The sequence below is a fragment of the Hyla sarda genome, chromosome 12, assembly GCF_029499605.1.
Source record: "Hyla sarda isolate aHylSar1 chromosome 12, aHylSar1.hap1, whole genome shotgun sequence".
In the NCBI taxonomy this organism is placed as follows: domain Eukaryota; kingdom Metazoa; phylum Chordata; class Amphibia; order Anura; family Hylidae; genus Hyla; species Hyla sarda.
In genome coordinates, this window is record NC_079200.1 from 52158242 (window position 1) to 52230330 (window position 72089).

At 43.9% G+C, this 72089-nt stretch overlaps 1 long non-coding RNA gene and 2 other non-coding genes across 3 annotated transcripts; 2 read left to right on the top strand and 1 right to left on the bottom strand.

Annotated features, from left to right (window-relative positions):
* Positions 1 to 15463: 15463 nt before the first annotated feature.
* LOC130296348 (uncharacterized) lies at positions 15464 to 26151 on the bottom strand. The gene is made up of 2 exons (XR_008849184.1): positions 25377 to 26151; positions 15464 to 15805 (listed from the first exon to the last, which is right to left on the bottom strand). It is a non-coding gene; the product is annotated as an uncharacterized LOC130296348 (long non-coding RNA).
* Positions 26152 to 33885: 7734 nt separating this feature from the next.
* Positions 33886 to 33992, top strand: LOC130297142 (U6 spliceosomal RNA). The gene has a single exon (XR_008849422.1). It is a non-coding gene; the product is annotated as a U6 spliceosomal RNA (small nuclear RNA).
* A 14903-nt stretch (positions 33993 to 48895) lies between these two features.
* On the top strand, positions 48896 to 49002 carry LOC130297135 (U6 spliceosomal RNA). The gene has a single exon (XR_008849415.1). It is a non-coding gene; the product is annotated as a U6 spliceosomal RNA (small nuclear RNA).
* The last annotated feature ends 23087 nt before the right edge of the window (positions 49003 to 72089 follow it).

Genomic DNA, 72089 nt, shown 5'->3' on the forward strand with positions numbered 1-72089 from the left:
ACAGGTAACTACTACTCCCATCATGGAAGAGTGTGTTCCATGCTGGGAGTAGTAGTACTACCTAAAAAATGTTTTAAAAAAAAAAAGTGAAAAACACGCACACACTACATTTTCATTATTGTCGGCTACATTTTTAGTGCTTTACTCGCTCACATAAATTGATCCCTGTTTAAAAATTAATAAACATTTCATAATAAAAATCATACATTTCATTAGATACAATTTTTTCCATCACCACTGTTACATAGTTAGTACGGTCGAAAAAAGACATATGTCCATCAAGTTCAACCAGGGAATTAAGGGGTAGGGGTGTGGCGCGATATTGGGGAAGGGATGGGATTTTATATTTCTTCATAAGCATTAATGTTATTTTGTTCCATAAATGTATCTAATCCTGTTTTAAAGCTGTTAATTGTTCCTACTGTGACCAGTTCCTGAGGTAGACCGTTCCATAAATTCACAGTCCTCACGGTAAAGAAGGCGTGTCGCCCCTTGAGACTAAACTTTTTCTTCTCCAGACGGAGGGAGTGTCCCCTCGTCCTTTGGGGGGGTTTAACCTGGAACAGTTTTTCTCCATATTTTTTGTATGGGCCATTAATATACTTATATACGTTTATCATATCCCCCCTTAAACGTCTCTTCTCAAGACTAAACAATTGTAACTCCTTTAATCGCTCCTCATAGCTAAGATGTTCCATGCCCCATATTAGTTTAGTCGCGCGTCTCTGCACCCTTTCCAACTCCGCAGTGTCCCTTTTATGGACAGGTGCCCAAAACTGAACAGCATATTCCAGGTGAGGCCGTACCAATGCTTTATAAAGGGGGAGTATTATGTCCCTGTCCCTTGAGTCCATGCCTCTTTTTATACATGACAATATCCTGCCGGCTTTGGAAGCAGCAGCCTGACATTGCATGCTATTCTGTAGTCTGTGATCTACAAGTACACCCAGATCCTTCTCTACCAGTGACTCTGCCAGTTTAATCCCCCCTAAGACATACGATGCATGCAGGTTATTAGTACCCAGATGCATAACTTTACATTTATCCACATTGAACCTCATTTGCCAAGTGGATGCCCAGACACTTAGTCTATCCAAGTCATCCTGTAACTTATGCACATCCTCTATAGACTGTACCGTGCTACAAAGCTTGGTGTCATCTGCAAAGATAGAAACAGAGCTGTTAATACCATCCTCTATATCATTGATAAATAAATTAAACAACAGCGGGCCCAGTACTGAACCTTGGGGTACACCACTAATTACCGGGGACCAATCAGAGTACGAATCATTGACCACCACTCTCTGGGTACGATCCATGAGCCAGTGTTCAATCCAGTTACAAACTAAAGTTTCCAAGCCCAAGGACCTTAACTTACCTGTCAGACGTCTGTGAGGGACAGTATCAAATGCTTTGGCAAAATCCAGAAACACTATATCCACAGCCATTCCTCTGTCAAGGCTTCTACTCACCTCTTCATAAAAGCAAATTAGATTGGTTTGACAACTTCTATCCTTAGTAAACCCATGCTGGCTATCACTTATAATACAATTATCCCCTATGTATTCCTGTATGTAATCCCTTATAAGTCCTTCAAACAATTTACCCACAATGCACGTTAAACTTACCGGTCTATAGTTTCCTGGGGAAGACCTAGAGCCCTTCTTGAAGATTGGCACCACATTCGCCTTGCGCCAGTCCCTTGGCACAATACCAGACACCATAGAATCTCTAAATATCATGAACAGGGGTACAGATATTACTGAACTTACCTCTCTAAGAACTCTTGGGTGTAGTCCATCCGGCCCTGGGGATTTGCTTACATTTATATCACTTAACTTACCTTGTACCATCTCTACATTAAGCCAGTTCAGTACATTACATGATGTGTTACCAGCACTGACCTGGCCAATGTCAGCTCCTTTTTCCCTAGTATATACAGAACTAAAGAACCCATTCAGTAGCTCCGCCTTCTCTTGATCGCCTGTGACAACCTCCCCATTATCATTATTAAGGGGTCCTACATGCTCTGTCCTTTTTTTTTTTTGCATTTATATATCTAAAAAAATATTTAGGATTAGTTTTGCTTTCTTTGGCCACCTGTCTCTCATTTTGAATTTTTGCTGTTTTTATTACATTTTTACAGATTTTATTAAGCTCTTTGTACTGTTTAAATGTTATCGCTGACCCATCAGATTTGTATTTTTTGAAGGCAATTTTTTTGTTGTTTATTGCTCTTTTAACATCATGTGTCAGCCATGTAGGATTTAATTGTAATCGTTTATATTTGTTCCCCTTTGGTATATATTTAGCTGTATAGTTATTTAGAGTTGATTTAAAGATGTCCCATTTACCTTCTGTATCAGTATTTGAGAACACTTCCCCCCAGTCTATGTCCTGTAGTGCAGCCCTCAGCCCAGGGAAGTTTGCCTTTTTAAAGTTATATGTTTTTGCCTTCCCCGCCTGTCTTTGTTTTCTACATTTTAAGTCAAAAGTAACTATATTGTGGTCGCTATTACCAAGGTTTTCCCGCACAGTTACATTACCAATCAGCTCTGCGTTGTTGGAAATGATCAGATCCAACAAGGCATCACTTCTTGTTGGGTCCTCCACAAACTGGCCCATAAAATTATCCTGCAATAAATTTAGGAATTGTCGCCCCTTTGTAGTTTTAGCCAACCCCGGACCCCAATCTATATCTGGATAGTTAAAATCTCCCATTATTACCACTGTACCTGCCCGGGCGGCCCTCTCTATTTGTTTATGAAGCCGAACATCTATCTCTTCAGTGATATTAGGGGGTCTGTAGATTACCCCAAATATTATTTTTTCAGTATTTCCCTCCTTTTGTAATTCTACCCACAGTGATTCCACCTCCTCAAAATCATCACACACTATGGCATCGTTCACACTGACTTTCATACCACTTCTTACATACAGACAGACTCCACCACCTTTTCTGTTCATTCTATCCTTGCGAAACAATGTAAACCCCTGCAGATTGACAGCCCAGTCATGCGAGGAGTCCAGCCATGTCTCAGTGACCCCAACTATATCAATATGTTCCTCCAGTATCAAGGCCTCAAGCTCCCCCATTTTATTTGCTAGGCTTCTGGCATTTGTGAACATACACTTTACATTTCCATCCTTTATGTTATTGGGGTTAATGGGATTCAAGGGTGTAAGTTTTATTTTCCTATGAAGCCTATTCCTATTAACTATTCTAACCCCTCCCTCCGGTCCACCCCCAGGTACATTTATAATTCCCACCTCTCTATCTACACTATCTTCCCCCTCTTTGCTGTAGGTTCCCTCCCCCCAAGTCCCTAGTTTAAACACTCCTCCACCCTTCTAGCCATCTTCTCCCCAAGCAAAGCTGCACCCTCCCCATTGAGGTGCAGCCCGTCCCTACGGTAGAGCCGGTAACCGACAGCGAAGTCAGCCCAGTTCTCCATGAACCCAAACCCTTCCTTCCTACACCAGCTTCTGAGCCACTTGTTTACCTCCCTGATCTCCCGCTGCCTCTCTGGTGTGGCTCGTGGTACTGGTAGTATTTCAGAAAATACTACCTTGGAGGTCCTTGCCTTAAGCTTGCGGCCTAAGTCCCTGAAATCATTTTTAAGGACACTCCACCTACCTCTTACTTTGTCATTGGTGCCAATATGTACCATGACTGCTGGGTCCTCTCCAGCCCCGCCCAGCAACCTGTCAACCCGATCCGCGATGTGCCGAACTCGTGCGCCAGGCAGACAACACACTGTTCGGCGATCCCGGTCTTTGTGACAGATTGCCCTGTCTGTCCCCCTAATAATTGAGTCCCCCACCACTAGTACCTGTCTGGCCTGCCCTGTACTCCTCCCTCCCTCCTTACTGGAGCAGACACCCCCCTGGCGGTCAGAGGCGGTATCCTGCTGCAGTTCTGCTAGCTCTGTAATGGCATCCCCCTCATCTGCCAAGCGGGCAAACTTGTTGGGGTGTGCCAGTTCAGGACTAGCCTCCCTGACACTTTTTCCCCTACCCCTCTTTCTAACTGTAACCCAGCTAACTGCCTGACTGTCCTGCAACTCCGTCCCACTGTCCTCCCCCACCTCTATTCCCGAGAGTGCCTGCTCAGTGAGCACGAGACTCCTCTCCATGTTGTTAATGCTTCTCATTGTTGCCAGTCGCCCCTCTAGATCCAGGATCTGGGCTTCCAAACGGACAACTAGCACACATCTCGCACAACAATATGCACCCTCAAACTGTTGTTCAAGGATTGCATACATTGAACAGGATGTACATTGGACTGCATTTTCCAACATGGAGGCCATCTAGTTATGGGGATTTCACAAATGTATAGGAAAAAACAGACAGTCAAAATGACACTTAAAATTTTTTGTAGACCTTGTGGGTTCAGAAATTAACACTCACAGCGATCTCAACCTCCTGCTTTCAAACTCCTGTTTTTGTAACTCCTCTTTCACGCCCCCTCTTACACAGCAACACTCAGAAGAGCAAGCTCTCAATAAGAGTCCCAAGCTAAGATTTATACACCTGTGCCCAATCTACTCCTCCTCCCCCTAGAGGTGGAACAGAGAAAAAAAAAAAAAAAATGAAAAAGGGTGTTTAAACTCTAACAGTTATCCCACTATGTGCAAAAGAGAAAAACTTACCCAAAATATGAATGTAGACTATAGGCAGTCGCACCCACTCCACAGATTCACTCCGCACAACAGATAATCACAGTTTTTGTAACTCCTCTTTCACGCCCCCTCTTACACAGCAACACTCAGAAGAGCAAGCGTATCTTTTTTATTATGATTTTTTTATGATACCCTACGAAATTTTAATAAAAAAGGTATCTCCATAACTTTTTAGGATCGCTAAAGTCCAAAAAAAGAATAAAAAGATTTACCGAATGTACCCGAATACCGAATGTATCCGAAAAATCAAACTATCTGTATCCTTTTTATTAACTTTGTTATCAGAATTAATTCTTCACGTCGTTTACGGATAACGAATGCATTTGTTATTTACAGGTCGGGAAATAACGAATGTATTCGTTACTTTGCTATTCGTATTATCGTATTATCGTGGCTATTCGGGAATGTTCAAAATATGTTTTCGTGCATTCGGATGGGTCCGAATGCACGAAAACGGTAAAATTCGTTAATTTAGACATTCGTGCCGAACCGAATTGCACATGTCTAGTAGATAGCAATAGCTATTTGGACTTTTCTAGCTCCCATTACAATAAATGGATTTCTAACATCCCGTAAGGTCAGTTCAAGCGAATTAGACGGAACTGCTCTTCTTTGGAAGATTTTAAACTCCAGAGCAACACTCTTAAAACTCGCTTTATAGCGAAGAAATATCCTAAGGCCATTATAGAGTCGGCATACAAGAAGGCCAGCTTACAGACACAAGCCGAATGTCTGTCTAAAACAACACGCAACAATTCCAAAAACTATGACTGGTCCTCCAATTTTATTACCACCTTCACACGGGAACATACGCAGGTTAAGGAAATTCTATCCAAACACTGGTCGATCCTATTAAAAGATCCCTACCTATGTGACATTCTACCCCACAAACCCTCGGTCACTTTTAGACGTGGGCGCACTCTACGCAATATAGTCGCCCCTAGCAGACTAAGAGCTGCTACTTCTGGCCAGACTAATAATTTTTTGACCAGTATAGGTAGCTATCAATGTGGCATCACAAGATGTAAATGTTGTGCCAGTATTAATAATCGCTTTAAAAAATTCACGTCCACCAAAACAGGCGAGCATTTTAATATCAAAACCTTTTTAAACTGTTCCTCTCAATATGTGATATATCTACTGGAATGCCCTTGCAAACTCCAATATGTGGGCCGTACCATCCGTTGCCTACGGGAAAGAATTAACAAACATCGTAGCAACACCGTTCATGGTTTCTTGCTACACAGTGTCTCCAGCCACCTGCTTCAGGTACACAAGCAAGATTTCCGATGCATTACGGTTACACCTATTGAAGGCATCTTAAAAGAGGACCCGCAAAGATTCAGTACATTGAGGAAAAGAGAGAACTTTTGGATCTATAAACTCAAAACTCTTGGACCCGGAGGCCTTAATGAACTTATTTAATGCTCCCTGTAATCCTCACCAATATTATTATTATCTGTCCACAGGGTTATCTGTTTCTCTTGTATCAATTACTCAATATTTGTTATATATACTTTTGGTCCAATATTTACTCACTAATTTATCGAGTGTTTACATTTTAACATATTTTGCATCTTATTTACCGTTTGCTTCTATGTGGTTTTACTAACATCCCAACACTGCGTATTTATAATGGGTTTGTTTACTCCATATCTCTAAATTTTATATTTATGACATTTATATTTATATTGATTTCCCTTATGTTAATATTGATTTTATATCCATGAATTTTATACATATATAGATTTATATCCATATTTATAATATTTACATTTATATCTTTACTTTCATTTTATATCAATTTTTTTACCGTATTTTCCTATATACTGTTATTCTTTTATCTAATTTACCATAGACATTTGGGCTTCTGCTTTATATGTCACACTCTTTACGACGAGGTTGTTGGTGATTTATTGCCCCCTTACGTTCGGTTTTATTATCATTATATTAAAACCCTCTTATCTATTTTATTCTAAACTTCTATGTGTATACTTGTCATAGACAGCTATGGTTCTGTTACCACTCATATATTCTTACATTTTGGTTATGTTACCCCTATGCCCTGATTTATTATGGCTCTCTAGACACGCTTCATCTGATAATCATGGGTCTATGATCCATTCCTATTACCGTATATACACGAGTATAAGCCGAGTTTTTCAGCACGATTTTTCGTGCTGAAAACACCCCCCTCGGCTTATACTCGAGTGAACTCCCCCACCCGCAGTGGTCTTCAACCTGCGGACCTCCAGAGGTTTCAAAACTACCACTCCCAGCAAGCCCGGGCAGCCATCGGCTGTCCGGGCTTGCTGGGAGTTGTAGATTTGAAACCTCCGGAGGTCCGCAGGTTGAAGACCACTGCGGCCTTCGACATCATCCAGCCCCCTCTCACCCCCCTTTAGTTCTGAGTACTCACCTCCGCTCGGCGCTGGTCCGGTCCTGCAGGGCTGTCCGGAGAGGAGGTGGTCCGGTGGGATAGTGGTTCCGGGCTGCTATCTTCACCGGGGAGGCCTCTTCTAAGCGCTTCGGGCCCGGCCTCAGAATAGTCACGTTGCCTTGACAACGACGCAGAGGTGCGTTCATTGCCAACGTACTTCTGCGTCATTGTCAAGGCAACGCCTCTATTCCGGGCCGGAAGCGCGGAGAAGAGGCGCCCCCGGTGAAGATAGCAGCCCGGACCACCTCCTCACCGGACCACCTCCTCTCCGGACAGCCCTGCAGGACCGGACCAGCGCCGAGTGGAGGTGAGTACTCAGAACTAAAGGGGGTGAGAGGGGGCTGGATGATGTCGAAGGCCGCAGTGGTCTTCAACCTGCGGACCTCCGGAGGTTTCAAAACTACAACTCCCAGCAAGCCCGGACAGCCGATGGCTGCCCGGGCTTGCTGGGAGTTGTAGTTTTGAAACCTCTGGAGGTCCGCAGGTTGAAGACCACTGAGGGCGAATGATGAGAAGAGGATGATGAAGGGGGGGGGGGTGGTGGGATGATGGCAAGAGGATGATGAAGGGGGGGGTGGGATGATGAAGGGGGGATGTGTGGGATGATGACAAGGGGATGATGAAGGGGGGATGTGTGGGATGATGACAAGGGGATGATGAAGGGGGGATGTGTGGGATGATGACAAGGGGATGATGAAGGGGGGATGTGCGGGATGATAAGGGGATGATGAAGGGGGGATGTGTGGGATGATGACAAGGGGATGATGAAGGGGGGATTTGTGGGATGATAAGGGGATGATGAAGGGGGGATGTGTGGGATGATGAAAAGGGGATGATGATGAGGATGTTAATGACGGATCTGGATGATGACAGGAGGGGATGATGTATTTCCCACCCTAGGCATATACTCCAGTCAATAACTTTTCCTGGGATTTTGGGTTGAAATTAGGGGTCTCGGCTTATACTCGGGTAGGCTTATACTCGAGTATATACGGCAATCTCCCTTTTCCTCTCCCCCTCCTTATTCCCCCCACCCCCTCTCTTTTTCTTTACATTTTATTATTTCTGGCAGTCCATTTGCAACTGCTGTAGGCCCTTAACTTTTAGCCCACCCCTATGAGTGTTTTTCTAGTTCTAATCGCGCTGCCTATTTATCATGTTCCGCCCCTTTTGTCACGGGGTAGGGCTAGTAACTCCGACCATCGTAAATGACGGCCTCGCTTCCATCGTCCCATTCATAGCAACACGTCCCTAACAACCAGCAGGGACGCGTCGCTTCCTGCATACAGCGCGGCAATGCCAGCTGATTGGCCGGACCGTGCAGTCCGCTGATGGGTCAATGCAGCTGTACGTCGCTGATTGGCTCTATCCCCCCGCCTCCCATGTGGTTAGCGACGCATCCCTAGCAATCATCTCGGGATGAGTGCTGTCGTTATCTGCACTTATATATGTCGCTGCTTCAATGCAGCATCACAGAACATCCACCCCTTTAGCCTACCATGGTTCACACTATACAATTATACATCCTTTCCTTACTATATTTTCATGTTTTTATGATTGTTGATTCTATGCTAGGTGTGTAAGGGCAACACCTGTAGTGACCTTTGACCATTCTAGCCACGCCCACTTTGCGTTTTTGGCGCCTGTTCACATTGTATTTAAACTTGCCATGTGTCCTATGTATGTTATGCTGATCTGATGAAGAGGGGTTTACCCTCAAAACGCGTCATCTTGTCCATTTTATTGTTTTTTTTAAATAAAATGTCCTGCTGAGGACTTTCCTATTACCTTTGGCATCCGCCTCATCTGTCTACAAGAGTCTGCAGCTCATACCTGAGGGTTTTTTCCTGCTCTACTTCTAATATTGACTCCCAGGATGACTTGTTTCCTCCTGCAACCCATCGGCATAGCAGCGACTCGCACTACAGTACCCAGATTATATCGTGGGTGATATGCTTTTTTGCATAGATCTCAAGGATCTTTCATCTATAACCCATTGCCTCCGGTGTTTTTGAGCTAGCAGCGCCTGGATTATCGTTGGTCCATCTTCCTCTACCCCCTCGCAAAGTAAGATTAAGGTCACCACATAAGACAACAGTGCCCCTAAGTAGCGGGAGAGCAACATCAATAAAGTCAAGCAAAAAGGGGATCTGTTGGAGATTCGGGCAGTAGACATTAAGAATCGTGAATTTGTGTCCCCCAATACTTAAAGAAAAGATAAAGTAACGTGCATCCGGGGCAAACGTACAGTTCAGAACCTGATGGGGAAGAGACTTGTGAATGGTGATCGCCACCCCACAGGATCTGGACAGAGGATTGTCAGCACAGAACCAGAAGGTGTAGTGTGGATGTTTGAGAGAGGGTGTGTGGCCTACCTTAAAATGTGTCTCTTGAAAACATACCAGATGAGCCCGTTGCTTGTGACAATGGTGAAGGATCTGAGCCCTTTTTTCCGGGGTGTTGAGACCTTTGGCATCAAAAGAAATAATCTTAAGATCTGCCATGAGAAACTCAGAGAAACAGAGAGAAAACAAAAAACCAGAGTTAGTACAGGAATGAGGTGCTATTATGGGGGGTCAGATAAAAAAAAAGGGGGGGGGGAAACAAAACACAGGGATAAGACAAGGGGGAAAAACAAAAAGGAGCAACACAAAAGGAGAACAAGTACACAACAAGAGCAGCAAACACCTACACAAGACAGACCAACAGAACAAGAGAGAAGAGAAAGAAGAAAAGAAAAGAAAAAAGAGGGGTAACGAAATAAGCAGTAGACAGACAGAGAGAAGAGACTACTGCTGCGGAAACTAACAAGAACAATAAGTAGTAAAGGAGGGAAGAAGTCCCAAGGACCAGATCGTCCCCAGGAGCCCTATACCTATAGGGGGGTAAAGTTAGTCAGGTAGCGAGAGAGACAGAACCCACTACACTGCTGAATATGTAACAGTAGCTGAAAAGAGCCCAAAAGTGCTAGATGACAATGAAAATGAGTCAGATGAAAAGGGGGAAAAACATACAAAAAGCACAATTAGAGGCACTGGGGAGAGAATAGTGACATTACAGTTTCTAATACAATAATCCCAAATCCCCAAATGGCAACTATCAGTAGCACCAGAAGATAACATTAATAAAAATGAGCAATCAACTGCTAAATAGCACATTTCTAGTGGAAAGATCAAGTGGGAGGTTGCGAGGCCCTACGAGAAGCAGCAGCCACCGAGGGCAGCTGCGACTGGCGAGACTGAGGGGCCACTCGGGGTCCGCGAGAGTCTCTAGGAGGGAGTCCAGAGCGAGGGGCTCTCGGCGGAGGTGAAGTAGGGGGCGGGACTGGCCGTTGGAACGGAGGGGAATGCAACATAGGCCATTCCAGAAGCACCACCTCAGGTAAATCCAGGGCTTGGAGAAAGCTGGGAAGATCCTCCGGAGAGCGCAGGGACACCACGCGCCCCCTATTGCGCACTGTGAGGGAGAAAGGAAAACCCCAGCGGTACGGAAAGTCCCTGTCACGCAGGACCTGCAGAAGGGGCTTAAGAGCAGCTCGTTGGGCCAGTGTATGGCGTGAGAGATCGGGGTACAACTGGACAGGGACGTCCTTGTAGGTGATCTGTCGACGTCTTCTCGCACGTCGCAAAATGTCCTCCTTCAGGGCATAAAAGTGTATCCGGCAGATTACGTCTCTTGAATTGCGGTCGTCAGAGCTCGGTGGGCGCAGAGCTCTATGTGCTCGGTCCATCTCTATGTGCGCCTCAGGAGGCCTGTCTAAGAGGTCATTGAAAATAGCAGGAAGGGCCTCCCACAGCTCCCCAGATGACACCGCCTCTGGCAAACCACGGATTCTGATGTTGTTCCTTCGGCTACGATTTTCAATATCATCCAAGTGTTGCTGAAGATGGAACAATTGGTCTGTGTGGCCACTCACTACAGCCTGCAAAGCCTGAAGGGAGGTTAAAGTAGAGTCCTGTGCCGCCTCCACGGTCTCCTCCCTGGCGGACACAGAGGAAAGTTCTGAACGTAGTTGTGCAAATTCTTGCTTGCATTCGAGGACCACCTGTCGGGTCAGTGAAGAGATATCATCTTTAGTTGGGAGAGACTGTAGGTCGGCCAGAGTGATAGGAGCAGAGGCCGCAATGGCAGGAGGCACTACCACATCACAATGCATAAATGAGCGGAAAAGTGGTGGGGTGGCATCCAAGCTGCAGGCTACCTCCTGGTGTGTGGGAGGCAGTTGAGGGCCAGGAGGGGGCGAGGGTGATGGCCCCTGGCTGGAAGGTGCAGAGGCCGGAGGGGAGGCAGCTAGTGCAGACCCTGCAGGAGGCGATGAGGCAGAATGTGAGCCAGCAGCCCAGGAAGAGCCAGACACCCATGGGGGGGAAGGTGACCCAGCTGCAAGGCCAGCAGGTAATAGAGATGGTGGCGGTAGGAAGGCAGGAGGTACTTGGGGAGACCCTGGGGGAGAAGCCCCCTCGGGTCTCAGGAGAGGGACATCCAGATGCAGCATAGCCGTAGTGCCCCTCCAGGAGGGTGGGGATGGGCCTAGTGGAGGCTGTAGGTGAGGTACCGTGGGGGTTAACCGGGTATCCCCTGTGAGCAAGTCCAATGTGGGGGGACCGCTGACAGGAAGCACCTCCATGGCTGGGGGTCTCTCAGGGGTTCCTCTTACCTGGCTCCGTGAGGGTCCAGGCTCTAGACCGCACACCAGCAGAGCGGGAGCCACGTCAGGAAGGTGGGCCTGCTGCGTGCCGCCATCTTGCTGCCTGGGAGAGCCGGAGGGCTGGAGAGCAGGGGCAGGAGCCGTAGGACGCAGCGCTTCAGAAGGGATGGCCGTAGGAGCACCGGAACGCTCCGGAGGTGAGCAGTGATGATCCCGAGGGCTGGCACACTCCTCTTCAGTGCGGCCTTGTATCAGAGCCGTGGCTGCCGGAGGGGCCGTGCGTGTACCGCTCCGCTGTTCCAAGATGGCGCCGGGCATCAGATAAGGCAGCGGGGTCCCCGTGCGGGAGGGCTGGGCCCGGGTAAAGTAAGTGTTGAGAGACATGGGAAGTGGTGGGGGGATGCCAGAGACCTTCTTCTTTTTGTTCCTCGATCTATTCCCCATAGGTACGGCACAAGAAGGGCAAAAATAGCTAACGGCAGGCAGGAGCTCCTCAGCAGCACGTCCTCATACAACCATGGCTAGACACGCCCCCCTAAAGTAAATTTTTTAATGGGCGAGAACACACCCAAAATCTGTCCCAACAAAACTTTGCTTTGCATCCTGCCATTTCTCCCAACTTTTCTTTTTCTACCTGCTTGTAAGGCATGCCTACACTAACTTTTTAATTCCTTAACCCCTTCATGACCCAGGGTTTTTCCATTTTTGCACTTTCATTTTTTCCTCCTTACCTTTAAAAAACCATAACTCTTTCAATTTTGCACCTAAAAATCCATATAATGGCTTATTTTTTGCGCCACCAATTCTACTTTGTAATGAGATCAGTCATTTTACGCAAAAATCTACAGAGAAACGGAAAAAAAATTCACTGTGCAACAAAATATAAGAAAAAACACAATTTTGTAAATTTTGGGGGCTTCCGTTTCTACGCAGTACATTTTTCGGTAAAAATGACATTTTCTCTTTATTCTGTAGGTTCATATGGTTAAAATGATACCCTACTTATATAGGTTTGATTTTATTGTACTTCTGGAAAAAATCATAACTACATGCAGGAAAATTTATATGTTTAAAATTGTCATCTTCTGACCCCTATAACTTTTTTTATTTTTCTGTGTATGGGATGGTATGAGGGCTCATTTTTTGCGTCGTGATCTGAAGTTTTAAGCGGTACCATTTTTGTAATGATTGGACTTTTTGATCGCTTTTTATTTATTTTTTCATGATATAAAAAGTGACCAAAAATACGCTTTTTGGACTTTGGAATTTTTTTGCGCATACGCCATTGACCGTATGGTTTAATAAATAATATCTTTTTATAATTCAGACATTTCCGCACGCGAAGATACCACATATGTTTATTTTTATTTTTATTTACACTGTTTTTCTTTTAAATAGGAAAAGGGGGGTGATTCAAACTTTTATTAGGGAAGGGGTTAAATGATCTTTATTCACTTTTTTTTCCACTTTTTTTTTTGCAGTGTTATAGGTCCCATAGGGACCTATAACACTGCACACACTGATCTTTCACATTGATCACTGGTTTCTCATAGGAAACCAGTGATCAATGATTCTGCCGCTTGACTGCTATTGCCTGGATCTCAGGCACGGAGCAGTCATTCGGCGATCGGACAGCATGGAGGCAGGTAGGGATCCTCCGACTGTCATGTAAGCTGTTCGGGATGCCGCGATTTTGCCGCGGCGATCGCGAGCAGCTCGGCATTAGTTTACTTTCACTTTAGATGCAGCATTCAACTTTGAACGCCGCGTCTAAAGGGTTAATAGCGCGCGGTACCGCAATCACTGCCGCGCACTATTAGCCACGGGTCCTGGCCATTGCTAGGTGCCAGGCCCGACCCGCTATGACGAGCGGCCACGCCGTGGCCCCACGTTATAGAATGGGAGCTGACCCATGGCATACATGTATGCCATGGGTCGGGAAGGGGTTAAAGGGGTACTCCGCCCCTAGAAATCTTATCCCCTATTAACGCATGCCTACACTCACTTCCTAATTCCTAAAAGGGGTATTTAATTTTTCATTTTCTCGGACCACTGTTCCAAAAATCTGTCAGACACCTGTGGGGCGTAAATGCTCACTGCTCCCCTTATTACATTCCGTGAGGGGTTTAGTTTCCAAAATGGAGTCACATGTGGGGGGGGGGGTCCATTGTTCTGGCACTATGGGGGCTTTGTAGACACACGAGGCCTTCAATTCCGGACAAATTTTCTCTCCAAAATCCCAATGGCGCTCTCTTCCTTCTGAGCAGTGTAGTACGCCCGCAGAGCACTTTACATCCACATATGGGGCATGCTCTTACTCAGAAGAAATGGGGTTACAAATTTTGGGGGGCTTTTTTCCCATTTTCCCTTGTGGGAATGAAAAATTTAGGGTAACACCAGCATTTTAGTAAAATTTTTTTTTTTTCATTTTCTTATCCAACTTTAATGAATTGTCAAGCACCCGTGGGGTGTTAAAACTCACTATACCCCTTAATACGTTTTGTGAGGGGTGTAGTTTCCAAAATGGGGTCACACGTGGGTATTTATTTATTTATTTTGCGTTTATGTCAGAACCACTATAAAATCAGCCACTCCTGTGCAAATCACCAATTTAGGCCTCAAATGTACATAGTACACTTTAACTCTTGAGCCTTGTTGTGTGTCGGCAGAGCATTTTACGCCCTCTCAGGAGAAATTGTGTTACAAATTTTGGGGGTCTTTTTTTCCTTTTACCTCTTGTGAAAATAAAAAGTATGGGGCAACGCCAGCATGTTAGTGTAAAAATGTTAATTTTTTTAAACATACAGGCTGGTGTAGACCCCAACTTTTCCTTTTCATGAGGGGTAAAAGGAGAAAAACATGTGTGTGCGAGTGTGTGTGTGTGTGTGTGGGGGGGGGGGGGGGGGCAAACCTCCAGCTGTTGCAAAACTATAACTCCCAGCATGCACTGACAGACAGTGCATGCTGGGAGTTGTACTTTTGCAACATCTGGAGGCACACTGGTTGGAAAACCTTCAGTTAGGTTCTGTTACCTAACTCAGTATTTTCCAACCAGTGTGCCTCCAGCTGTGGCAAAATTGCAACTCTCAACATGTACTGATCTTCACAGTGATCTCCAAACTGTGCCCCTCTAAATCTTGCAATACTACATATCCCAGCATGCCCAGTTGTAGTTTTGCAACATCTGAAGGGCTACAGTTTAGAGACCACTGTATAGTGGTCTTCTAACTGTAGCCCTCCATATGTTGCTAGGCAACAACTCACTGGCTTCCATAGGATCGCGCACCAGGGAGATGCACCAGGGAGCCATATCTCATCGCTGCCCGCCCGGTAAGTGACATCTGGCGCCGATGACCACAAGTTTCCTCACTCTTCCAGGACAAAAGTCGGTGGACAGAGCGGGGAACAGAACTCTAACTCCCCCACCCCCGAACTGCTATTGGTCAGTCGTCTCTGATCGACCAATAGCAGGAATAGGAGGGGTGGCACCCCTGCCACCTTACTCCTATGCCTTCAGGGGGATCGGGGGTGTCGGTCTGAATTGAACTGATCGATGACATGGGGGGGGGGGGTTCTCAGGACCCCCCAGGGGTTTGCACGTGATGCCTGCTGAGGCATGCTTTGGACACTTAAAAAAAAAATTCACAATTTTTCACAGACAGAAATAAAATAAATGAGTCAAACAAGTCAAAGAACGGTTTAAAAACAGGGGAACTTTATTATTTATTAAAATGTTTGTGTAGGGGATTTATGTAACCTTCCATCACTCACAAAGAGCGTACAGTAACTAACTCAGGACAGGAAAAACCTCCAGAGGGGAGGAAACCTGTAGGGAATCCATGGCTACTGTATTGCCCTTCCTCTGGGCATACTAAAGGAGGTTACCTCTAGAATTTGGGCAAAGTGTCTGTGTATGTGCGTGATTCGAGGGTTTATGCCTTCATCCAACTTCTTGCTGTAAGTCCGGAAATATGTGCCTTATTACAACGTCTTGATAGTCCGGAAATGCTACTCCACATCCTGGAAATAGTGCATCTAAGATAGGAAAACAAAAAAAGAGAGATTATTTACATGGTTATTATAGAAATGCACATGGAACTGCACTAAAGACCTTTTGGACACAACAATGTGACACTTACCAATCACAGTGATGTATTCAACTTCACATTCCCGCGCGCCTACAGTGTCCAGCATCGGCCCCTCACTGATGAAGAATGAGCAGGAGCTGTGTTATTTCTGCTCAGTGCTGCTCTCTGGTGGACAATGGTTATGACATCACATGTGTGACACGCTGTTACCTCCTGGGAGTTCTAGTTGAGCAGTGCTGCTCTCTGATTGGCTGAAACCTAAAAAGCTTTTTAACATATTCTGCATGACTGTTACCTAAGGGATTTTTTTTTTAGCATTTTTTTAAATAAAATGACAATACTCCATGTGGGTGTGTTATATTTGTTTATACTCAGTATTTGTAATATCATTTGGTGTCAGGGCATGCTTGGAGTTGTAGTTTTGCAACAGCTGGACAGACGTCTGTCGGAAGGGGGGGGGGGGGGAGACCACCAAAGATAAGGCAATGTGGGCTTTGAAAAACGCCACAGATACATTGTGTTTAGTCCCAGCCTAAGCCTAGGAACAGACACAATTTTTGTTTGAGGTTTATTTGGTAAAAAATAAAAATAAACACACCACAACAACTGCGTCCTCATTTCTATTCTCCCAAGACGCCATCTTTGTGTAATTTTTTCCAAAACCACTGGAGGAAATTTATCAAAACCTGTAAAGAGGAAAAGTGGTTGCCCATAGCAACCAGATAGTTTCTTTCATTTTTATGTGGTGGGCAGGAGAGAGTAATTGTGTCTAGGGTGTTGTAGTGGTAGTGTAAGGTCTGTTGGTATTAACCCTAAGATGTCATGATGCCAGGGCCAGGTTTCCTTAGTGTTAATAGTCCTACCGCCAACCGTCCCAGAAACGGTAGGGAGAATAACGGAATATCCACAGCAGATTTTATGAATAAACTGAAGAACTTTACTTGAAGATTTTATACAACAGTCTTCAAACATAACAGTCTCTCAAGAGTGAACCGTGATACAGGTTCCTCACAGGTTGTGCTGGGACTCTGAAGCAATGAGCTTTGATGCTAGCCACTGTGCTACTAATTATAATATTTTAGCTGGTAGTAGTCACACAGGATTAGGTAGTTTGAGCTTTGGTAACTCACGTTTTAGTGGCTGCTGGATCTTAGGCTTTGGCCTAGCTGACTTGAATTGATGCTGATGAGATTTTTGCTGCTTGATAGTCCGGAACTAAGAGAGGCAAGAGCTAAGAGAGTGAATTGATTGACTACAGCCCCTTATATATTAAGGAGGCTGGACAAAGCTCATTGGCCGGCAAACCTGTAAGTCCTGACTCAGTGAACTCTGGGTACATCACATGACCCTGTAAGGTCCTTAAACCATAGTACAATCATAATTAAAGGCACGTGATCTGCTAAGGTCCTATACATAATATTTCCTATACATTAAATATATATATATATATGAACACAATTTACATGAGGCGACCAGGGGTAAGCCCTGCAAGAGTGCCCTATGAGAGTGAAGGAACTCTGGCTGAGGGGACTTTAGACAGGGACAGGACCAAGTCCTGTACCGGGACACCACATTTAAAAATGAAAAGTGAAAGAAGCGATCTGATTGGTTGCTATGGGCCATTCAAAATCTTTATTAATTTTCAATAATTTTCAATAAACAAAAAAACAATAACAAGGCAAGACAGTGACAGAGGCACAAGATGTTAAGCATGGCCTCAATGCAAGATAAAAAAACAGAATAAGTCATAAAGACCGTGCATGGCAGAAAGTGCGGTCAGCACTAGGGAGTCCGTTACTCGTGCAACAGACAGGAAGGACATCATGTCAAAGCAATCAGTATACTCAACAAGGAACACCAACTTAGAATATGTAATAACCACATCAATGCTAAAGCGGCAAGGTTCAGAAGGGAAAGAATAGAGGGATATAGATAAAAAGTGAAGAACAGAAAAATAAGAGGGTATGTAAAACACAGAAACAGGCAGACATGACAACATACAGAGACAAGGGTCTTACAGACAGACAAGAAACAACAAGGGAAGTAGGGCGGGAAGGTTACCAAGACAGACGAGAGAAAGCGTAGCCAAAAAAGGGTCATGGCGTCACAGAGGATCCCAAGGCCAATAGGTCACGGTACTCGGAGGTAGACTGGAAGGATGACCAATCATACCACGTTTTGGTACATCTTTCATTTTCTGCAAGGGTCAAGGCAATTAACTCCTCAATGTGCTGAAAATAATTCACCTCTGCAAGCCATTCCCCAACAGTCGGGGGCGTGGAAGACCTCCATTTACGGGGAATAACTGACTTAGCAGCCTGCAGAAAATAGCGTAAGAGAGATTTCCGGAAGGAAGTAGCAGAAATGTCAAACATGAAGAGCAGGACTGCCTCAGGGGAATCCGATACAGTCACACCGGTGATATCGTGAGTGATAGAGCGTACTGAAGTCCAGAATGGACGCAGTGAGGGACAACCCCACCAGATGTGCAACATCGTATCAGTCGCTTGTCCACAACGCCAACAAAGGTCAGAGACTGACGGGTACCATCGATGCAACTGCTCCGGAGTCCTATACCAGCAGAAGAGTATTTTGTAGTTCGTCTCTTGTGATCTGTTAGGTATGATTGACTTATTTGAAAGGTGAAAGCATTTCTGCCATTGCTCCGGGGAGAACAGAGAGCCGAGGTCCGCCTCCCCAGCGCTACAGAAGGAGGGCAAAGAAGAGGTGTGTTGAGTAAGCAACAATCTGTACAGAAACCCTATGGTGTGGGGGGGGGGGCAAGGAGGGGGCCATGCAAAGTCCCTCAAAGGGAGTTAACTCCCGATGCAGGTGGGCCGAGCGTGACACCGAAGAGTAGAAATGTTTTAGTTGTATGTATTCAAAAGGCTTACGGGGATGGGGAGGTTCAACTGGACGTATGTCAGCAAGGGGCAATAAGCCCTCAGAAGACAACACGTGAAAAAAATGGAGTGGGTCAGATTTGGAGCTCCCCACAGCTTGAAGAGTTTTTAAATGATCTTAATACCAACACATGGGGACTTCATTTTACTCATAATATCTTTCACAATAATGTAGAATTCCTAGATGTTGTCGTATTTCATGACGAAGCCAATAGACTAAGCACTCGCACTTTTTTCAAGGAGGTAGATAGCAATAACTATTTGGAATTTTCTAGCTCCCATTACAATAAATGGATTTCTAACATCCTGTAAGGTCAGTTGAAGCGAATTAGACGGGACTGCTCTTCTTTGGAAGATTTCAAACTACAGAGCAACACTCTTAAAACTCGCTTTAAAGCGAAGAAATATCCTAAGGCCATTATAGAGTCGGCATACAAGAAGGCCAGCTTACAGGCACAAGCCGAATGTCTGTCTAAAACAACACGCAACAATTCCAAAAACTATGACTGGTCCTCCAATTTTATTACCACCTTCACACGGGAACATACGCAGGTTAAGGAAATTCTATCCAAACACTGGTCGATCCTATTAAAAGATCCCTACCTATGTGACATTCTACCCCACAAACCCTCGGTCACTTTTAGACGTGGGCGTACTCTACGCAATATAGTCGCCCCTAGCAGACTAAGAGCTGCTACTTCTGGCCAGACTAATAATTTTTTGACCAGTATAGGTAGCTATCAATGTGGCATCACAAGATGTAAATGTTGTGCCAGTATTAATAATCGCTTTAAAAAATTCACGTCCACCAAAACAGGCGAGCATTTTAATATCAAAACCTTTTTAAACTGTTCCTCTCAATATGTGATATATCTACTGGAATGCCCTTGCAAACTCCAATATGTGGGCCGTACCATCCGTTGCCTACGGGAAAGAATTAACAAACATCGTAGCAACACCGTTCATGGTTTCTTGCTACACAGTGTCTCCAGACACCTGCTTCAGGTACACAAGCAAGATTTCCGATGCATTACGGTTACACCTATTGAAGGCACCTCAAAAGAGGACCCGCAAAGATTCAGTACATTGAGGAAAAGAGAGAACTTTTGGATCTATAAACTCAAAACTCTTGGACCCGGAGGCCTTACTGAACTTATTGAATGCTCCCTGTAATCCTCACCAATATTATTATTATCTGTCCACAGGGTTATCTGTTTCTCTTGTATCAATTACTCAATATTTGTTATATATACTTTTGGTCCAATATTTACTCACTAATTTATCGAGTGTTTACATTTTAACATATTTTGCATCTTATTTACCGTGTGCTTCTATGTGGTTTTACTAACATCCCAACACTGCGTATTTATAATGGGTTTGTTTACTTCATATCTCTAAATTTTATATTTATGACATTTATATTTATATTGATTTCCCTTATGTTAATATTGATTTTATATCCATGAATTTTATATATATATATATATATATATAGATTTATATCCATATTTATAATATTTACATTTATATCTTTACTTTCATTTTATATCAATTTTTTTACCGTATTTTCCTATATACTGTTATTCTTTTATCTAATTTACCATAGACATTTGGGCTTCTGCTTTATATGTCACACTCTTTTCGACGAGGTTGTTGGTGATTTATTGCCCCCTTACGTCCGGTTTTATTATCATTATATTAAAACCATCTTATCTATTTTATTCTACACTTCTATGTGTATACTTGTCATAGACAGCTATGGTTCTGTTACCACTCATATATTCTTACATTTTGGTTATGTTACCCCTATGCCCTGATTTATTATGGCTCTCTAGACACGCTTCATCTGATAATCATGGGTCTATGATCCATTCCTTTTAATCTCCCTTTTCCTCTCCCCCTCCTTATTCCCCCCCCTCTTTTTCTTTACATTTTATTATTTCTGGCAGTCCATTTGCAACTGCTGTAGGCCCTTAACTTTTAGCCCACCCTTATGAGTGTTTTTCTAGTTCTAATCGTGCTGCCTATTTATCATGTTCCGCCCCTTTTGTCACGGGGTAGGGCTAGTAACTCCGACCTTCGTAAATGACGGCCTTGCTTCCATCGTCCCATTCATAGCAACGCGTCCCTAACAACCAGCAGGGACGCGTCGCTTCCTGCAAACAGCGCGGCAATGCCAGCTGATTGGCCGGACCGCGCAGTCCGCTGATGGGTCAATGCAGCTGTACGTCGCTGATTGGCTCTATCCCCCCGCCTCCCATGTGGTTAGCGACGCGTCCCTAGCAATAATCTTGGGATGAGCGCTGCCGTTATCTGCACTTATATATGTCGCTGCTTCAATGCAGCATCACAGAACATCCACCCCTTTAGCCTACCATGGTTCACACTATACAATTGTACATCCTTTCCTTACTATATTTTCATGTTTTTATGATTGTTGATTCTATGCTAGGTGTGTAAGGGCAACACCTGTAGTGACCTTTGACCATTCTAGCCACGCCCACTTTGCGTTTTTGGCGCCTGTTCACATTGTATTTAAACTTGCCATGTGTCCTATTTATGTTATGCTGATCTGATGAAGAGGGGTTTACCCTCGAAACGCTTCATCTTGTCCATTTTATTGTTTTTTTTAAATAAAATGTCCTGCTGAGGACTTTCCTATTACCTTTGGCATCCGCCTCATCTGTCTACAAGAGTCTGCAGCGCCATACCTGAGGGTTTTTTCCTGCTCTACTTCTAATATTGACTCCCAGGACGACTTGTTTCCTCCTGCAACCCATCGGCATAGCAGCGACTCGCACTACAGTACCCAGATTATATCGTGGGTGATATGCTTTTTTGCATAGATCTCAAAGATCTTTCATCTATAACCCATTGCCTCCGGTGTTTTTGAGCTAGCAGCGCCTGGATTATCAGTGGTCCTTCTTCCTCTACCTCCTCGCAAAGTAAGATTAAGGTCACCACATAAGACAACAGTGCCCCTAAGTAGCGGGAGAGCAACATCAATAAAGTCAAGCAAAAAGGGGATCTGTTGGAGATTCGGGCAGTAGACATTAAGAATCGTGAATTTGTGTCCCCCAATACTTAAAGAAAAGATAAAGTAACGTGCATCCGGGGCAATCGTACAGTTCAGAACCTGATGGGGAAGAGACTTGTGAATGGTGATCGCCACCCCACAGGATCTGGACAGAGGATTGTCAGCACATAACCAGGAGGTGTAGTGTGGATGTTTGAGAGAGGGTGTGTGGCCTACCTTAAAATGTGTCTCTTGAAAACATACCAGATGAGCCCGTTGCTTGTGACAATGGTGAAGGATCTGAGCCCTTTTTTCCGGGCTGTTGAGACCTTTGGCATTAAAAGAAATAATCTTGAGATCTGCCATGAGAAACTCAGAGAAACCGAGAGAAAACAAAAAACCAGAGTTAGTACAGGAATGAGGTGCTATTATAGGGGGTCAGATAAAAAAAAAGGGGGAGGGGAAGCAAAACACAGGGATAAGACAAGGGGGAAAAACAAAAAGGAGCAACACAAAAGGAGAACAAGTACACAACAAGAGCAGCAAACACCTACACAAGACAGACCAACAAAACAAGAGAGAAGAGAAAGAAGAAAAGAAAAGATAAAAGAGGGGTAACGAAATAAGCAGTAGACAGACAGAGAGAAGAGACTACTGCTGCGGAAACTAACAAGAACAATAAGTAGTAAAGGAGGGAAGAAGTCCCAAGGACCAGATCGTCCCCAGGAGCCCTATACCTATAGGGGGTTAAAGTTAGTCAGGTAGCGAGAGACACAGAACCCACTACACTGCTGAATATGTAACAGTAGCTGAAAAGAGCCCAAAAGTGCTAGAGGACAATGAAAATGAGTCAGATGAAAAGGGGGGAAAACATACAAAAAGCACAATTAGAGGCACTGGGGAGAGAATAGTGACATTACAGTTTCTAATACAATAATCCCAAATCCCCAAATGGCAACTATCAGTAGCACCAGAAGATAACATTAATAAAAATGAGCAATCAACTGCTAAATAGCATATTTCTAGTGGAAAGATCAAGTGGTAGGTTGCGAGGCCCTACGAGAAGCAGCAGCCACCGAGGGCAGCTGCGACTGGCGAGACTGAGGGGCCACTCGGGGTCCGCAAGAGTTTCTAGGAGGGAGTCCAGAGCGAGGGGCTCTCGCCGGAGGTGAAGTAGGGGGCGGGACTGGCCGTTGGAACGGAGGGGAATGCAACATAGGCCATTCCGGAAGCACCACCTCAGGTAAATCCAGGGCTTGGAGAAAGCTGGGAAGATCCTCCGGAGAGCGCAGGGACACCACGCGCCCCCTATTGCGCACTGTGAGGGAGAAAGGAAAACCCCAGCGGTACGGAAAGTCCCTGTCACGCAGGACCTGCAGAAGGGGCTTAAGAGCAGCTCGTTGGGCCAGTGTATGGCGTGAGAGATTGGGGTACAACTGGACAGGGACGTCCTTGTAGGTGATCTGTCGACGTCTTCTCGCACGTCGCAAAATGTCCTCCTTCAGGGCATAAAAGTGTATCCGGCAGATTACGTCTCTTGGATTGCGGTCGTCAGAGCTCGGTGGGCGCAGAGCTCTGTGTGCTCGGTCCATCTCTATGTGCGCCTCAGGAGGCCTGTCTAGGAGGTCAAATAGCAGGAAGGGCCTCCCACAGCTCCCCAGATGACACCGCCTCTGGCAAACCACGGATTCTGATGTTGCTCCTGCGGCTACGATTTTCAATATCATCCAAGTGTTGCTGAAGATGGAACAATTGGTCAGTGTGGCCTGAAGGGAGGTTAAAGTAGAGTCCTGTGCCGCCTCCACGGTCTCCACCCTGGCGGACACAGAGGAAAGTTCTGAACGTAGTTGTGCAAATTCTTGCTTGCATTCGAGGACCACCTGTCGGGTCAGTGTAGAGATATCATCTTTAGTTGGGAGAGACTGTACCAACGACTGTAGGTCGGCCAGAGTGATAGGAGCAGAGGCCGCAATGGCAGGAGGCACTACCACATCACAATGCATAAAGAGTGGAAAAGTGGTGGGGTGGCATCCAAGCTGCAGGCTACCTCCTGGTGTGTGGGAGGCAGTTGAGGGCCAGGAGGGGGCGAGGGTGATGGCCACTGGCTGGAAGGTGCAGAGGCCGGAGGGGAGGCAGCTAGTGCAGACCCTGCAGGAGATGATGAGGCAGAATGTGAGCCAGCAGCCCAGAAAGAGCCAGACACCCATGGGGGGGAAGGTGACCCAGCTACCAGGCCAGCAGGTAATAGAGATGGTGGCTGTAGGAGGTACTTGGGGAGACCCTGGGGGAGAAGCCCCCTCGGGTCTCCGGAGAGGGACATCCAGATGCAGCATAGCCGTAGTGCCCCTCCAGGAGGGTGGGGATGGGCCTAGTGGAGGCTGTAGGTGAGGTACCGTGGGGGTTAACAGGGTATCCCCTGTGAGCAAGTCCAATGTGGGGGGACCGCTGACAGGAAGCACCTCCATGGCTGGGGGTCTCTCAGGGGTTCCTCTTATCTGGCTCCGTGAGGGTCCAGGCTCTAGACCGCACACAAGCAGAGCGGGAGCCACGTCAGGAAGGTGGGCCTGCTGCGCGCCGCCATCTTGCTGCCTGGGAGAGCCGGAGGGCTGGAGAGCAGGGGCAGGAGCCGGAGGACGCAGCGCTTCAGAAGGGATGGCCGGAGGAGCACCAGAACGCTCCGGAGGGGAGCAGTGATGATCCCGAGGGCGTGCGCACTCCTCTTCAGTGCGGCCTTGTATCAGAGCCGTGGCTGCCGGAGGGGCCGTGCGTGTACCGCTCCGCTGTTCCAAGATGGCGCCGGGCATCAGAGCAGGCAGCGGGGTCCCCGTGCGGGAGGGCTGGGCCCGGGTAAAGTAAGTGTCGAGAGACATGGGAAGTGGTGGGGGGATGCCTTCTTCTTTTTGTTCCTCGATCTATTCCCCATAGGCACAGCACAAGAAGGGCAAAAATAGCTAACGGCAGGCAGGAGCTCCTCAGCAGCACGTCCTCATACAACCATGGCTAGACACGCCCCCCTAAAGTAAATTTTTTAATGGGCGAGAACACACCCAAAATCTGTCCCAACAAAACTTTGCTTTGCATCCTGCAATTTCTCCCAACTGTTCTTTTTCTACCTGCTTGTAAGGCATGCCTACACTAACTTTTTAATTTCTTAACCCCTTCATGACCCAGGGTTTTTCCATTTTTGCACTTTCATTTTTTCCTCCTTACCTTTAAAAAACCATAACTCTTTCAATTTTGCACCTAAAAATCCATATCATGGCTTATCATGGCTTATTTTTTTCGCCACCAATTCTACTTTGTAATGACATCAGTCATTTTACGCAAAAATCTACAGAGAAACGTAAAAAAAATTCATTGTGCAACAAAATTGAAGAAAAAACACAATTTAACTTTTGGGGGCTTCCATTTCTACGCAGTACATTTTTCGGTAAAAATGACACTTTCTCTTTATTCTGTAGGTTCATACAGTTAAAATGATACCCTAGTAACTTCCGGTTCCGGCGCGGGCATGTGAGGATCGCAGAGCCGGAGCTCCCACACCCCGGACCGTCTACCCGCACAGAACCGACAACTGAAAGGGGCATAGCCCTGCTCACCTTGCCATCTGAGGTCCCGGAGGTCGTGGGGAGGCTGTGAGTCCCCCTGTTACGCAGCCGGCGAGAAGGACGGGGTGCCCGGAGGAGCGCACGGCAACTCAGGGACGGCCGCCATCTTCCCTGACCTGGTAAAGATACTGTGGGAGCACAGCTTCGGTGAACTGACAGGGCGGCAGCCGAGGCTCTCAGTACAGTGAACGGGGGAGCGGAGTAGATAGCGGAGAAGCCAGACAGCCTCGCTACTGATAAGAGGCTGCCTCCATACAGCTCATTTCCTCGGCCATGATACAGGACAGCTTCTAAATCACTCACTGCACCATCCATCCCTGTGCCTGCCAGAGCAGTGACTCGGCTGCGGCCGGACATTAACCCCTGCACTCCCCCTACTCTGTGCTTTGAGAATCCCACCAGCATTCCCTATACCTGCAGTGAATCAATTTCTACCTGTCATCACCCACTGCATTCCTTTGGATCTGTGAACTGCATCATCACTCCATGTTTCTGCAAAATAGTGCATCGCCTCTAGCCTGTCATTAACCCCTGTATGCCTCCAACTCTGTGACCTACCACCATTAATCTCTGTGCCTGACGCAACAGTGACCCAGCTTCAGCCTGTCATTAACCCTTCCATCTTTCCTGCGCTGGGAACAGTGGATGTCACTCTCTACACCTGGTGAAGCAGTACACCAGCCTCGGCCTATTATTAACCCCTGCACTCCCCTGGCCCTGTGATCTACATTGGTGATTCTCTATACCTGACAAAACAGCGCATCGGCTTCAGCCTGTCATTGACTCTCACCTTTCTCCTGAGTAGTGGAAAGTAAACGTTTCTCTCTATATTTGCCCCAGCAGTGGACCAGCATCAGTCTGTCATTCACCCCCACATTTTCCTGCTCGTTGAACAGCAAACGTTACTCACTGCACCAACGGAACAGAGGCACAATCTCGGACTGCTTTTATACTTACCATTCCTCCTGTTCTAGGAACTGCTATTCATATCTGGAACACTTGGTGCAAGGCGGAGTCCTCAACTCTCAGTCATCGCCCCTACTTTCCTGGCTCCTATCCTCATGGAGAAATTTTTATCTAAAAGTTCCCAACGCGCTGGTCATTCTACAGGAGCACCTACACAGCTGGGGCCTGTTCCTGCCCTCGCTCCAGTGCCTTGCTCTGCATCTACCCAGGGGGGACGGGATCCCTTGGTAGCCATGGAGACCACTTGCAGTCAGCCTCTTTTCACTCTGGAAGAAGGAATTCAATTGCCTTCCGCGCCTGTACAGCCGCATGTTGTCGTTGGAAACTCAGAGGTGTCCTTTACCTCCCCCATGGGCCTACCAACATTGGCAGATGCATTGGTCAAGTTAATTACACCGACCATACAATGAACTCTGGAAAATACTATGCGCTCCAGGCTAACACAAATACAGTCTGATCTAGGTGCTCAGTCGGGGCGCTTGAGTGAAGCAGAACAACGTATTGTGACCCTAGAAGATGAAAACAGTGGGTTGGCTACAAGACTTCGCAGAGCGGAGACGGATCTCTGTTATGTCAGTGCAAAACTTGAAGACCTAGAGAATAGATCCCGCCGCAACAATTTACGCATAGTCGGGGTCAGTGAGTCTCTCCTTCCCACAGAACTGCAAGACTTTTGTGAGAGTGACTTACCTAAGGCTCTGGGGTTGTCCCATAAATGTAGAGTGGAAAGAGCTCATCGTGTGGGAAGACCACAATCGACTTCTACTCAGTCACGGCACGTGGACTCCACCCGTCCTAGGCAGATCATATTTAAACTTCTGGATTACAATGATAAAGTTGGGTTGCTGAAGGCTTATAGGAAACGCTCTACGCCGCTCACCTTCAGGAATAATAACATTTTATTGTTTGAGGACTTTTCTGCAGTTGTCGCCAAGCGCCGAAGAGCCTTTGGCAAGATATGCTTGGAACTCTTCAAGGCTAAAAGACGCTTTCAACTACACTATCCTGCCACCTTGAGAGTTCTCCGGTCAGATGGCTCTTTCTCCACTTACCTAACCCCAGCTGCAGCAGAAGCGGCCCTGCCGGAGATCCTTCGTGAGTCAACTGGGGCTACTAGCTTACCAGCTCATCAATCTCCGCCCTCCAGAGATCGTGGAGATCCCTCTCACCCTCCGCCCAGGAGGAGGCGTAGTCGCACTAGCTCCCCAGGCGACTCCAGGAGACGTCGCCCATCTACAGGAAGACGTAGCAGAAGCAGGAGCGGTCGTTCCTCTTCCCCAGACTGAGTATACTGGCTGTTTTGCTATTATTGTTCTCCCTCTGTCTGTGGGGGGGGGGGGGGGGTCTCGGGGGTTATAGATGTGCCTTAACATTTCAGGGATGTTTCTCATTTGCATTCTTTGATATTGATGTTACTATTTGCTCACAAGTTATGATATTGCTGACGGAGCTGGTTCTTCCCTCTCTATTATTGTGTTGCTCCATGATATTACCTTAAAATGTTTCTTCCCTTTTGTCTTTTCTGTTCATACAATCTCCAGTCTTTTGTGTTGCTAACGGTCTTAGTCTGGTCTCAGCCATCTAGCGGGTTCCGGGGTGGGAGTTCTGGCTGACCGCATGCCTGAAAAAAGTGAAGTCCATTACCCATTGTTTGGCCTTTCCATTTCCATCGAGGGATTTGAGCCATTTGGGGATGTCTTGGTTTCTGTTGTTGTTTTTTTACCTTGTTTACCTGTTTTGTTGTTTTTGGTGTCCTCTGCATTTGGGTCCTTCTCCACCTTCTCCCTGTTGCTCTCCCTACATGGGATCTCCATTTGCGGTGGGTCCTGGACCAACGTTGATGACATTTCTCAACTCTTCTCCCTCCCCTCCAGTACGTGCTCTGCTTTCTCTTCTGAATGTTACCTCCTTGCTGTCCCCTCCTTGCGTACAATCTGGCCAGGCTGGGTATCCTCTCCCCTGACTCCCAGGGGTTCTCTGATTGGTAATGTGTAAGGTTGTTTCCTGGAATGTGAAGGGTTTACGGTCCCCTCAGAAACGTATGAAAGTCCTACGTTTTCTGAAACGCCTGCGTCCCGACATAGTCCTGTTACAGGAAACTCACTTGCGGGAACAGGATTTCCAGAGAATGAAAAAAGTGTGGGTGGCCCACGTGGTGGGCAGCCCGGCGTTGGAGGGCAGGTCTGGGGTGATTACTCTGATTAACAAGTCGTTTGCACATCAGGTCCTCTCACACGTTAATGATGGCGAAGGGCGTCTCTCTCATTTGCAATTAGTACACAATGGCTCTCCCTATCACGTATACAATGTGTATGCCCCTAATGGTGACAATTCCTCCTTCTTCCGCTCTTTAGCAGACACTGTCAATAGCACTAGTGGACCATTGACGATACTGGGAGGTGACTTGAACACAGTTGCTGACCCGCTGCTGGACCGCAGGCGCTCGAGTGTAACACCTGTCACTCCTCGCCAGAGTGATAAAGTTCTCCCCCCCCTTCCTGACGCAGACGGATCTGATTGACTCTTGGCGACAATTGCACCCTGATGGTCGTGAGTACTCACACTTCTTGTACGCACATGACTCCTGGTCTCGCATTGATTATGTCCTGGTCAGCCCATTATTGAGCCCCCGATTGCGGGAGGTAGCTATACAGGATATGGTTATATCAGACCATGCACCAGTCTCGCTGGAGCTTCTGCCATCCTGCCCCAAAGGCTCGGACTTCCTATGGCGTTTTCCATCTTATTTAGTGAAGGACGAATCCTTCCAGAGTCTTCTCAGGGGCTGGTGGCTGGAGTTTCAGACAGACAATGCAATACACTTAGACAACCCTTCCCTGTACTGGGAAACAGCGAAGGTAGTGCTCAGGGGCAGAATACTGTCTTATAGTAATTCGATCAAACGTAATACCTTGGAGGGCCATGCGAAAGCAGAGGCTTATACCCGCTTCCTAGACAATCCCACTTCAGAACACAAACACCAATGGCAGGTAGCGAAGTCCTCATACGAATTATGGCTTGACAGGAAAGAAAGGATTTACAGATCTTACTTTGAGGCAGACTTATTTAAACAGGGTAACAAGGCAGGTCACTTACTGGCACGGGTAGCAAAGGGATCACGGGGACAGGCGCATGTGATATCGCTCCGTGACTCGGCGGGACGGATTACCCATGACCCCCACACACTCAATGCAGCCCTGGGTTCCTACTACGCAGCTCTTTACTCCACTCAGCCAGCCCCGACTGATGAGGGGGCGCGCTTCTTGGAAGGGCTGACTCTTCCCTCTTTATCAGACGAGCAGCGTCGGGAACTCAATGCTGATGTTTCTAGGGAAGAAGTGGAAGCCGGCATTAGAACTTTAGAGAACGGGAAGGCTCCGGGGCCGGACGGTTACACCGGGGAATTTTACAAAACCCTTGTAGATCAGGTGTCACCCCCCCTAACTGCATACTTTAATGACATTTTGCACACGGGCACGATCTCTCCAGCGGCGAAGTTGGCTTATATCAAAGTCTTGCCCAAGGAGGGCAAGGACCCTTTGGATCCGAGCTCCTACCGTCCTATCTCTCTCATTAATCAGGATGTGAAGTTGTTGTCTAAAATCCTGGCAGATAGGCTAGCCAAATTTTTGCCGCTTCTAGTGGGTGATCACCAGGTGGGATTTGTCAAAAATCGCTCAGCGGTCACGAACATAAGGAAGGTGTTGGCGGTGATGGATAGTGTTCGGGGCCAGTCCCGGTCAGCTACCCGGTGCGCTCTCCTTGCCCTGGATGCTGAAAAAGCTTTTGATAATGTTCGCTGGGACTGGCTGGGACTGGTCTTGACTAAATTTGGAATAGAGGGTCATTTCAGCACTTTCATAGGAGGTCTCTACAACGGTATGACAGCGAGAGTTCACACCCCGGGTATTCTATCAGCACCTATCTCATTGTCCAAAGGTACGCGACAAGGTTGCCCCCTGTCACCCCTACTGTTTGACCTGGCGATCGAACCATTGGCTCGCCATTTACTGACCTCTAATCTTTACAAGGGCATTCAGGTGGGGGATCAGGAGGTGAAGCTGTCCATGTTTGCGGACGATGTGCTTCTCTACCTACATGATGCCAAAGTAAATGTCCCAAGGATACTACATTTTCTTTCTCTTGCGGGAGGGTTTTCCGGATATAGGGTTAATGCCACTAAAAGCATGTTGCTACCGCTGGATACATCCCCTCCTCGGTGGGCTGCGGAGGGCCTGGATCTGGGAGTGAAGGTAACAACTTCCTACATAACTTACTTAGGCATCCGAATAGGGAGGACTCCGGATACCTTGTATTCCCTTAACTACACACTGCTCTTCCAACGCATACTCACAGAACTAAAGAGATGGGAATCGTTGCCCTTGGCTTTTTTGGGCAGAGGCCATCTAGTAAAGATGATCAGCTTTCCTCGCTTGTTATATCCCCTGCAAACACTCCCACTCCTTTTAAAACACACTGATGTCAGGCGTTTAAATTCGGCCTTCCAACGATTTCTCTGGCAAGGCAAACGTCCTCGGATATCTTTACAGAAACTCATGTTATCTAGACCAGAAGGGGGGGTCAATTTCCCTAATATAAGAGGGTATAATATAGCATGCCTCTTCCGACATGCGCTTGACTGGTTGCACTCCTCCACTTATTTTTCAAATTTAGTGGTAGAAAAAGCACTCGCCTCTCCATGGTCACTCCCAGCACTCCTACACACCAGGTATGCTAACCTACCGAGGGACATTGAGGGTTCACTACTATTACGGGACACTATAATGTCATGGAAGGAGGTGCGAAGGATCTTTGGTCTTCCATTTCTCCTGTCCAAACGAATGCCTTTGCGTAATCACCCGGAATTTCCCCAAGGTGGGTCCTGCTCTTGGTTGCGCATATGGCATGATAAAGGGATACACACGGTGGGACATTTGATGCATGAGGCTAACCGTAGATAGCTTACACCAAGCGAGATTCTCCACCAGTATGACCTGCCCCGTTCTCACTCTTTTTATGCCATTCAAGCCAACACTTTTTGCACCGCCAGACTGCGTGATCTCTCGAGGGAGGCTTCGAATCATACTTTAGATGAGATTATAGGCACTGAACCCCAAAGACGGTCGATCTCAGACTTATATGCTGCTTTCCGCAATCGATTCCTTAAACTTGATCCCAAACATGTTTTTAGCACTTGGGAGAGGTGGACAGGTGACACTGACATTACTGACGTAATACTACAAGGGTGGGAAGCGGTGCGGAAGAATGTCATTAATGAAAGATGGAGAGAGACGTATTTTAAAGTAGCACACGCAGCCTTATATGGTTTCAACATCCTGCCATCCCCCATGTTTCCGGATAGGATCACCCATTGCCCTAAGTGCAAGCTATCGCTCACCAACATGTATCACGGGATATGGGACTGCCCTCATACTGCTGATTACTGGCGTCGTATACAATCTTACATTTGGGATAACTGGGGCATACGACTTCCCTTCACACCTCAAACGCTGATTTTCCATCAGGCACGTCCTCCTGAGGGGGAGGGGGAGGGGATAGGAAGGTATCCCAAGTTTATTCATGTGGTTCTTCTAGTAGCCTTAAGATGTCTTTTTTCTAAATGGCTGGAGGTGAGCACTCCAGACTTGCCCTCTCTGATCGCTCAGCTGAAATTGTTCTTGGAAGTAGACCGCTTGGATGCAGAGAGGCACATGGATTATGGCACCAAGCGCTTCTTCCAAAAGTGGAAATCCTTTATTGTAACCCACTTCGACTCTCAGGGGATCATAAATATAGTTAAACCTTTCAGATACACTACTTGGTACAGTGTGGAATCCCTAAGAGGTTCTCTGGGAGCATTACGCTTACCGGATTCCTTATAAGCCAATCCTGATGCTTAGGCACATGATTGCTCCTGTCCTGGATCCCTTGGGAGTCGCAGGGTGTCCCTGTCCTGCCCTTCCTTATCTTGCTCCGTGTTGTCAGCTTAGTTTTCAGGGGTGGGAGCATTTTCTGTGTAACCGACTAGCTGGCCCAGGGAGGCCATCCAGGGATTCTACTGGATGTCCTCCTACAACCAAGGATACTTGGAGGACAGGGGAGGAGGATGGGATAGGGAGTTTTGTTTCCGGGAGCTGATATGCACTTGTGGGGGGATGTTATGAACAGATTGTATGCTTCTACCGATACACCAAATTTTGCATTTCCGCTTACTCAAATGTTTTTATGTTTTTGTTTATTGTGAAAATGTTTAATAAAAATATATATATATAAAAAAAAAATGATACCCTAGTTATATAGGTTTGATTTTATTGTACTTCTGGAAAAAATCATAACTACATGCAGGAAAATTTATATGTTTAAAATTGTCATCTTCTGACCCCTATAACTTTTTTATTTTTCTGTGTATGGGATGGTATGAGGGCTCATTTTTTGCATCGTGATCTGAAGTTTTTAGCGGTACCATTTTTGTAATGATTGGACTTTTTGATCGCTTTTTATTTATTTTTTCATGATATAAAAAGTGACCAAAAATACGCTTTTTTGGACTTTGGAATTTTTTTGCGCATACGCCATTGACCGTATGGTTTAATAAATAATATCTTTTTATAATTCAGACATTTCCGCACGCGAAGATACCACATATGTTTATTTTTATTTTTATTTACACAGTTTTTTTTTTAAATAGGAAAAGGGGGGTGATTCAAACTTTTATTAGGGAAGGGGTTAAATGATCTTTAATCACTTTTTTTTCCACTTTTTTTTTGCAGTGTTATAGGTCCCATAGGGACCTATAACACTGCACACACTGATCTTTCACATTGATCACTGGTTTCTCATAGGAAACCAGTGATCAATGATTCTGCCGCTTGACTGCTATTGCCTGGATCTCAGGCACGGAGCAGTCATTCGGCGATCGGACAGCATGGAGGCAGGTAGGGATCCTCCGACTGTCATGTAAGCTGTTCGGGATGCCGCGATTTTGCCGCGGCGATCGCGAGCAGCTCCCTGAGCTAACCGGCATTAGTTTACTTTCACTTTAGATGCAGCATTCAACTTTGAACGCCGCATCTAAAGGGTTAATAGTGTGCGGTACTGCGATCACTGCCGCGCGCTATTAGCCACGGGTCCTGGCCATTGCTAGGTGCCAGGCCCGACCCGCTATGACGAGGGGCCACGCCGTGGCCCCACGTTATAGAATGGGAGCTGACCCATGGCATACATGTATGCCATGGGTCGGGAAGGGGTTAAAGGGGTACTCCGCCCCTAGAAATCTTATCCCCTATTAACGCATGCCTACACTCACTTCCTACACAGAAGGTAAATGGGACATCTTTAAATCAACTCTAAATAACTATACATCTAAATATATACCAAAGGGGAACAAATATAAACGATTAAAACTAAATCCTACATGGCTGACACATGATGTTAAAAGAGCAATAAACAACAAAAAAATTGCCTTCAAAAAATACAAATCTGATGGGTCAGCGATAACATTTAAACAGTACAAAGAGCTTAATAAAATCTGTAAGTGCTTGCTTTGGCAGCACATATACTAAAATTGGAACGATACAAAGAAGATTAGCATGGCCCCTGCGCAAGGATGACACGCAAATTCGTGAAGCGTTCCATATTTTTTCGTGGACATTATAGAAATGAACCTACAACTTGAGCTCTAAGAGGACATTTTATTGGATTATAAGTATGCTGAGATTATCTGCTTAGTTGAGGGGTATTCGACAGGAGAAGAGTAGTTTCCCTGTTTACAGTTACCATTAGGGTATAGATTATCCAAAATGTTTCTTTAGTCAAACAGGAGTTACTATTAGAATTACAATAAGTATTTAAGGCCAAAAAAAATATAATTACAAATGTTTTTCTAGTATATAACCGCTTAATTTTTGATACCCACTATCTGGCTTAACCATGCAGAATTTAGTTACATAATCAGGTTATCTGTTTATTTGGTCAGATGTTGGGAAAGTTTAACATAAGGGGTGGAGGGTGACGAGAGGTGAAGACGATAAGTAGACAGTTCTAAGTCTTGCTTTGGATTGCCCACCCACTGTTCCCCATAAGTTGAGGTGGTAATGTGTTCCCTTGAGCTTTTTCAGCTGAAGGTGGTAATTTCCTCTACCAGTAACTTAAGACTAAAGGGTTTAATCCTTGGATTTACAGAATTGTATCTAATGTTAGTCATCTATATGTTTACTATTTATGATTTGTATTCTTCCCTATTAATCTTTTCTTCTTTTCTACTAGTACAACATGCCTGTGCGACCCGACCTCCTCCATCAGATTGTCTCAGTGAAAGGCCTGACGATTCCAGTCTACTTAGGGAGATCCTTTCTGGAACTTTACCTCTAGCAACAATGATCATCAGGGGTAGGAAACTGAACATTATTATGAATTCCCCTGATTCATATTCACCATGACGCGTTTTTTAACACTCAATGTAAAGGGCTTAAATACAGATGTGAAAAGACGTCTTCTTTTAAAAGATCTAAAATCTAAAAAAATAGATATAGCCCTTATCCAAGAAACGCATCATGATGAATCGTGTTCTTTTAAATTTGCATCTAGATACTATCCCACAGTATTTTCTGCTACACAGGATAAAAAAAGGGGTGAAGTGGCTGTGTTGATATCCCGCACATGTCCTTTTCAGCTTTCAAACACAATGTTAGATCCTAATGGGAGATGGGTTATAGTCTTGGGTACACTGACAGGAGTCCCTCTCACAATATGTAACACGTACGCACCCAATTCATCCCAGATAACATTCCTGAATAATATCTTTTCCAAACTGGAAACGTTACTTCCAACAACATTGATAATTGGAGGGGACTTTAACATCCCATTCTCGAGTACAACCGATAGACATTCAGTACTACATAACACACCTTCCTCAGCAGTAATACGACTTTCCACTGCCTTCTGGAAACTTGTGAGAAAATACCATTTTTTTGACCTCTATAGGATAAGTAATCCCAATAGCAGAGAGTTTACATTCTTCTCACATCCTCATTCCACCCACTCTAGAATAGACACCTTCTTTGGGAATCTTTTAGGCCTCAAATTAGTTGACAATGTTAAAATACTCCCTATAACATGGTCAGACCATGCTCCAGTGATAATGGAATTAAAATCAACTACAACGCCTAGAAAAACCTGCCATTGGAGACTGAATGAATTGTTAATAAAGAAATTAGAATATAGAGATTCCATTGGAGGGTGTCTTAAAGATTACTTTGAAAGGAATGAGGGTAGTATTACAAACAGTCATACCCTATGGGAGGCACATAAGGCGGTCATAAGGGGACACTGTATTTTGCTGTCTTCTCGGCTGAAAAAGAATTCTGCGTCTCTTACGAATGAGCTAAAAAAGAAACTAAAAAAACTGGAGGATGGAATGGTCTTATACCCCTCCTTGAGAAGGTTAAAACAGATTGTGCTCATACGAAATCAGTTGAAGGACGGTGAAATCGCCCAGGTGGAGAAAATGCTAACTTATACTAGACATACATATTACAGTAAAGCGAATAAACCTCATACCCTATTGGCCGCACAGCTAAACTCACAAAAGACACAATCAAATCCTTTTGCTATAAAAAATTCCCAGGGACAATTGCACTATGATCCAACACAAATTGCCAATATTTTTCAGGAATATTATTCTAATTTATACAATTTACCTTCCCAACTACCCTCAGATAACACCACCAGAGATTCTATATTAAAAAAGTACCTTGATTCCTGTAAGCTCCCTAAAATGACTATATCGGATTTGACCAATCTAAACAGAGAATTTTCTCAGGAAGAAATAATAGATACTATTAAAGAACTACCAAATGGCAAGTCTCCTGGCCCAGATGTCCTTCCATACTCTTATTATAAAACTTTTTCTGAAATCTTACTTCCACATATGATCTCCCTTTTCAACTCCTTCTTAGGTGAAACTCCCATTCCGTCAAATATGTTAGAATCTTACATCACAGTCATTCCGAAATCCGGTAAGGATCCTTCGGAATGTGCTAGTTATAGACCAATTTCACTATTGAATTCGGACTTGAAGTTATTTACAAAAATACTGGCCAACAGACTTAGCTTAATTCTTCTGAAATTAATAGATAAAAACCAAGTAGGTTTCACCTTAAATAGACAAGCTGGAGATAACACTAGACGCACGGTCGATCTCATTGAGGTAATAAATAGGACTAAGTCCTCTGGACTTGTGTTAAGTTTAGACGCGGAAAAAGCGTTTGATCGCTTAAGTTGGCCTTTTATGGAATCTACCTTGCGAGCTTTTGGAGTCTCGGGACCGTTTATGACAGCGATCTCACACCTATACTCACCCTCAACGGCACGAGTTAGACTCCCTCACGCCACATCTCAAAAAATTAAAATTCATAATGGGACAAGACAGGGATGTCCTCTGTCCCCATTATTATTTGTGCTATGTATAGAACCATTAGCGGTCCTTGTCCGCGCAAATCCTGATGTTAAGGGGATAGTGGTAAAACATAGAGATTATAAGATAGCGCTATTTGCTGATGACGTATTGCTAACCATCTCTACTCCCCTGACCTCACTACCTTCCCTCCACTCCATTATCCACACTTATAGCCGTATGTCAGGATATAAGATAAATGAAGGTAAAACAGAAGCCTTACCCATTAACATACCTGACACCCAACTTTCTCTTCTTAAACTAAATTATACGTATAGATGGCAGGATAACGCTATTACCTATTTAGGTGTACGCATTACCTCTAAATACTCTGCCCTTTACAAACATAATTTTCCTCAATTCTTTAAAGACATCAAATCCCAGATGGAAAAATGGTCTGGTCTCCCGATATCCCTTATTGGCAGGATTGCAGCAGTCAAAATGTCAGTATTGCCCAGATTCCTTTATTTATTAGAAACTTTGCCAGTATTAATACCTAGGGGAGCATTAAGGGGCTTTCAATCATCCATCCTCAGGTTTGTTTGGAGGGGGGACGCCACAGGGTGGCGTTGTCTGTCTTGACGGCCAAAAAGAAACGTCTTTGACTATTATTATTCAGTTCACCTTAAAAATATTCCATCATGGTCACAATTTCGGGCATATAATAAATGGACGGACATAGAGAAGCTGTGGTCGGCCCCAGTCCATTTATGTGCTTTGATATGGGACTCAAACTATCAGGTCAATCTAAAACACTTACATGGCCCGATGAGAACCACATTAAAAATATGGGAAACTGTGAGGACTAAATATTAATTAACGTCCCCCAACTCCCTTCTAACTACCTTTATTTTTAATCCCTCTATTCCTGATAGTAATGATGTAGATATCATTTCCCCCTGGGTAGAGGCTGGGTTGAATATCTCTCTGCAATGACAGATAACAGGCTTTCTCATTTCTACGAAACTTGGAAGGAATGGGATGATTATATAGAAGACGATAACCAACACTGAATGGAGGAGAGTCGGAAGAGGTCGCATAGGCATGGATGTATTCTATATTTCATATCTTGGTCAAACAGGTACTTTATTTTTATTATTTTTATCTTTTATTTATTTTTTCTTTCTTTTCCTTCTTCTTTTCATTTTCTTTATTCCGTTTCTGGAATCTAACCAAAATAATATAGATTGCTATGTTCCTACCTAATACACACTCACGGATTTGAATGTATTGTAGATAATCTATAAATCTGCAACTCAATTCCTATAGAAACATGGCAATTGCTTCAAGCTACCTGGTTGTAGGGTTCTTGTTACAATATTGCATATACGCTTTGACAATGAACTCTATTCTTGCTGCTGCAAGATTTTTCTTTCTTTGTTATTTTTATTTTTCTATTTTACTGAATTGAAAATTGTATTGATAAAAGGATAAATAAACAGTTAAATAAAAAAATAAAAAAAATTTGTAAAAATGTAATAAAAACAGCAAAAATTCTAAACGAGAGACAGGTGGCCAAAGAAAGCAAAACTAATCCTAAATATTTTTTTAGATATATAAATGCAAAAAAACCAAGGACAGAGCATGTAGGACCCCTTAATAATGATAATGGGGTGGTTGTCACAGGCGATCAAGAGAAAGCGGAGCTACTGAATGGGTTCTTTAGTTCTGTATACACTATGGAAAAAGGAGCTGACATTGGCCAGGTCAGTGCTGGTAACACATCATGTAATGTACTGAACTGGCTTAATGTAGAGATGGTACAAGGTAAGTTAAGTGATATAAATGTAAGCAAATCTCCAGGGCCAGATGGACTACACCCAAGAGTTCTTAGAGAGGTAAGTTCAGTAATATCTGTACCCCTGTTCATGATATTTAGAGATTCTCTGGTGTCTGGTATTGTGCCAAGGGACTGGCGCAAGGCGAATGTGGTGCCAATCTTCAAAAAGGGCTCTAGGTCTTCCCCAGGAAACTATAGACCGGTAAGTTTAACGTGCATTGTGGGTAAATTGTTTGAAGGACTTATAAGGGATTACATACAGGAATACATAGGGGATAATAGTATTATAAGTGATAGCCAGTATGGGTTTACTAAGGATAGAAGTTGTCAAACCAATCTAATTTGCTTTTATGAAGAGGTGAGTAGAAGCCTTGACAGAGGAATGGCTGTGGATATAGTGTTTCTGGATTTTGCTAAAGCGTTTGATACTGTTCCTCATAGACGTCTGACAGGTAAGTTAAGGTCTTTGGGTTTGGAAATTTTAGTTTGTAACTGGATTGAACACTGGCTCATGGATCGTACCCAGAGAGTGGTGGTCAATGATTCGTACTCTGATTGGTCCCCGGTTATTAGTGGTGTACCCCAAGGTTCAGTACTGGGCCCGCTGTTGTTTAATTTATTTATCAATGATATAGAGGATGGTATTAACAACTCTGTTTCTATCTTTGCAGATGACACCAAGCTTTGTAGCACGGTACAGTCTATAGAGGATGTGCATAAGTTACAAGATGACTTGGATAGACTAAGTGTCTGGGCATCCACTTGGCAAATGAGGTTCAATGTGGATAAATGTAAAGTTATGCATCTGGGTACTAATAACCTGCATGCATCGTATGTCTTAGGGGGGATTAAACTGTCAGAGTCACTGGTAGAGAAGGATCTGGGTGTACTTGTAGATCACAGACTACAGAATAGCATGCAATGTCAGGCTGCTGCTTCCAAAGCCGGCAGGATATTGTCATGTATCAAAAGAGGTATGGACTCAAGGGACAGAGACATAATACTCCCCCTTCATAAAGCATTGGTACGGCCTCACCTGGAATATGCTGTTCAGTTTTGGGCACCTGTCCATAAAAGGGACACTGCAGAGCTGTAAAGGGTGCAGAGACGCGCGACTAAACTAATATGGGTGTTACGCCGAGCGCTCCGGGTCCCTGCTCCTCCCCGGAGCGCTCACGGCGTCTCTCTCCCTGCAGCGCCCCGGTCAGACCCGCTGACCGGGAGCGCTGCACTGACATTGCCGGCGGGGATGCGATTCGCACAGCGGGACGCGCCCGCTCGCGAATCGCATCCCAAGTCACTTACCCGTCCCGGTCCCCGGCTGTCATGTGCTGGCGCGCGCGGCTCCGCTCTCTAGGGCGCGCGCGCGCCAGCTCTCTGAGACTTAAAGGGCCAGTGCACCAATGATTGGTGCCTGGCCCAATTAGCTTAATTGACTTCCACCTGCTCCCTGGCTATATCACATCACTTCCCCTGCACTCCCTTGCCGGATCTTGTTGCCTTGTGCCAGTGAAAGCGTTTAGTGTTGTCCAAGCCTGTGTTACCTGATCTCCTGCTATCCATATTGACTACGAACCTTGCCGCCTGCCCCTACCTTCTGCTACGTCTGACCTTGCCTCTGCCTAGTCCTTCTGTCCCACGCCTTCTCAGCAGTCAGCGAGGTTGAGCCGTTGCTAGTGGATACGACCTGGTTGCTACTGCCGCAGCAAGACCATCCCGCTTTGCGGCGGGCTCTGGTGAACACCAGTAGCCTCTTAGAACCGGTCCACCAGCACGGTCCACGCCAATCCCTCGCTGACACAGTGGATCCACAACCTGTAAGCCGAATCGTGACAATGGGGCATGGAACATCATAACTATGAGGAGCGATTAAAGGAGTTACAATTGTTTAGTCTTGAGAAGAGACGTTTAAGGGGGGATATGATAAACGTATATAAGTATATTAATGGCCCATACAAAAAAATATGGAGAAAAACTGTTCCAGGTTAAACCCCCCCAAAGGACGAGGGGGCACTCCCTCTGTCTGGAGAAGAAAAAGTTTAGTCTCAAGGGGCGACACGCCTTCTTTACCGTGAGGACTGTGAATTTATGGAACGGTCTACCTCAGGAACTGGTCACAGCAGGAACAATTAACAGCTTTAAAACAGGATTAGATACATTCATGGAACAAAATAACATTAATGCTTATGAAGAAATATAAAATCCCATCCCTTCCCCAATATCGCGCCACACCCCTACCCCTTAATTCCCTGGTTGAACTTGATGGACATATGTCTTTTTTCGACCGTACTAACTATGTAACTATGTAACTATGTAATTCCTAAAAGGGTTATTTAATTTTTCATTTTCACGGACCACTGTTCCAAAAATCTGTCAGACACCTGTGGGGCGTAAATGCTCACTGCTCCCCTTATTACATTCCGTGAGGGGTTTAGTTTCCAAAATGGAGTCACATGTGGGGAGGGGGGTCCATTGTTCTGGCACTATGGGGGCTTTGTAGACACACGAGGCCTTCAATTCCGTACAAATTTTCTCTCCAAAATCCCAATGGCGCTCCCTTCCTTCAGAGCAGTGTAGTACGCCCGCAGAGCACTTTACATCCACAGATGGGGCATGCTCTTACTCAGAAGAAATGGGGTTACAAATTTTGGGGGGCTTTTTTTTCCCATTTTCCCTTGTGGGAATGAAAAATTTAGGGTAACACCAGCATTTTAGTTAAAAATATATATTTTTTCATTTTCTTATCCAACTTTAATGAAAAATTGTCAAGCACCAGCACCCGTGGGGTGTTAAAACTCACTATACCCCTTAATACGTTTTGTGAGGGGTGTAGTTTCCAAAATGGGGTCACACGTGGGTATTTATTTATTTATTTTGCATTTATGTCAGAACCACTATAAAATCAGCCACCCCTGTACAAATCACCAATTTAGGCCTCAAATGTACATAGTACACTCTAACTCCAGCCTCCAGCTGTTGCAAAATTGCAACTCTCAACATGTACTGATCTGCACAGTGATCTCCAAACTGTACCCCTCTAAATCTTGCAATACTACATATCCCAGCATGCCCAAACAGCTGTCTGGGCATGCTGGGAGTTGTAGTTTTGCAACATCTGAAGGGCTACAGTTTAGAGACCACTGTATAGTGGTCTTCTAACTGTAGCCCTCCATATGTTGCTAGGCAACAACTCACTGGCTTCCATAGGATCGTGCACCAGGGAGATGCACCAGGGAGCCATATCTCATCGCTGCCCGCCCGGTAAGTGACCTCTGGCGCCGATGACCACCAGTTTCCTCACTCTTCCAGGACAAAAGTCGGTGGACAGAGCGGGGAACCGAACTCTAACTCCCCCACCCCCGAACTGCTATTGGCCAGTCGTCTCTGACCGACCAATAGCAGAGACGACCTTACTCCTATGCCTTCAGGGGGATCGGGGGTGTCTTAGACACCCCCGATCCTCCTTATTTTCCCGGTCACTGGAGACCCGTATGACCCGGAATCGCCGCAGATCGCCGGTCTGAATTGAACTGATCGCTGACATGGGGGGGGGGGGGCGTCTCACGACCCCCCAGGGGTTTGCACGTGATGCCTGCTGAGGCATGCTTTGGACACTTAAAAAAAAATCACAATTTTTCACAGACAGAAATAAAATAAATGAGTCAAACAAGTCAAAGAACGGTTTAAAAACAGGGGAACTTTATTATTAATAAAATGTTTGTGTAGGGATTTTTGTAACCTTCCATCACTCACAAAGAGCGTACAGTAACTAACTCAGGACAGGAAAAACCTCCAGAGGGGAGGAAACCTGTAGGGAATCCATGGCTACTGTATTGCCCTTCCTCTGGGCATACTAAAGGAGGTTACCGCTAGAATTTGGGCAAAGTGACTGTGTATGTGCGTGATTCGAGGGTTTATGCCTTCATCCAACTTCTTGCTGTAAGTCCGGAAATATGTGCCTTATTACAACGTCTTGATAGTCCGGAAATGCTACTCCACCTCCTGGAAATAGTGCATCTAAGATAGGAAAACAAAAGATAGATTATTTACATGGTTATTATAGAAATGCACATGGAACTGCACTAAAGACCTTTTGGACACAACAATGTGACACTTACCAATCACAGTGATGTATTCAACTTCACATTCCCGCGCGCCTACAGTGTCCAGCATCGGCCCCTCACTGATGAAGAATGAGCAGGAGCTGTGTTATTTCTGCTCAGTGCTGCTCTCTGGTGGAAAATGGTTATGACATCACATGTGTGACACGCTGTTACCTCCTGGGAGTTCTATTTGAGCAGTGCTGCTCTCTGATTGGCTGAAACCTAAAAAGCTTTTTAACATATTCTGCATGACTGTTACCTAAGGGATTTTTTTTTTTTTAGCATTTTTTAATAAAATGACACTACGCCCTGCGGGTGTGTTATATTTGCTTATACTCAGCATTTGTAATATCATTTGCTGTCAGGGCATGCTTGGAGTTGTAGTTTTGCAACAGCTGGACAGACGTCTGTCAGAAGGGGGGGGGGGGGGGGGAGACCACCAAAGATAAGGCAATGTGGGCTTTAAAAAACGCCACAGATACATTGTGTTTAGTCCCAGCCTAAGCCTAGGAACAGACACAATTTTTGTTTGAGGTTTATTTGGTAAAAAATAAAAATAAACACACCACAACAACTGCGTCCTCATTTCTATTCTCCCAAGACGCCATCTTTGTGTAATTTTTGCCAAAACCACTGGAGGAAATTTATCAAAACCTGTAAAGAGGAAAAGTGGTTGCCCATAGCAACCAGATAGTTTCTTTCATTTTTATGTGGTGGGCAGGAGAAAGTAATTGTGTCTAGGGTGTTGTAGTGGTAGTGTAGGGTCTGTTGGTATTAACCCTAAGATGTCATGATGCCAGGGCGAGGTTTCCTTAGTGTTAATAGTCCTACCGCCAACTGTCCCAGAAACGGTAGGGAGAATAACGGAATATCCACAGCAGATTTTATGAATAAACTGAAGAACTTTATTTGAGGATTTTATACAACAGTCTTCAAACATAACAGTCTCTCTAGAGTGAACCGGGATACAGGTTCCTCACAGGTTGTGCTGGGACTCTGAAGCAATGAGCTTTGATGCTAGCCACTGTGCTACTAATTATAATATTTTAGCTGGTAGAAGTCACACAGGATTAGGTAGTTTGAGCTTTGGTAACTCACGTTTTAGTGGTTGCTGGATCTTAGGCTTTGGCCTAGCTGACTTGAATTGATGCTGATGAGATTTGTGCTGCTTGATAGTCCGGAACTAAGAGAGGCAAGAGCTAAGAGAGTGAATTGATTGACTACAGCCCCTTATATATTAAGGAGGCTGGACAAAGCTCATTGGCCGGCAAACCTGTAAGTCCTGACCCAGTGAACTCTGGGTACATCACATGATCCTGTAAGGTCCTTAAACCATAGTACAATCATAATTAAAGGCACGTGACCTGCTAAGGTCCTTTACATAATATTTCCTATACATTAAATATATATATATGAACACAATTTACATGAGGCGACCAGGGGTAAGCCCTGCAAGAGTGCCCTATGAGAGTGAAGGAACTCTGGCTGAGGGGACTTTAGACAGGGACAGGACCAAGTCCTGTACCGGGACACCACATTTAAAAATGAAAAGTGAAAGAAGCGATCTGATTGGTTGTTATGGGCAACTGGTCAATTTTCCTCTGCACAAGTTTTCATACATGTCCCCCAATGTGTATTACTATTATGATAATAGACTTACCTCCCAACCGTCCCGGATCTGACGTGTCCTGTTTCTGTGATTTCCTGTGATGCACGGAGCCTCAGTGTGATCACAACTCACAGTACAGAGCGAAGCCCCAGGAGATCATGGAGTGTCTGCTCTATTATGTCATCTCCCCTGAGCTAAGAGGAAGCACTCATTGGTCCTGCAGCCTGGGAAAGGCACCTGCATCAACCAATCAGAGGCTTCCTGTTACAGGGGGCAGGGGGAGATGCTGCAGATGGATCAGCTACTTAACCCCTAAAGTAATTTTTTTTCTTATTCAAAATCTTTATTAATTTTCAATAATTTTCAATAAACAAAAAAACAATAACAAGGCACGACAGTGACAGAGGCACAAGGTGTTAAGCATGGCCTCAATGCAAGATAAAAAAACAGAATAAGTCATAAAGACCGTGCATGGCAGAAAGTGCGGTCAGCATTAGGGAGTCCGTTACTCGCGCAACAGACAGGAAGGACATCATGTCAAAGCAATCAGTATACTCAACAAGGAACACCAACTTAGAATATGTAATAACCACATCAATGCTAAAGCGGCAAGGTTCAGAAGGGAAAGAATAGAGGGATATAGATAAAAAGTGAAGAACAGAAAAATAAGAGGGTATGTAAAACACAGAAACAGGCAGACATGACAACATACAGAGACAAGGGTCTTACAGACAGACAAGAAACAACAAGGGAAGTAGGGCGGGAAGGTTACCAAGACAGACGAGAGAAAGCGTAGCCAAAAAAGGGTCATGGCGTCACAGAGGATCCCAAGGCCAATAGGTCACGGTACTCAGAGGTAGACTGGAAGGATGACCAATCATACCACGTTTTGGTACATCTTTCATTTTCTGCAGGGGTCAAGGCAATTAACTCCTCCATGTGCTGAAAATAATTCACCTCTGCAAGCCATTCCCCAACAGTCGGGGGCGTGGAAGACCTCCATTTACGGGGAATAACTGACTTAGCAGCCTGCAGAAAATAGCGTAAGAGAGATTTCCGGAAGGAAGTAGCAGAAATGTCAAACATGAAGAGCAGGACTGCCTCAGGGGAATCCGGAACAGTCACACCGGTGATATCGTGAGTGATAGAGCGTACTGAAGTCCAGAATGGACGCAGTGAGGGACAACCCCACCAGATGTGCAACATCGTATCAGTCGCTTGTCCACAACGCCAACAAAGGTCAGAGACTGACGGGTACCATCGATGCAACTGCTCCGGAGTCCTATACCAGCAGGAGAGTATTTTGCAGTTCGTCTCTTGTGATCTGTTAGGTATGATTGACTTATGTGAAAGGTGAAAGCATTTCTGCCATTGCTCCGGGGAGAACTGAGAGCCGAGGTCCGCCTCCCAAGCGCTACAGAAGGAGGGCAAAGAAGAGGTGTGTTGAGTAAGCAACAATCTCTACAGAAACCGTATGGTGTGGGGGGGGCAAGGAGGGGACCATGCAAAGTCCCTCAAAGGGAGTTAACTCCCGATGCAGGCGGGCCGAGCGTGACACCGAAGAGTAGAAATGTTTTAGTTGTATGTATTCAAAAGGCTTACGGGGATGGGGAGGTTCAACTGGACGTATGTCAGCAAGGGGCAATAAGCCCTCAGAAGACAACACGTGAAAAAAATGGAGTGGGTCAGATTTGGAGCTCCCCACAGCTTGAAGAGTTTTTAAATGATCTTAATACCAACACATGGGGACTTCATTTTACTCATAATATCTTTCACAATAATGCAGAATTCCTAGATGTTGTCGTATTTCATGACGAAGCCAATAGACTAAGCACTCGCACTTTTTTCAAGGAGGTAGATAGCAATAGCTATTTGGACTTTTCTAGCTCCCATTACAAAAAATGGATTTCTAACATCCCGTAAGGTCAGTTCAAGCGAATTAGACGGAACTGCTCTTCTTTGGAAGATTTCAAACTCCAGAGCAACACTCTTAAAACTCGCTTTAAAGCGAAGAAATATCCTAAGGCCATTATAGAGTCGGCATACAAGAAGGCCAGCTTACAGACACAAGCCGAATGTCTGTCTAAAACAACACGCAACAATTCCAAAAACTATGACTGGTCCTCCAATTTTATTACCACCTTCACACGGGAACATACGCAGGTTAAGGAAATTCTATCCAAACACTGGCCGATCCTATTAAAAGATCCCTACCTATGTGACATTCTACCCCACAAACCCTCGGTCACTTTTAGACGTGGGCGCACTGTTATGGACATGAAAATGACATACATTTTATTTGCTATATTTTGTGATTCTAGTCCAAGAGGGCCGCATGGAGTTTAGATAAAAGAAAAGATGGAGGATCATCTTTATAGTAGGGGTCTCCACGGCATGCTTACAGGGGCTTTTGTAACATTAGACAGACCACCTGGGGGCTGGCTGGGGGGCGGAGAACATCTAAAAAAGCCCATTCAAAGGGGACCAAGCTCTCTTTCTATTGCGGGGCTGGATACCAACACACCTGGCCATTCAACTTCCTGTTTTGGCCTGAATCTTGAAACAAAGGACTGCAGCCTGCTCCCATGCCTGTCTTTGTTGCTCATACTTGCTGTAAAGGGTCCCCGAAGCTAAGTATTTTTCAGTATTATATTCTCTGTGTGTTTCATTTAGTATAGTTGTATATTTTAAGGAAAATCCACCTAAATAGCCAACGGATAGTGTTTTCTACTATAATCGTTGTATATGTGTCACTTACACTGCAGATTTAAGTTTCTAGCTATTTGTAAAATCTTTTTCTCTTTTCTTTCTTAGTTAGAGTGTGTTTTAGTTAGCTGTATATTAAAACATCTTTATTTCTGCCAGTATTTGGGTGTGTAGTGTTAATTTGTGCATTGGATATTAGGATATAACTCTTCCAAAATTCCTAAATAGGTTGGTCTGTGGGGAGTTTATGAATGCATTTGGTCTCCGGTAGTACTGCTCAGTTAAGTGTCTATGCACCTGGTCTGTGAACATATTGTATTCACAACACCGCACGGTGGCAGACATTTTTGTCGGACATTTTGTGTCCCAGATGCATGGTCTGCAGATTTTAACTGGTCGTGGACCCTTGGAGCCAGATATAATTCAACCCCAAAGCCACGAACCACAACAAATGGCGACGAGGATGGGATTTTGCAGAAGTTATGAATATTAGTAACCAATTGACCATATTAACTAATTTTCCTAACAATTATAGCTTATTTATGAAACTTCTATATAAAGGAATATTTTTCTGATTATTAACTTTGTAGTCTTCAAAGGGCTTTTAAACTAAAAGGGTGATTTGTATGTTGGCCTGTACTTCCTGCTTCCGTTTTATACATAGCTGGGGGCCATTTTTAGGGACAAAGAAAGCACATGGTCGGGGGAGGGGCATGTTTTTTTGTACTCTTATACAATAGGTTAATCTGTTTAGATGTGGTTATCTAGTGTAGCACTGTACTAGTTTTACAGGATCCTAATAGACTGTTGCTTTGTGTTCCTTGTTTTAAGGGTAACTTGAATATCATACATGATAGTTATTTAGTGATTTGTCACTGGTAATTAATAGCATTGCTTTTCTAGGTAATGGATGGTTGTATTGCATACATGATAGTTATTAGACACAGACTGTAAAGCATATTGAAAGTCTCCTGTTGTACATGTGTTGTTAGATTGTGAGTGTACCCTTAGTTGTGTGAGCTGTAACTCTACAATATATATTTTCAGTGCTTCACTAGTGAGAGGGCATACACACTTGTGCGAGATACCCCCAGTGTAGCCTGTATGTGTTAGTGGTACAATAAGGCTTACTGCAAACACTGCACACACTGGCTATAACACTGCACACACTGATCTTTCACATTGATCACTGGTTTCTCATAGGAAACCAGTGATCAATGATTCTGCCGCTTGACTGCTATTGCCTGGATCTCAGGCACGGAGCAGTCATTCGACGATCGGACAGCATGGAGGCAGGTAGGGATCCTCCGACTGTCATGTAAGCTGTTCGGGATGCCGCGATTTTGCCGCGGCGATCGCGAGCAGCTCCCTGAGCTAACCGGCATTAGTTTACTTTCACTTTAGATGCAGCATTCAACTTTGAACGCCGCGTCTAAAAGGTTAATAGCGTGCGGTACCGCGATTACTGCCGCGCGCTATTAGCCACGGGTCCTGGCCATTGCTAGGTGCCAGGCCCGACCCGCTATGACGAGGGGCCACGCCGTGGCCCCACGTTATAGAATGGGAGCTGACCCATGGCATACATGTATGCCATGGATCGGGAAGGGGTTAAAGGTGTACTCCACCCCTAGAAATCTTATCCCCTATTAACGCATGCCTACACTCACTTCCTACACAGAAGGTAAATGGGACATCTTTAAATCAACTCTAAATAACTATACATCTAAATATATTAAAGGGGAACAAATATAAACGATTAAAACTAAATCCTACATGGCTGACACATGATGTTAAAAGAGCAATGAACAACAAAAAAATTGCCTTCAAAAAATACAAATCTGATGGGTCAGCGATAACATTTAAACAGTACAAAGAGCTTAATAAAATCTGTAAGTGCTTGCTTTGGCAGCACATATACTAAAATTGGAACGATACAGAGAAGATTAGCATGGCCCCTGCGCAAGGATGACACGCAAATTCGTGAAGCGTTCCATATTTTTTCGTGGACATTATAGAAATGAACCTACAACTTGAGCTCTAAGAGGACATTTTATTGGATCATAAGTATGCTGAGATTATCTGCTTAGATGAGGGGTATTCGAGGTATTCGACAGGAGAAGAGTAGTTTCCCTGTTTACAGTTACCATTAGGGTATAGATTATCCAAAATGTTTCTTTAGTCAAACAGGAGTTACTATTAGAATTACAATAAGTATTTAAGGCCAAAAAATATATAATTACAAATGTTTTTCTAGTAAATAACCGCTTAATTTATGATACCCAATATCTGGCTTAACCATGCAGAATTTAGTTACATAATCAGGTTATCTGTTTATTTGGTCAGATGTTGGGAAAGTTTAACATAAGGGGTGGAGGGTGACGAGAGGTGAAGACGAAGTAGACAGTTCTAAGTCTTGCTTTGGATTGCCCACCCACTGTTCCCCATAAGTTGAGGTGGTAATGTGTTCCCTTGAGCTTTTTCAGCTGAAGGTGGTAATTTCCTCTACCAGTAACTTAAGACTAAAGGGTTTAATCCTTGGATTTACAGAATTGTATCTAATGTTAGTCATCTATATGTTTACTATTTATGATTTGTATTCTTCCCTATTAATCTTTTCTTCTTTTCTACTAGTACAACATGCCTGTGCGACCCGACCTCCTCCATCAGATCGTCTCAGTGAAAGGCGTGACGATTCCAGTCTACTTAGGGAGATCCGTTCTGGAACTTTACCTCTAGCAACAATGATCATCAGGGGTAGGAAACTGAACATTATTATGAATTCCCCTGATTCATATTCACCATGACGCGTTTTTTAACACTCAATGTAAAGGGCTTAAATACAGATGTGAAAAGAAGTCTTTGTTTAAAAGATCTAAAATCTAAAAAAATAGATATAGCCCTTATCCAAGAAACGCATCATGATGAATCGTGTTCTTTTAAATTTGCATCTAGATACTATCCCACAGTATTTTCTGCTACACAGGATAAAAAAAAGGGGTGGAGTGGCTGTGTTGATATCCCGCACATGTCCTTTTCAGCTTTCAAACACAATGTTAGATCCTAATGGGAGATGGGTTATAGTCTTGGGTACACTGACAGGAGTCCCTCTCACAATATGTAACACGTATGCACCCAATTCATCCCAGATAACATTCCTGAATAATATCTTTTCCAAACTGGAAACGTTACTTCCAACAACATTGATAATTGGAGGGGACTTTAACATCCCATTCTCGAGTACAACCAATAGACATTCAGTACTACATAACACACCTTCCTCAGCAGTAATACGACTTTCCACTGCCTTCCGGAAACTTGTGAGAAAATACCATTTTTTTGACCTCTATAGGATAAGTAATCCCAATAGCAGAGAGTTTACATTCTTATCACATCCTCACTCCACCCACTCTAGAATAGACACCTTCTTTGGGAATCTTTTAGGCCTCAAATTAGTTGACAATGTTAAAATACTCCCTATAACATGGTCAGACCATGCTCCAGTGATAATGGAATTAAAATCAACTACAACGCCTAGAAAAACCTGCCATTGGAGACTGAATGAATTGTTAATAAAGAAATTAGAATATAGAGATTCCATTGGAGGGTGTCTTAAAGATTACTTTGAAAGGAATGAGGGTAGTGTTACAAACAGTCATACCCTATGGGAGGCACATAAGGCGGTCATAAGGGGACACTGTATTTTGCTGTCTTCTCGGCTGAAAAAGAATTCTGCGTCTCTTACGAATGAGCTAAAAAAGAAACTAAAAAAACTGGAGGATGGAATGGTCTTATACCCCTCCTTGAGAAGGTTAAAACAGATTGTGCTCATACGAAATCAGTTGAAGGACGGTGAAATCGCCCAGGTGGAGAAAATGCTAACTTAAACTAGACATACATATTACAGTAAAGCGAATAAACCTCATACCCTATTGGCCGCACAGCTAAACTCACAAAAGACACAATCAAATCCTTTTGCTATAAAAAATTCCCAGGGACAATTGCACTATGATCCAACACAAATTGCCAATATTTTTCAGGAATATTATTCTAATTTATACAATTTACCTTCCCAACTACCCTCAGATCACACCACCAGAGATTCTATATTAAAAAAGTACCTTGATTCCTGTAAGCTCCCTAAAATGACTATATCGGATTTGACCAATCTAAACAGAGAATTTTCTCAGGAAGAAATAATAGATACTATTAAAGAACTACCAAATGGCAAGTCTCCTGGCCCAGATGGCCTTCCATACTCTAAAATACATTATAAAACTTTTTCTGAAATCTTACTTCCACATATGATCTCCCTTTTCAACTCCTTCTTAGGTGAAACTCCCATTCCGTCAAATATGTTAGAATCTTACATCACAGTCATTCCGAAATCCGGTAAGGATCCTTCGGAATGTGCTAGTTATAGACCAATTTCACTATTGAATTCGGACTTGAAGTTATTTACAAAAATACTGGCCAACAGACTTAGCTTAATTCTTCTGAAATTAATAGATAAAGACCAAGTAGGTTTCACCTTAAATAGACAAGCTGGAGATAACACTAGACGCACGGTCGATCTCATTGAGGTAATAAATAGGACTAAGTCCTCTGGACTTGTGTTAAGTTTAGACGCGGAAAAAGCGTTTGATCGCTTAAGTTGGCCTTTTATGGAATCTACCTTGCGAGCTTTTGGAGTCTCGGGACCGTTTATGACAGCGATCTCACACCTATACTCACCCCCAACGGCACGAGTTAGACTCCCTCACGCCACATCTCAAAAAATAAAAATTCATAATGGGACAAGACAGGGATGTCCTCTGTCCCCATTATTATTTGTGCTATGTATAGAACCATTAGCGGTCCTTGTCCGCGCAAATCCTGATGTTAAGGGGATAGTGGTAAAACATAGAGATTATAAGATAGCGCTATTTGCTGATGACGTATTGCTAACCATCTCTACTCCCCTGACCTCACTACCTTCCCTCCACTCCATTATCCACACTTATAGCCGTATGTCAGGATATAAGATAAATGAAGGTAAAACAGAAGCCTTACCCATTAACATACCTGACACCCAACTTTCTCTTCTTAAACTAAATTATCCGTATAGATGGCAGGATAACGCTATTACCTATTTAGGTGTACGCATTACCTCTAAATACTCTGCCCTTTACAAACATAATTTTCCTCAATTCTTTAAAGACATCAAATCCCAGATGGAAAAATGGTCTGGTCTCCCGATATCCCTTATTGGCAGGATTGCAGCAGTCAAAATGTCAGTATTGCCCAGATTCCTTTATTTATTAGAAACTTTGCCAGTATTAATACCTAGGGGAGCATTAAGGGGCTTTCAATCATCCATCCTCAGGTTTGTTTGGAGGGGGGGGACGCCACAGGGTGGCGTTGTCTGTCTTGACGGCCAAAAAGAAACGTCTTTGACTATTATTATTCAGTTCACCTTAAAAATATTCCATCATGGTCACAATTTCGGGCATATAATAAATGGACGGACATAGAGAAGCTGTGGTCGGCCCCAGTCCATTTATGTGCTTTGATATGGGACTCAAACTATCAGGTCAATCTAAAACACTTACATGGCCCGATGAGAACCACATTAAAAATATGGGAAACTGTCAGGACTAAATATTAATTAATGTCCCCCAACTCCCTTCTAACTCCCTTTATTTTTAATCCCTCTATTCCTGATAGTAATGATGTAGATATCATTTCCCCCTGGGTAGAGGCTGGGTTGAATATCTCTCTGCAATGACAGATAACAGGCTTTCTCATTTCTACGAAACTTGGAAGGAATGGGATGATTATATAGAAGACGATAACCAACACTGAATGGAGGAGAGTCGGAAGAGGTCGCATAGGCATGGATGTATTCTATATTTCATATCTTGGTCAAACAGGTACTTTATTTTTATTATTTTTATCTTTTATTTATTTTTTCTTTCTTTTCCTTCTTCTTTTCATTTTCTTTATTCCGTTTCTGGAATCTAACCAAAATAATATAGATTGCTATGTTCCTACCTAATACACACTCACGGATTTGAATGTATTGTAGATAATTTATAAATCTGCAACTCAATTCCTATAGAAACATGGCAATTGCTTCAAGCTACCTAGTTGTAGGGTTCTTGTTACAATATTGCATATACGCTTTGACAATGAACTCTATTCTTGCTGCTGCAAGATTTTTCTTTCTTTGTTATTTTTATTTTTCTATTTTACTGAATTGAAAATTGTATTGATAAAAGGATAAATAAACAGTTAAATAAAAAAATAAAAAAAATTTGTAAAAATGTAATAAAAACAGCAAAAATTCTAAACGAGAGACAGGTGGCCAAAGAAAGCAAAACTAATCCTAAATATTTTTTTAGATATATAAATGCAAAAAAACCAAGGACAGATCATGTAGGACCCCTTAATAATGATAATGGGGTGGTTGTCACAGGCGATCAAGAGAAAGCGGAGCTACTGAATGGGTTCTTTAGTTCTGTATACACTATGGAAAAAGGAGCTGACATTGGCCAGGTCAGTGCTGGTAACACATCATGTAATGTACTGAACTGGCTTAATGTAGAGATGGTACAAGGTAAGTTAAGTGATATAAATGTAAGCAAATCTCCAGGGCCAGATGGACTACACCCAAGAGTTCTTAGAGAGGTAAGTTCAGTAATATCTGTACCCCTGTTCATGATATTTAGAGATTCTCTGGTGTCTGGTATTGTGCCAAGGGACTGGCGCAAGGCGAATGTGGTGCCAATCTTCAAAAAGGGCTCTAGGTCTTCCCCAGGAAACTATAGACCGGTAAGTTTAACGTGCATTGTGGGTAAATTGTTTGAAGGACTTATAAGGGATTACATACAGGAATACATAGGGGATAATAGTATTATAAGTGATAGCCAGTATGGGTTTACTAAGGATAGAAGTTGTCAAACCAATCTAATTTGCTTTTATGAAGAGGTGAGTAGAAGCCTTGACAGAGGAATGGCTGTGGATATAGTGTTTCTGGATTTTGCTAAAGCGTTTGATACTGTTCCTCATAGACGTCTGACAGGTAAGTTAAGGTCTTTGGGTTTGGAAATTTTAGTTTGTAACTGGATTGAACACTGGCTCATGGATCGTACCCAGAGAGTGGTGGTCAATGATTCGTACTCTGATTGGTCCCCGGTTATTAGTGGTGTACCCCAAGGTTCAGTACTGGGCCCGCTGTTGTTTAATTTATTTATCAATGATATAGAGGATGGTATTAACAACTCTGTTTCTATCTTTGCAGATGACACCAAGCTTTGTAGCACGGTACAGTCTATAGAGGATGTGCATAAGTTACAAGATGACTTGGATAGACTAAGTGTCTGGGCATCCACTTGGCAAATGAGGTTCAATGTGGATAAATGTAAAGTTATGCATCTGGGTACTAATAACCTGCATGCATCGTATGTCTTAGGGGGGATTAAACTGTCAGAGTCACTGGTAGAGAAGGATCTGGGTGTACTTGTAGATCACAGACTACAGAATAGCATGCAATGTCAGGCTGCTGCTTCCAAAGCCGGCAGGATATTGTCATGTATCAAAAGAGGTATGGACTCAAGGGACAGAGACATAATACTCCCCCTTCATAAAGCATTGGTACGGCCTCACCTGGAATATGCTGTTCAGTTTTGGGCACCTGTCCATAAAAGGGACACTGCAGAGCTGTAAAGGGTGCAGAGACGCGCGACTAAACTAATATGGGTGTTACGCCGAGCGCTCCGGGTCCCTGCTCCTCCCCGGAGCGCTCACGGCGTCTCTCTCCCTGCAGCGCCCCGGTCAGACCCGCTGACCGGGAGCGCTGCACTGACATTGCCGGCGGGGATGCGATTCGCACAGCGGGACGCGCCCGCTCGCGAATCGCATCCCAAGTCACTTACCCGTCCCGGTCCCCGGCTGTCATGTGCTGGCGCGCGCGGCTCCGCTCTCTAGGGCGCGCGCGCGCCAGCTCTCTGAGACTTAAAGGGCCAGTGCACCAATGATTGGTGCCTGGCCCAATTAGCTTAATTGACTTCCACCTGCTCCCTGGCTATATCACATCACTTCCCCTGCACTCCCTTGCCGGATCTTGTTGCCTTGTGCCAGTGAAAGCGTTTAGTGTTGTCCAAGCCTGTGTTACCTGATCTCCTGCTATCCATATTGACTACGAACCTTGCCGCCTGCCCCTACCTTCTGCTACGTCTGACCTTGCCTCTGCCTAGTCCTTCTGTCCCACGCCTTCTCAGCAGTCAGCGAGGTTGAGCCGTTGCTAGTGGATACGACCTGGTTGCTACTGCCGCAGCAAGACCATCCCGCTTTGCGGCGGGCTCTGGTGAACACCAGTAGCCTCTTAGAACCGGTCCACCAGCACGGTCCACGCCAATCCCTCGCTGACACAGTGGATCCACAACCTGTAAGCCAAATCGTGACAATGGGGCATGGAACATCATAGCTATGAGGAGCGATTAAAGGAGTTACAATTGTTTAGTCTTGAGAAGAGACGTTTAAGGGGGGATATGATAAACGTATATAAGTATATTAATGGCCCATACAAAAAAATATGGAGAAAAACTGTTCCAGGTTAAACCCCCCCAAAGGACGAGGGGGCACTCCCTCTGTCTGGAGAAGAAAAAGTTTAGTCTCAAGGGGCGACACGCCTTCTTTACCGTGAGGACTGTGAATTTATGGAACGGTCTACCTCAGGAACTGGTCACAGCAGGAACAATTAACAGCTTTAAAACAGGATTAGATACATTCATGGAACAAAATAACATTAATGCTTATGAAGAAATATAAAATCCCATCCCTTCCCCAATATCGCGCCACACCCCTACCCCTTAATTCCCTGGTTGAACTTGATGGACATATGTCTTTTTTCGACCGTACTAACTATGTAACTATGTAACTATGTAATTCCTAAAAGGGTTATTTAATTTTTCATTTTCACGGACCACTGTTCCAAAAATCTGTCAGACACCTGTGGGGCGTAAATGCTCACTGCTCCCCTTATTACATTCCGTGAGGGGTTTAGTTTCCAAAATGGAGTCACATGTGGGGAGGGGGGTCCATTGTTCTGGCACTATGGGGGCTTTGTAGACACACGAGGCCTTCAATTCCGTACAAATTTTCTCTCCAAAATCCCAATGGCGCTCCCTTCCTTCAGAGCAGTGTAGTACGCCCGCAGAGCACTTTACATCCACAGATGGGGCATGCTCTTACTCAGAAGAAATGGGGTTACAAATTTTGGGGGGCTTTTTTTTCCCATTTTCCCTTGTGGGAATGAAAAATTTAGGGTAACACCAGCATTTTAGTTAAAAATATATATTTTTTCATTTTCTTATCCAACTTATATGTTTACTATTTATGATTTGTATTCTTCCCTATTAATCTTTTCTTCTTTTCTACTAGTACAACATGCCTGTGCGACCCGACCTCCTCCATCAGATCGTCTCAGTGAAAGGCGTGACGATTCCAGTCTACTTAGGGAGATCCGTTCTGGAACTTTACCTCTAGCAACAATGATCATCAGGGGTAGGAAACTGAACATTATTATGAATTCCCCTGATTCATATTCACCATGACGCGTTTTTTAACACTCAATGTAAAGGGCTTAAATACAGATGTGAAAAGAAGTCTTTGTTTAAAAGATCTAAAATCTAAAAAAATAGATATAGCCCTTATCCAAGAAACGCATCATGATGAATCGTGTTCTTTTAAATTTGCATCTAGATACTATCCCACAGTATTTTCTGCTACACAGGATAAAAAAAAGGGGTGGAGTGGCTGTGTTGATATCCCGCACATGTCCTTTTCAGCTTTCAAACACAATGTTAGATCCTAATGGGAGATGGGTTATAGTCTTGGGTACACTGACAGGAGTCCCTCTCACAATATGTAACACGTATGCACCCAATTCATCCCAGATAACATTCCTGAATAATATCTTTTCCAAACTGGAAACGTTACTTCCAACAACATTGATAATTGGAGGGGACTTTAACATCCCATTCTCGAGTACAACCAATAGACATTCAGTACTACATAACACACCTTCCTCAGCAGTAATACGACTTTCCACTGCCTTCCGGAAACTTGTGAGAAAATACCATTTTTTTGACCTCTATAGGATAAGTAATCCCAATAGCAGAGAGTTTACATTCTTATCACATCCTCACTCCACCCACTCTAGAATAGACACCTTCTTTGGGAATCTTTTAGGCCTCAAATTAGTTGACAATGTTAAAATACTCCCTATAACATGGTCAGACCATGCTCCAGTGATAATGGAATTAAAATCAACTACAACGCCTAGAAAAACCTGCCATTGGAGACTGAATGAATTGTTAATAAAGAAATTAGAATATAGAGATTCCATTGGAGGGTGTCTTAAAGATTACTTTGAAAGGAATGAGGGTAGTGTTACAAACAGTCATACCCTATGGGAGGCACATAAGGCGGTCATAAGGGGACACTGTATTTTGCTGTCTTCTCGGCTGAAAAAGAATTCTGCGTCTCTTACGAATGAGCTAAAAAAGAAACTAAAAAAACTGGAGGATGGAATGTTCTTATACCCCTCCTTGAGAAGGTTAAAACAGATTGTGCTCATACGAAATCAGTTGAAGGACGGTGAAATCGCCCAGGTGGAGAAAATGCTAACTTAAACTAGACATACATATTACAGTAAAGCGAATAAACCTCATACCCTATTGGCCGCACAGCTAAACTCACAAAAGACACAATCAAATCCTTTTGCTATAAAAAATTCCCAGGGACAATTGCACTATGATCCAACACAAATTGCCAATATTTTTCAGGAATATTATTCTAATTTATACAATTTACCTTCCCAACTACCCTCAGATCACACCACCAGAGATTCTATATTAAAAAAGTACCTTGATTCCTGTAAGCTCCCTAAAATGACTATATCGGATTTGACCAATCTAAACAGAGAATTTTCTCAGGAAGAAATAATAGATACTATTAAAGAACTACCAAATGGCAAGTCTCCTGGCCCAGATGTCCTTCCATACTCTAAAATACATTATAAAACTTTTTCTGAAATCTTACTTCCACATATGATCTCCCTTTTCAACTCCTTCTTAGGTGAAACTCCCATTCCGTCAAATATGTTAGAATCTTACATCACAGTCATTCCGAAATCCGGTAAGGATCCTTCGGAATGTGCTAGTTATAGACCAATTTCACTATTGAATTCGGACTTGAAGTTATTTACAAAAATACTGGCCAACAGACTTAGCTTAATTCTTCTGAAATTAATAGATAAAGACCAAGTAGGTTTCACCTTAAATAGACAAGCTGGAGATAACACTAGACGCACGGTCGATCTCATTGAGGTAATAAATAGGACTAAGTCCTCTGGACTTGTGTTAAGTTTAGACGCGGAAAAAGCGTTTGATCGCTTAAGTTGGCCTTTTATGGAATCTACCTTGCGAGCTTTTGGAGTCTCGGGACCGTTTATGACAGCGATCTCACACCTATACTCACCCCCAACGGCACGAGTTAGACTCCCTCACGCCACATCTCAAAAAATAAAAATTCATAATGGGACAAGACAGGGATGTCCTCTGTCCCCATTATTATTTGTGCTATGTATAGAACCATTAGCGGTCCTTGTCCGCGCAAATCCTGATGTTAAGGGGATAGTGGTAAAACATAGAGATTATAAGATAGCGCTATTTGCTGATGACGTATTGCTAACCATCTCTACTCCCCTGACCTCACTACCTTCCCTCCACTCCATTATCCACACTTATAGCCGTATGTCAGGATATAAGATAAATGAAGGTAAAACAGAAGCCTTACCCATTAACATACCTGACACCCAACTTTCTCTTCTTAAACTAAATTATCCGTATAGATGGCAGGATAACGCTATTACCTATTTAGGTGTACGCATTACCTCTAAATACTCTGCCCTTTACAAACATAATTTTCCTCAATTCTTTAAAGACATCAAATCCCAGATGGAAAAATGGTCTGGTCTCCCGATATCCCTTATTGGCAGGATTGCAGCAGTCAAAATGTCAGTATTGCCCAGATTCCTTTATTTATTAGAAACTTTGCCAGTATTAATACCTAGGGGAGCATTAAGGGGCTTTCAATCATCCATCCTCAGGTTTGTTTGGAGGGGGGGGGACGCCACAGGGTGGCGTTGTCTGTCTTGACGGCCAAAAAGAAACGTCTTTGACTATTATTATTCAGTTCACCTTAAAAATATTCCATCATGGTCACAATTTCGGGCATATAATAAATGGACGGACATAGAGAAGCTGTGGTCGGCCCCAGTCCATTTATGTGCTTTGATATGGGACTCAAACTATCAGGTCAATCTAAAACACTTACATGGCCCGATGAGAACCACATTAAAAATATGGGAAACTGTCAGGACTAAATATTAATTAATGTCCCCCAACTCCCTTCTAACTCCCTTTATTTTTAATCCCTCTATTCCTGATAGTAATGATGTAGATATCATTTCCCCCTGGGTAGAGGCTGGGTTGAATATCTCTCTGCAATGACAGATAACAGGCTTTCTCATTTCTACGAAACTTGGAAGGAATGGGATGATTATATAGAAGACGATAACCAACACTGAATGGAGGAGAGTCGGAAGAGGTCGCATAGGCATGGATGTATTCTATATTTCATATCTTGGTCAAACAGGTACTTTATTTTTATTATTTTTATCTTTTATTTATTTTTTCTTTCTTTTCCTTCTTCTTTTCATTTTCTTTATTCCGTTTCTGGAATCTAACCAAAATAATATAGATTGCTATGTTCCTACCTAATACACACTCACGGATTTGAATGTATTGTAGATAATTTATAAATCTGCAACTCAATTCCTATAGAAACATGGCAATTGCTTCAAGCTACCTAGTTGTAGGGTTCTTGTTACAATATTGCATATACGCTTTGACAATGAACTCTATTCTTGCTGCTGCAAGATTTTTCTTTCTTTGTTATTTTTATTTTTCTATTTTACTGAATTGAAAATTGTATTGATAAAAGGATAAATAAACAGTTAAATAAAAAAATAAAAAAAATTTGTAAAAATGTAATAAAAACAGCAAAAATTCTAAACGAGAGACAGGTGGCCAAAGAAAGCAAAACTAATCCTAAATATTTTTTTAGATATATAAATGCAAAAAAACCAAGGACAGATCATGTAGGACCCCTTAATAATGATAATGGGGTGGTTGTCACAGGCGATCAAGAGAAAGCGGAGCTACTGAATGGGTTCTTTAGTTCTGTATACACTATGGAAAAAGGAGCTGACATTGGCCAGGTCAGTGCTGGTAACACATCATGTAATGTACTGAACTGGCTTAATGTAGAGATGGTACAAGGTAAGTTAAGTGATATAAATGTAAGCAAATCTCCAGGGCCAGATGGACTACACCCAAGAGTTCTTAGAGAGGTAAGTTCAGTAATATCTGTACCCCTGTTCATGATATTTAGAGATTCTCTGGTGTCTGGTATTGTGCCAAGGGACTGGCGCAAGGCGAATGTGGTGCCAATCTTCAAAAAGGGCTCTAGGTCTTCCCCAGGAAACTATAGACCGGTAAGTTTAACGTGCATTGTGGGTAAATTGTTTGAAGGACTTATAAGGGATTACATACAGGAATACATAGGGGATAATAGTATTATAAGTGATAGCCAGTATGGGTTTACTAAGGATAGAAGTTGTCAAACCAATCTAATTTGCTTTTATGAAGAGGTGAGTAGAAGCCTTGACAGAGGAATGGCTGTGGATATAGTGTTTCTGGATTTTGCTAAAGCGTTTGATACTGTTCCTCATAGACGTCTGACAGGTAAGTTAAGGTCTTTGGGTTTGGAAATTTTAGTTTGTAACTGGATTGAACACTGGCTCATGGATCGTACCCAGAGAGTGGTGGTCAATGATTCGTACTCTGATTGGTCCCCGGTTATTAGTGGTGTACCCCAAGGTTCAGTACTGGGCCCGCTGTTGTTTAATTTATTTATCAATGATATAGAGGATGGTATTAACAACTCTGTTTCTATCTTTGCAGATGACACCAAGCTTTGTAGCACGGTACAGTCTATAGAGGATGTGCATAAGTTACAAGATGACTTGGATAGACTAAGTGTCTGGGCATCCACTTGGCAAATGAGGTTCAATGTGGATAAATGTAAAGTTATGCATCTGGGTACTAATAACCTGCATGCATCGTATGTCTTAGGGGGGATTAAACTGTCAGAGTCACTGGTAGAGAAGGATCTGGGTGTACTTGTAGATCACAGACTACAGAATAGCATGCAATGTCAGGCTGCTGCTTCCAAAGCCGGCAGGATATTGTCATGTATCAAAAGAGGTATGGACTCAAGGGACAGAGACATAATACTCCCCCTTCATAAAGCATTGGTACGGCCTCACCTGGAATATGCTGTTCAGTTTTGGGCACCTGTCCATAAAAGGGACACTGCAGAGCTGTAAAGGGTGCAGAGACGCGCGACTAAACTAATATGGGTGTTACGCCGAGCGCTCCGGGTCCCTGCTCCTCCCCGGAGCGCTCACGGCGTCTCTCTCCCTGCAGCGCCCCGGTCAGACCCGCTGACCGGGAGCGCTGCACTGACATTGCCGGCGGGGATGCGATTCGCACAGCGGGACGCGCCCGCTCGCGAATCGCATCCCAAGTCACTTACCCGTCCCGGTCCCCGGCTGTCATGTGCTGGCGCGCGCGGCTCCGCTCTCTAGGGCGCGCGCGCGCCAGCTCTCTGAGACTTAAAGGGCCAGTGCACCAATGATTGGTGCCTGGCCCAATTAGCTTAATTGACTTCCACCTGCTCCCTGGCTATATCACATCACTTCCCCTGCACTCCCTTGCCGGATCTTGTTGCCTTGTGCCAGTGAAAGCGTTTAGTGTTGTCCAAGCCTGTGTTACCTGATCTCCTGCTATCCATATTGACTACGAACCTTGCCGCCTGCCCCTACCTTCTGCTACGTCTGACCTTGCCTCTGCCTAGTCCTTCTGTCCCACGCCTTCTCAGCAGTCAGCGAGGTTGAGCCGTTGCTAGTGGATACGACCTGGTTGCTACTGCCGCAGCAAGACCATCCCGCTTTGCGGCGGGCTCTGGTGAACACCAGTAGCCTCTTAGAACCGGTCCACCAGCACGGTCCACGCCAATCCCTCGCTGACACAGTGGATCCACAACCTGTAAGCCAAATCGTGACAATGGGGCATGGAACATCATAGCTATGAGGAGCGATTAAAGGAGTTACAATTGTTTAGTCTTGAGAAGAGACGTTTAAGGGGGGATATGATAAACGTATATAAGTATATTAATGGCCCATACAAAAAAATATGGAGAAAAACTGTTCCAGGTTAAACCCCCCCAAAGGACGAGGGGGCACTCCCTCTGTCTGGAGAAGAAAAAGTTTAGTCTCAAGGGGCGACACGCCTTCTTTACCGTGAGGACTGTGAATTTATGGAACGGTCTACCTCAGGAACTGGTCACAGCAGGAACAATTAACAGCTTTAAAACAGGATTAGATACATTCATGGAACAAAATAACATTAATGCTTATGAAGAAATATAAAATCCCATCCCTTCCCCAATATCGCGCCACACCCCTACCCCTTAATTCCCTGGTTGAACTTGATGGACATATGTCTTTTTTCGACCGTACTAACTATGTAACTATGTAACTATGTAATTCCTAAAAGGGTTATTTAATTTTTCATTTTCACGGACCACTGTTCCAAAAATCTGTCAGACACCTGTGGGGCGTAAATGCTCACTGCTCCCCTTATTACATTCCGTGAGGGGTTTAGTTTCCAAAATGGAGTCACATGTGGGGAGGGGGGTCCATTGTTCTGGCACTATGGGGGCTTTGTAGACACACGAGGCCTTCAATTCCGTACAAATTTTCTCTCCAAAATCCCAATGGCGCTCCCTTCCTTCAGAGCAGTGTAGTACGCCCGCAGAGCACTTTACATCCACAGATGGGGCATGCTCTTACTCAGAAGAAATGGGGTTACAAATTTTGGGGGGCTTTTTTTTCCCATTTTCCCTTGTGGGAATGAAAAATTTAGGGTAACACCAGCATTTTAGTTAAAAATATATATTTTTTCATTTTCTTATCCAACTTATATGTTTACTATTTATGATTTGTATTCTTCCCTATTAATCTTTTCTTCTTTTCTACTAGTACAACATGCCTGTGCGTCCCGACCTCCTCCATCAGATCGTCTCAGTGAAAGGCGTGACGATTCCAGTCTACTTAGGGAGATCCGTTCTGGAACTTTACCTCTAGCAACAATGATCATCAGGGGTAGGAAACTGAACATTATTATGAATTCCCCTGATTCATATTCACCATGACGCGTTTTTTAACACTCAATGTAAAGGGCTTAAATACAGATGTGAAAAGAAGTCTTTGTTTAAAAGATCTAAAATCTAAAAAAATAGATATAGCCCTTATCCAAGAAACGCATCATGATGAATCGTGTTCTTTTAAATTTGCATCTAGATACTATCCCACAGTATTTTCTGCTACACAGGATAAAAAAAAGGGGTGGAGTGGCTGTGTTGATATCCCGCACATGTCCTTTTCAGCTTTCAAACACAATGTTAGATCCTAATGGGAGATGGGTTATAGTCTTGGGTACACTGACAGGAGTCCCTCTCACAATATGTAACACGTATGCACCCAATTCATCCCAGATAACATTCCTGAATAATATCTTTTCCAAACTGGAAACGTTACTTCCAACAACATTGATAATTGGAGGGGACTTTAACATCCCATTCTCGAGTACAACCAATAGACATTCAGTACTACATAACACACCTTCCTCAGCAGTAATACGACTTTCCACTGCCTTCCGGAAACTTGTGAGAAAATACCATTTTTTTGACCTCTATAGGATAAGTAATCCCAATAGCAGAGAGTTTACATTCTTATCACATCCTCACTCCACCCACTCTAGAATAGACACCTTCTTTGGGAATCTTTTAGGCCTCAAATTAGTTGACAATGTTAAAATACTCCCTATAACATGGTCAGACCATGCTCCAGTGATAATGGAATTAAAATCAACTACAACGCCTAGAAAAACCTGCCATTGGAGACTGAATGAATTGTTAATAAAGAAATTAGAATATAGAGATTCCATTGGAGGGTGTCTTAAAGATTACTTTGAAAGGAATGAGGGTAGTGTTACAAACAGTCATACCCTATGGGAGGCACATAAGGCGGTCATAAGGGGACACTGTATTTTGCTGTCTTCTCGGCTGAAAAAGAATTCTGCGTCTCTTACGAATGAGCTAAAAAAGAAACTAAAAAAACTGGAGGATGGAATGTTCTTATACCCCTCCTTGAGAAGGTTAAAACAGATTGTGCTCATACGAAATCAGTTGAAGGACGGTGAAATCGCCCAGGTGGAGAAAATGCTAACTTAAACTAGACATACATATTACAGTAAAGCGAATAAACCTCATACCCTATTGGCCGCACAGCTAAACTCACAAAAGACACAATCAAATCCTTTTGCTATAAAAAATTCCCAGGGACAATTGCACTATGATCCAACACAAATTGCCAATATTTTTCAGGAATATTATTCTAATTTATACAATTTACCTTCCCAACTACCCTCAGATCACACCACCAGAGATTCTATATTAAAAAAGTACCTTGATTCCTGTAAGCTCCCTAAAATGACTATATCGGATTTGACCAATCTAAACAGAGAATTTTCTCAGGAAGAAATAATAGATACTATTAAAGAACTACCAAATGGCAAGTCTCCTGGCCCAGATGTCCTTCCATACTCTAAAATACATTATAAAACTTTTTCTGAAATCTTACTTCCACATATGATCTCCCTTTTCAACTCCTTCTTAGGTGAAACTCCCATTCCGTCAAATATGTTAGAATCTTACATCACAGTCATTCCGAAATCCGGTAAGGATCCTTCGGAATGTGCTAGTTATAGACCAATTTCACTATTGAATTCGGACTTGAAGTTATTTACAAAAATACTGGCCAACAGACTTAGCTTAATTCTTCTGAAATTAATAGATAAAGACCAAGTAGGTTTCACCTTAAATAGACAAGCTGGAGATAACACTAGACGCACGGTCGATCTCATTGAGGTAATAAATAGGACTAAGTCCTCTGGACTTGTGTTAAGTTTAGACGCGGAAAAAGCGTTTGATCGCTTAAGTTGGCCTTTTATGGAATCTACCTTGCGAGCTTTTGGAGTCTCGGGACCGTTTATGACAGCGATCTCACACCTATACTCACCCCCAACGGCACGAGTTAGACTCCCTCACGCCACATCTCAAAAAATAAAAATTCATAATGGGACAAGACAGGGATGTCCTCTGTCCCCATTATTATTTGTGCTATGTATAGAACCATTAGCGGTCCTTGTCCGCGCAAATCCTGATGTTAAGGGGATAGTGGTAAAACATAGAGATTATAAGATAGCGCTATTTGCTGATGACGTATTGCTAACCATCTCTACTCCCCTGACCTCACTACCTTCCCTCCACTCCATTATCCACACTTATAGCCGTATGTCAGGATATAAGATAAATGAAGGTAAAACAGAAGCCTTACCCATTAACATACCTGACACCCAACTTTCTCTTCTTAAACTAAATTATCCGTATAGATGGCAGGATAACGCTATTACCTATTTAGGTGTACGCATTACCTCTAAATACTCTGCCCTTTACAAACATAATTTTCCTCAATTCTTTAAAGACATCAAATCCCAGATGGAAAAATGGTCTGGTCTCCCGATATCCCTTATTGGCAGGATTGCAGCAGTCAAAATGTCAGTATTGCCCAGATTCCTTTATTTATTAGAAACTTTGCCAGTATTAATACCTAGGGGAGCATTAAGGGGCTTTCAATCATCCATCCTCAGGTTTGTTTGGAGGGGGGGGACGCCACAGGGTGGCGTTGTCTGTCTTGACGGCCAAAAAGAAACGTCTTTGACTATTATTATTCAGTTCACCTTAAAAATATTCCATCATGGTCACAATTTCGGGCATATAATAAATGGACGGACATAGAGAAGCTGTGGTCGGCCCCAGTCCATTTATGTGCTTTGATATGGGACTCAAACTATCAGGTCAATCTAAAACACTTACATGGCCCGATGAGAACCACATTAAAAATATGGGAAACTGTCAGGACTAAATATTAATTAATGTCCCCCAACTCCCTTCTAACTCCCTTTATTTTTAATCCCTCTATTCCTGATAGTAATGATGTAGATATCATTTCCCCCTGGGTAGAGGCTGGGTTGAATATCTCTCTGCAATGACAGATAACAGGCTTTCTCATTTCTACGAAACTTGGAAGGAATGGGATGATTATATAGAAGACGATAACCAACACTGAATGGAGGAGAGTCGGAAGAGGTCGCATAGGCATGGATGTATTCTATATTTCATATCTTGGTCAAACAGGTACTTTATTTTTATTATTTTTATCTTTTATTTATTTTTTCTTTCTTTTCCTTCTTCTTTTCATTTTCTTTATTCCGTTTCTGGAATCTAACCAAAATAATATAGATTGCTATGTTCCTACCTAATACACACTCACGGATTTGAATGTATTGTAGATAATTTATAAATCTGCAACTCAATTCCTATAGAAACATGGCAATTGCTTCAAGCTACCTAGTTGTAGGGTTCTTGTTACAATATTGCATATACGCTTTGACAATGAACTCTATTCTTGCTGCTGCAAGATTTTTCTTTCTTTGTTATTTTTTTTTTTTTTTTTTTTTTTACATTAACGTTTTATTAAAAGTACAAAGTCCAAGTAAATTACAAAAACACCATCAATAAACAGGCATCGTAGGAAACGCGGTTGTCGATAGGGTACCTCTTTGTTATTTTTATTTTTCTATTTTACTGAATTGAAAATTGTATTGATAAAAGGATAAATAAACAGTTAAATAAAAAAATAAAAAAAATTTGTAAAAATGTAATAAAAACAGCAAAAATTCTAAACGAGAGACAGGTGGCCAAAGAAAGCAAAACTAATCCTAAATATTTTTTTAGATATATAAATACAAAAAAACCAAGGACAGATCATGTAGGACCCCTTAATAATGATAATGGGGTGGTTGTCACAGGCGATCAAGAGAAAGCGGAGCTACTGAATGGGTTCTTTAGTTCTGTATACACTATGGAAAAAGGAGCTGACATTGGCCAGGTCAGTGCTGGTAACACATCATGTAATGTACTGAACTGGCTTAATGTAGAGATGGTACAAGGTAAGTTAAGTGATATAAATGTAAGCAAATCTCCAGGGCCAGATGGACTACACCCAAGAGTTCTTAGAGAGGTAAGTTCAGTAATATCTGTACCCCTGTTCATGATATTTAGAGATTCTCTGGTGTCTGGTATTGTGCCAAGGGACTGGCGCAAGGCGAATGTGGTGCCAATCTTCAAAAAGGGCTCTAGGTCTTCCCCAGGAAACTATAGACCGGTAAGTTTAACGTGCATTGTGGGTAAATTGTTTGAAGGACTTATAAGGGATTACATACAGGAATACATAGGGGATAATAGTATTATAAGTGATAGCCAGTATGGGTTTACTAAGGATAGAAGTTGTCAAACCAATCTAATTTGCTTTTATGAAGAGGTGAGTAGAAGCCTTGACAGAGGAATGGCTGTGGATATAGTGTTTCTGGATTTTGCTAAAGCGTTTGATACTGTTCCTCATAGACGTCTGACAGGTAAGTTAAGGTCTTTGGGTTTGGAAATTTTAGTTTGTAACTGGATTGAACACTGGCTCATGGATCGTACCCAGAGAGTGGTGGTCAATGATTCGTACTCTGATTGGTCCCCGGTTATTAGTGGTGTACCCCAAGGTTCAGTACTGGGCCCGCTGTTGTTTAATTTATTTATCAATGATATAGAGGATGGTATTAACAACTCTGTTTCTATCTTTGCAGATGACACCAAGCTTTGTAGCACGGTACAGTCTATAGAGGATGTGCATAAGTTACAAGATGACTTGGATAGACTAAGTGTCTGGGCATCCACTTGGCAAATGAGGTTCAATGTGGATAAATGTAAAGTTATGCATCTGGGTACTAATAACCTGCATGCATCGTATGTCTTAGGGGGGATTAAACTGTCAGAGTCACTGGTAGAGAAGGATCTGGGTGTACTTGTAGATCACAGACTACAGAATAGCATGCAATGTCAGGCTGCTGCTTCCAAAGCCGGCAGGATATTGTCATGTATCAAAAGAGGTATGGACTCAAGGGACAGAGACATAATACTCCCCCTTCATAAAGCATTGGTACGGCCTCACCTGGAATATGCTGTTCAGTTTTGGGCACCTGTCCATAAAAGGGACACTGCAGAGCTGTAAAGGGTGCAGAGACGCGCGACTAAACTAATATGGGTGTTACGCCGAGCGCTCCGGGTCCCTGCTCCTCCCCGGAGCGCTCACGGCGTCTCTCTCCCTGCAGCGCCCCGGTCAGACCCGCTGACCGGGAGCGCTGCACTGACATTGCCGGCGGGGATGCGATTCGCACAGCGGGACGCGCCCGCTCGCGAATCGCATCCCAAGTCACTTACCCGTCCCGGTCCCCGGCTGTCATGTGCTGGCGCGCGCGGCTCCGCTCTCTAGGGCGCGCGCGCGCCAGCTCTCTGAGACTTAAAGGGCCAGTGCACCAATGATTGGTGCCTGGCCCAATTAGCTTAATTGACTTCCACCTGCTCCCTGGCTATATCACATCACTTCCCCTGCACTCCCTTGCCGGATCTTGTTGCCTTGTGCCAGTGAAAGCGTTTAGTGTTGTCCAAGCCTGTGTTACCTGATCTCCTGCTATCCATATTGACTACGAACCTTGCCGCCTGCCCCTACCTTCTGCTACGTCTGACCTTGCCTCTGCCTAGTCCTTCTGTCCCACGCCTTCTCAGCAGTCAGCGAGGTTGAGCCGTTGCTAGTGGATACGACCTGGTTGCTACTGCCGCAGCAAGACCATCCCGCTTTGCGGCGGGCTCTGGTGAACACCAGTAGCCTCTTAGAACCGGTCCACCAGCACGGTCCACGCCAATCCCTCGCTGACACAGTGGATCCACAACCTGTAAGCCGAATCGTGACAATGGGGCATGGAACATCATAGCTATGAGGAGCGATTAAAGGAGTTACAATTGTTTAGTCTTGAGAAGAGACGTTTAAGGGGGGATATGATAAACGTATATAAGTATATTAATGGCCCATACAAAAAAATATGGAGAAAAACTGTTCCAGGTTAAACCCCCCCAAAGGACGAGGGGGCACTCCCTCTGTCTGGAGAAGAAAAAGTTTAGTCTCAAGGGGCGACACGCCTTCTTTACCGTGAGGACTGTGAATTTATGGAACGGTCTACCTCAGGAACTGGTCACAGCAGGAACAATTAACAGCTTTAAAACAGGATTAGATACATTCATGGAACAAAATAACATTAATGCTTATGAAGAAATATAAAATCCCATCCCTTCCCCAATATCGCGCCACACCCCTACCCCTTAATTCCCTGGTTGAACTTGATGGACATATGTCTTTTTTCGACCGTACTAACTATGTAACTATGTAACTATGTAATTCCTAAAAGGGTTATTTAATTTTTCATTTTCACGGACCACTGTTCCAAAAATCTGTCAGACACCTGTGGGGCGTAAATGCTCACTGCTCCCCTTATTACATTCCGTGAGGGGTTTAGTTTCCAAAATGGAGTCACATGTGGGGAGGGGGGTCCATTGTTCTGGCACTATGGGGGCTTTGTAGACACACGAGGCCTTCAATTCCGTACAAATTTTCTCTCCAAAATCCCAATGGCGCTCCCTTCCTTCAGAGCAGTGTAGTACGCCCGCAGAGCACTTTACATCCACAGATGGGGCATGCTCTTACTCAGAAGAAATGGGGTTACAAATTTTGGGGGGCTTTTTTTTCCCATTTTCCCTTGTGGGAATGAAAAATTTAGGGTAACACCAGCATTTTAGTTAAAAATATATATTTTTTCATTTTCTTATCCAACTTTAATGAAAAATTGTCAAGCACCCGTGGGGTGTTAAAACTCACTATACCCCTTAATACGTTTCGTGAGGGGTGTAGTTTCCAAAATGGGGTCACACGTGGGTATTTATTTATTTATTTTGCATTTATGTCAGAACCACTATAAAATCAGCCACCCCTGTACAAATCACCAATTTAGGCCTCAAATGTACATAGTACACTCTAACTCCAGCCTCCAGCTGTTGCAAAATTGCAACTCTCAACATGTACTGATCTGCACAGTGATCTCCAAACTGTACCCCTCTAAATCTTGCAATACTACATATCCCAGCATGCCCAAACAGCTGTCTGGGCATGCTGGGAGTTGTAGTTTTGCAACATCTGAAGGGCTACAGTTTAGAGACCACTGTATAGTGGTCTTCTAACTGTAGCCCTCCATATGTTGCTAGGCAACAACTCACTGGCTTCCATAGGATCGTGCACCAGGGAGATGCACCAGGGAGCCATATCTCATCGCTGCCCGCCCGGTAAGTGACCTCTGGCGCCGATGACCACCAGTTTCCTCACTCTTCCAGGACAAAAGTCGGTGGACAGAGCGGGGAACCGAACTCTAACTCCCCCACCCCCGAACTGCTATTGGCCAGTCGTCTCTGACCGACCAATAGCAGAGACGACCTTACTCCTATGCCTTCAGGGGGATCGGGGGTGTCTTAGACACCCCCGATCCTCCTTATTTTCCCGGTCACTGGAGACCCGTATGACCCGGAATCGCCGCAGATCGCCGGTCTGAATTGAACTGATCGCTGACATGGGGGGGGGGGGGGGTTCTCACGACCCCCCAGGGGTTTGCACGTGATGCCTGCTGAGGCATGCTTTGGACACTTAAAAAAAAATCACAATTTTTCACAGACAGAAATAAAATAAATGAGTCAAACAAGTCAAAGAACGGTTTAAAAACAGGGGAACTTTATTATTAATAAAATGTTTGTGTAGGGATTTTTGTAACCTTCCATCACTCACAAAGAGCGTACAGTAACTAACTCAGGACAGGAAAAACCTCCAGAGGGGAGGAAACCTGTAGGGAATCCATGGCTACTGTATTGCCCTTCCTCTGGGCATACTAAAGGAGGTTACCGCTAGAATTTGGGCAAAGTGACTGTGTATGTGCGTGATTCGAGGGTTTATGCCTTCATCCAACTTCTTGCTGTAAGTCCGGAAATATGTGCCTTATTACAACGTCTTGATAGTCCGGAAATGCTACTCCACATCCTGGAAATAGTGCATCTAAGATAGGAAAACAAAAGATAGATTATTTACATGGTTATTATAGAAATGCACATGGAACTGCACTAAAGACCTTTTGGACACAACAATGTGACACTTACCAATCACAGTGATGTATTCAACTTCACATTCCCGCGCGCCTACAGTGTCCAGCATCGGCCCCTCACTGATGAAGAATGAGCAGGAGCTGTGTTATTTCTGCTCAGTGCTGCTCTCTGGTGGACAATGGTTATGACATCACATGTGTGACACGCTGTTACCTCCTGGGAGTTCTATTTGAGCAGTGCTGCTCTCTGATTGGCTGAAACCTAAAAAGCTTTTTAACATATTCTGCATGACTGTTACCTAAGGGATTTTTTTTTTTTTAGCATTTTTTAATAAAATGACACTACGCCCTGCGGGTGTGTTATATTTGTTTATACTCAGCATTTGTAATATCATTTGCTGTCAGGGCATGCTTGGAGTTGTAGTTTTGCAACAGCTGGACAGACGTCTGTCAGAAGGGGGGGGGGGGGGGGAGACCACCAAAGATAAGGCAATGTGGGCTTTAAAAAACGCCACAGATACATTGTGTTTAGTCCCAGCCTAAGCCTAGGAACAGACACAATTTTTGTTTGAGGTTTATTTGGTAAAAAATAAAAATAAACACACCACAACAACTGCGTCCTCATTTCTATTCTCCCAAGACGCCATCTTTGTGTAATTTTTGCCAAAACCACTGGAGGAAATTTATCAAAACCTGTAAAGAGGAAAAGTGGT